General features: G+C 44.6%; 1 protein-coding gene across 1 annotated transcript; it reads right to left on the reverse strand.

The window, feature by feature from the left end:
- Window positions 1-3983: 3983 nt before the first annotated feature.
- CD9 (CD9 molecule) lies at window positions 3984-31161 on the reverse strand. The gene is made up of 8 exons (XM_066590521.1): window positions 30982-31161; window positions 10333-10435; window positions 9524-9621; window positions 8898-8972; window positions 7507-7608; window positions 7224-7313; window positions 5966-6049; window positions 3984-4498 (listed from the first exon to the last, which is right to left on the reverse strand). The coding sequence occupies exons 1-8, from the start codon at window positions 31045-31047 to the stop codon at window positions 4433-4435; spliced, it is 684 nt and encodes a 227-aa protein (XP_066446618.1). The 5' UTR covers window positions 31048-31161; the 3' UTR covers window positions 3984-4432.
- Between the last annotated feature and the right edge of the window lie 40928 nt (window positions 31162-72089).

Here is a 72089-nt window from a genome sequence, read left to right on the forward strand (position 1 = left end):
TGGAATTCAGGTGACGAAGCCGCTCCAAAACCGGCTCCATGTCTCCCGCACAAAAATCTCCATGGGGTTTTCAGTCCCATGTGAGCCCAGCCTTCGACTGCTTTCACACCCTGTTAGGGGTCACTTCAGGGTTTGTGTCTCTGCTCCATTTTTTATGCTGGGTTCACACGGGACTGAAATCCCGCGGAATGACCGCACGGAAATACTGCAAGAATTCCACAGGAGAAATGCAAGGCCGCGGGTTTTGGAGCGACTTCATCGCCAGTATTCTGCTGCGGGCCATCTCTCCCCATAGAGAGGAGAGCGGCCGCCACAGAAGCAGGGAAAGAATTGACATGCTGCGTCTTTAAATTCCACGTGGGATGGCCACAAATCTCATCCACTTTGCCGACTAATCTTGGGATTAAAGTCGCAGGTGGAATTTTCAAAAATTCTGCCTCGTGTGAACCCAGCCTTAGCGGAGTGAAACAGCAATAGAACGGACCTGTAAAAAAGAAAGGCTTCAGTTTGCTTCCATTTATTCAAGTTCCTCTTGTTTTGAAGGGGGGAAAAACAAATAAAGAAATAGTCACTACAGTAGATTGTACGCAGAGCGATTGTTCTTTATGCTCGCATTCGCTGAAGCACAACACCCCCTGCATAGTTTTTTGGCTAGTCTTCGAAAACAAATGATTACCTGTTTACACCAGATGATTAATCAACCAGTGACTATTTTTGGGTGAGCTGAAACAACTAGTGAACGAATTCTCTCATCACCCGCTTGGTGGTCGTGTTTACACTGAACGGTCACTTACATTTGCTCTATTGAGCAATTTTTTGGACAATAGTGGTCCTGCGCAGAACCGCCCCTAGTTGGACACGATCGGAAGGGTTTTCAGTAGAGATGAGCGAGCATACTCGGTAAGGCGATATATTCGAGAGAGCATCACCTTTTTTGAGTACCTGCTGGCTCGTCCCTGAAGATTCAAAGGCGCCATGGGCGGCGCGGGGCAGCGAGGGGGAGCAGGGAGGAGTGAGATCCATCTCTCGATCCCCTCTGCAACCCCCACTCACCCCCGCCCCCCAGAATCTTCAGGGACGAGCCAGCAGGTACTCGAAAAAGGCGATGCTCTCTCGAGTATATCGCCTTACTGAGTATGCTCGCTCATCTCTAGTTTTCAGCCTCTGGATGTAAGCCACAGTTTTCTACTCACTGAAAGCAAAGATTCTGACTGAAGCAGAAAGTTTGAGAAGTTGTAGAACTTTTTAATTATACAATGATTTTTAGAAACCGGCGCTCCCCTTTAATTGGGCTTTTACTTTAGCACTTTATTAGGTTATTACTTGCTGTTATTTCCTCCTTGGCCGCGGTTCCCCAGTGTGCGCTCCATTCACATCACATAAACAAGGGCTTGTTATTGTACGCCGCCCATGGAGACTTTTTAGGCCGAGCGGAGCATTCCTCCATAGACTATACATGCACCCAGGTGGAAGGGCTTGGCTGGATGACTTGCTAATTTGTCATTGCCTAAAATCAACATTTAGTGTCTCCTGTGATCACTGTGGAAACAATGGAGGCAAAATACAATGAAAGACAAGCGGCAAGACAACACAAAGCTGCGCTGAGGTTTAAAATCCAGTGTGGCTTTTCCTGCTACGTATGAGCATACTCCAAAAGGTGCGTTTAGGGCTCACATGGCCATATGCGTAAAATGCTGCGTGTATTACGCAGCGCTTTACCGCCGTGTTTGCTGGCTGTCACTTAGTATGACAGATCTCATGCACGAAGTTATGCGGTATTCCCTCCTCCTCTACCCAAGTACACCAAGGAAAGAGGATAAACCTGATCTAGAGTAATAGAAGGGTTATCAAATAAAAACCTCAAGTACCCCGGACCACCTGGACCAATGGCATTAACTCTGTTTTTCTTTAACTTTTTCCCCCATTGTCTTAACTTAGATGCATCTCAGTCCGAAAAAAATATGGTAATTTTTGCTTTCTTCTAAGTAAAACAAGGTGTGCCGGGGCCTCTTACATGTACAGCGCAAGAAACTTCCAGGAGAGCAAAACATATGTTTCTAATCTGTCGCAGGCAACTCCTAACTCTTAGTCATCCTTTCCATGATTTGGAGGAAAGACGTTTCTCGGCTTTTTTTTTTTTTTAATTCCCGTGTCCGCCCTCTTACAGCTCTGCTTCCCATTAGGCTGCAGATAAACATTTCTGCTTCTCCAAAAAAAACAAAAAAACTGTATTCTTATAGTAGACCCACGAGTCTATTACCAGCCATGGGCACTGAACGAGGTCAGCCAAGAATGGGTGGTAGAGGTAGGGCGAGTGCAGAAGGGTACTTATACCTCCTGCCTCACACAAGTCTATACACAGACAGTACAAGGAAAAGCTTAGTCGTCTGTCTGCTGGGTCATGAGGCTTTGTGGTGAAAAACAAAGCGCTGATGAGGAAAACCACGATGCCCTCCTCCTGCTGTACGTGACATATGAGCACACAGCGGGCACCGAGGTAACCACAAAACGAAAGCAGCTAGAAATTGCGCAGAGGCAGAAGTTTTATGAAATTGTTTCTCGAAAGTTTTTGTAAACTTTTGTGCATATAACAACTTTTTTTGTAGACAATCTACTTAGCAAGAGTTTGAATGGAGTGACAATCAATAGGACTGACCGAGGGGCCGTAGACAAAGCTATGACACTTCCGTCAGTCCCATAGACATTGAAAATACCTAACCAGCCTACGTGATTTTAAATCTGCAGGTCAAATTATAGCACAACCCCCCCCCCCCCCCCAAAAAAAAAACAAGGACGCATAAACGAGAGGCAGCCGTGACCAAGTCAAAGCTACATCTCCTGGTTTTCACGCCCATTCAGAAGGTCAGGTTGCAGTATATATACACTGTGAGCCTGGAATACCTTCAACCGTGGGGAAAAGAGTTCAACTCTGCTAAACTCCCTCCCCCTTGCCGGCTGCTGGCAAGGGGAGGGGGGAGGGAGCTTAGTAGAGCTAGTCACTCCACTCCCTCCCCAGTCTATGGGGAGGAGGGACTTCAGCAACATGAGCTGCTACTAAACTCCCTCCCACCTCCCTTTTCTGGCAGCTCTCATAGGAGTCTATGGCAAAAGATCGGACAAGACCTCACTTTTCCAGCCAGGGGTAAAAACAAAAAATTAAATTGCTGATCTGAACAAGTGCCTTGGAATCCATCAGATGGTCGCCATTTTCAGCCAGCGTTTTATCGCGGCAGAATTGCTGTGATAAAACCCTCATGTGAATCTAGGCTCAATATGTGAAATGTGCGGCGGATCTGCGCCAAAACGGATATCAAATGCTGCAGATTGTTTTTTTTCAGTCAAATTTGTGACAAACAAAACAAACAAAAAAAACATTCATGAGTTGAAAACCACGACTTCCTTCTTCCAAAAGCATCACCACACCCGTCTTGAGGTTGTCTGTGGTACTGCCACCCTATGGAAGAGCTGTAATACTAGACATAGCGCCACACTTGGCCATAGGTTGTCTCTTTAAGAAAGCAGCCTTTTCCCTTTTTCTTCAAATTTGTACAACCCCTTAAAACGGTGTACTGACATAGCAGTGATACAATCAGACTTTGTGCAGTAAAAAAATATCCATTTATTTGGATCCTCTACCATATCGCAGACAACACAAGTACATTTTCTTTAATATACTAAAATTCTTTTCATGTGGCATCGATGGAACCTTGAGTTGCCAGATTACCAGATATTCTGGATCAGAGGTATACAGGGCAAACCATGGAAAAGTACTCCAGCACCACACCTTTATGAAAGCTCTCTGATAGAAAATCTGTTTTTGTTGCCCATAGCAACCAGTGTCCGTTTTTTTTTGTGTTTTTTTAAAAAGACAGTGACTCCAGACTACTTTTCCTTTGCCAGATTATCACTTTCTGGATTATTGGATACCAATTAAAAGGCACTGCACAGTTTTTTTAATAATTGAATTACGCGTCACCAAAAAGTAGACAAAAGAATTTACTTTTTTTGTACAGGATTTTTATTTTCTAATTAGGTATCAAATTATATTCAAACATAAGTTACATTTTTTGATTAATATTTTAAGAAAAGCGCAAGACGGATTTAACCGGAGTAAACTAGATATGGCCTGGTGTAGATATACAATATATATATATGAACTTAACCTATCAACAAATCATGTACCTTGTATCATTGGTTGAACATTTGAAACATACAGACAAGTGGCGAGCTTTATATTAAAAAAAAAAAAATCAAAAAAACAAAAAACACCATAATAAAGCCAAGAAAGAAGTCTCGCATTAAAATAAAAAATATAGCACAACTTTGTTTTTTCTTTTTTAGAAAAAGGCTGTTCAAAATACTAAGACTGACATAGTTCCTTTATCCCCTCCCCCACCCCAACCGAAGTTTTGGTTGACTTTACACACTTCCATTATACCATCTCTCTGTTGTTTCGGATGGCGCAACAAAGAATCATGCTGAAGATCATTCCGAAAATCTGCAAGATAAAAATTTTCAAAAAGGCAACTGGTTAAAGAAGTCATCTACCCAATGTGCTTTTTAGGTTAACATTTTGACAGCCTAACCTAAAATGACTAGTGAGGGTTTGACCACTAGACCACCCACCGATCAGTAGATCTGGGATAAAGCACAACTGGTTAGGAATTGGGTGCTTGGTTGTGTCCGTTGGCCAAGAAGTTGGACCTACGTCGGTGGGGAAGGTTCAAGGATGTCAAAACTGGGGCGGTTGGAGAAATCCAGCACTTGTAGTCAAAAAATACATTGGGGCATGTTTACGTACACTGGGGTTTCATACATCAGTCTAAGTTTAGTTTGCACTGGTGTGTAGTGCGACAACTTATGAAAGGGTTGTACCAGAAAATGGAGCCTTGTGTGGCGGGAGCACACAGATAACTAGGACTTTGGATTGTCTTGATTACCCCGAGAATCTTCCCTGTCACACCACCTTCTTCTGTTGTAACTGAGCTAAACAGTTGTTGAAGTTACAGTAAACTGACATTACCGACCATTCCTGGTTTTGTCCAGAAAGTTTCCCTGTCTGTGGACTAAGTTATTGTGTTCATCAAGATTTATCGCAGAGGACGGAACGATGGCGTCACGAGTGACAAAGAACTTTGAAGTAACGACTAGTTACTTTTACCCTGTGACCTTCCCCTGCAGTAACTTGGTCGGGTCCCAAACTACCCTTAGGGAAAAAGATGGTAGGGCCACTAGTACAGAATCCTTATCTACCCCGCCATCTCCTCAGCTGTGGACCCGCTCCTCAGACGCTGCACAGTCCTAAGCTCTCGCTCACGACCTGAAGGTTGAGAGTTAAATAGACGCTTGGATCAGGTAGCCAGCTCAAGGTTGACTCGGTCTTCCATCCCTTCTGGAGAAAGCAGTGGCAAACCACCCCGCAAAAACAGTCTGCCAAGAAAACGTCTCAATGCTTTACCCACCAGAAAACACTTACCACTGATCCTGTAGATTGCTGACAAGTGCGATCGGTGGGGGTCTCATTGCAGTGACTTTCCCTCCACCCCCCCCTCCACCCCTTCTGTCATCTAGCTACAGAGACATCAAATTGAATGCAGCAATGGCCAAGCATGTGTGGTTCCCTTCCTTTCATTTCTTTGGGGCTGATGGAAATAGAGTGCTTCTACTTGACTAGCTCTAGCAGGCCCATTGAAAATGAACAGTGACACAGTGAATGCATAACTACTGCTGCAATCTCCTCCTCACTGCAGGGGATGCAGTAAACCTGTAGTGAAGAGGAGGGATCATGGTGGCGAGACCCCCACCGATCACACCCACCACCCATTAACGTGCCTGCAAGCAAGCATTCAGGAGGACAATGGGTATCTCTGCCTCAGGTTTATGTTACCTGTGGTTTGGGCATCATTAAATCAGACAGAATCCCTATAAATCCATATCTCCTATTAGGACATACATCTATACATACCATGACCACAGCAACTCCAATCCCGACTGCTCCAATAATGTGAAATTTCTTGTTGAAAAATTCTGAAATTGCATTTGGACAACTCTGTAAAAGGGAAAGAAATAAATCACAATCAAAGGTCACAATGTTCAGTTGACTTAATACTTGGCCAATATTTTGACATTAGTGGTCTACATTAATCATATGCCCTGCCGTGACTAGTGGGAACTTAGGAGGCTACTTTATAGCTGGGTATAGAAGGAAAATGGGTCGTCTGAAAAGACTTTAAAGGGGTTGTACTCCAATCGCAAGTAATTCCCCATCCACAGGATAAGGGATAACTTGCTGATTGTGGAGGTCTCCTTGCAGAGACCTCTGCCAAGCTTGAGACCAGTGGGTCCAGTGTCCCCAGTTCTCCTCACTACAGGGTTACTGCATCTTGCAGTGAGGACGACACTGAATGGAGCGGTGGTTGTGAAAGCGACATCACTGAGAAAGAGGAGCTGAATGCAGCAAAGATACTGAAAAAAAAAACAGCCATAAGTTTGGAGTCGGTTGTCTTAGAAGATCTGCCAATGCTGCCCAACACCGGTTGAACCAAGTCAATGGAGTTTTGAGCAAGAGGGAATGTGGTCTATACAAGGTTACGTTCCAACCCACTGTATGGTGTTGTGGCAGGCCTGTAGAAGGGCCTTGTTCCGATCATGTTCAGTGGTGCTGTGGACTAAAACGTTGGCAAACCCCAAGCTACCTGCGGTTCACCTTTTGGCGAGTCCAATGAAACACCTGCAAGAGGCCTACCCTGCCACCGAGACCCTTCATGTCCACCTAGGATAACCCTTTTCTCTACTATGGAGAAAGACTCCTTTTATTCCCTCATCATTTTCTCCCTTGCACACACAATGAGTACATTATCCTCTCCCTGCACTCATTGTGTATGAAGGCAAACAAATCCATCATTAAGTTGCTGAAAAGACTGAACAAACTATTTAAACGAAACAAGTTCTCAGGGGCTTAATGATAGATTTTATGCCGGCTAAAATCCAGCGCTGAACGACAATTGAACGGATAGTGCATGACGGCCCGTATTTACATTAACAATTATCGCTCACATTCGGCTGTTTGAACACATTTTGAGCAATACTCATTGCGTGTAAAAGGGCCTGTAGGCTAAATGGTGTCCTGGGCAGGGGGCTTTACTCCATCACTTTTGCATATTCATGGGTGGACTACATACAACAGTGTTCACATGATAAAGCCTGTAACATTACTAATATACCTGTGTAGTTAGTTGCTCAAGTCCACTCTTGGGGCAGGTATCTGACAAGAAAGCCTCTGCTAGTCCTCCACCTTTACCGCAACAGTCCATCTGCAAAACCAAGCAACCCATAGACATAAAACGTACATAATGTCGACAATAAATTAGGTTTAAAGAAAAAAGTTAAGTAAAGCTTAAAAAAAAAAAAAAAAGAGTTTTAAAATGTGTTTTGTGATCAGACATTATGAGGAAGACACTTGCATCGTTGTTGCTTTATGGGGCGGGGGTGGGACTAAAAACTTACCGCAGCATGCATTGCAGTCAGGGTTTTTTTCACAGAAGGCTCTCTGTCCTTTTGATACTGATCATAGGTGTCTGTGTAGACCTTCTGCAGCTGCTGTACCACCTAGAGAGAAAAGAAACATCACGTGATAAAAAAGTATCCGTTTTTCCTTAGGCCTCATGTCCACGGGGAAAATCAGATCCGCTGCAGATTCTCCATGGAGAATCTGCAGCGGGTCCCTCCTGCCCCGCGGACATGAGCGCTGAAAATAGAAATTTAAAAGCATTTACCTGTCCGTAGCGGGCGGAGAAGGTCAGCTGTTCCTCACGGCCGGATCTTCATTTTCGGCCGGCGGATGAATTCCTGACGCCGGCGGCACGTCGTCGACGTGCCGCGCGCATGCGCCGGGCACATCCGCCGAGCCGAAGCAAGGGAGATGCGGCCGTGAGGAAGAGCAGAGCTTCGCGGCCCGCTGCGGGTGAGTAAATGCTTTTAATTCCTATTTTAGGTCTCCCGCGGATCCGGACGGCTTCCATAGGCTTCAATAGAAGCCCGCGGGAGCCGTCCCCGCGGGAGACCCGCATGAAAATGGAGCATGGTCCAGATTTTTTCATGCTCCATTTTTTTTTAAATGCCTTTTATTGATGATCTGCGGGTATTTATCTACCCGCGGGTGGTCAATGCATCCCTATGGGGTGCGGATCCGCGCACGGGAGATCCGCTGCGGATTTTAAATCACATTTTGCCCGTGGACATGAGCCCTTATCCTTCTGTAAATGCAAATTTTTTTTAAAAAAAAGGGTGTGTGTGTGTGTGTGGGGGGGGGGGGGGGGTGCTACATATTCCATACATTTCTGGAAAAGTGAAGCCAGCTGACCCCACTTGCTGTTTAGTGGTGCACATAGTACTGTATATACAGCTAATATATATGTTATTTGCAGCCCTCATACTATAGTGCCCGAACCATATGCAGCATCCAACGTCTTCTCTCCCAACCTTCCCTTTTTTGCACGACTGTCCTACAAAGTGGGTCACAAAGTGGGTGGGGCTTGTGTAAAGTTATAAAAAAAGCTGGTGTATGTTTTACGGGTAATCCCAGGCAGTTATGTAGCGGTAAGTTTATTGAGCATTCACAGGCAGATTGGGGGGTTTAAAGTGTCTTGGACTGACCGCCTGACATTTGCATCCCCTTTCACCACATGTTAATCCACTTTCAGTCCGCTGCTCAGGAGGGGGGGGGGGGGGGGGGGAATGGGCCAATTGTCCCCTTTACCAACTCAGTCTCCATTTGTTGCCAAGTAATCAAAACCCTTCTAGGATCCACGGGAACAGACCAGAGTAATATTTGGATATTATATGCATGTACTAACTCATTGCAGTGTAACCAAATGACTGAACAGGCATAGCTTTACCTCATCCTTATTGGCAAAACCCCAGATTCCTGCAGCGATTTCAATGGCAAAAATGACCAGGAGGAAAGCAAAGAACTGTTGGGGTGGGAAAGAAAAAAAGCAATTTATTATACTGCAGCATAAAACAAGTAAAACTACTACAGAATGTCTATAAATACATGAACTAGAGAGCATAAACATTAACCCTGGGAGTATTTAAGGGGCTTTTGTGAGACTGTAAAATCTGTGTTTTATAAAGGAAACAGCGCCGCTCTTATCTACTGGCTGTATCTGGTATTGCAGTTCTGCTCCATTCAAGTGTATACATCTCAGCTGCAATACTAGACTGTGGACAAGAGAGGCACTGTTTCATGGAACAGCTATAGAGTCTGACCAGTGGGAATTCAGCCTCAGACACGAGTGCAGAACACAGGCCATGCCTGGAGGAGTGATGATCAGATCAGGGAATTTTGAACCTCTATAGGGAATATATATATTTGCCGCACAGGCTCGGCTCACTTTTCGGTAGGGAAGTGCCACAGCAGCATGTATTGCCCAAATTATCAAGTCTGATGAGATAAAGCAGATAGGTCAATGAATAAAAAAAAAAAAAAAAAAAAAAAAAAAAAAAAAAAAAAAAAATTTACCAGTCCCAGCATGCACTCTGATTCCTGAATTGCACCACAGCATCCAAGGAAACCAACCAACATCATAAGGGCGCCAGCGCCAATCAGGATGTAGACCCCTGCAAGAAAAGGAAAAAAAAAAACAAAAACGGAGGAGATTAAGATCAGTCCTATAGAATTATCTTCTTAAGACACCAACGAAAAAGGTTATAGACTCAAGAAACCTCAGTGTCTCATTTTACCGACCTCGGAAGGATGAGTCAACCTTGAGCCGGCTACCTGAATCATGCGGGATCGAACTTGCAACCTTCAGGTAGTAGGTGAGAGCTTACACTCTGCGGCACACGAGGCTCATACTGCACATGCAGAGACTAATAAATGTAAACAATGGAGTTCACCAAGTCGCTAGCACTATCACAGACCAACTAACCATTAAACAGTTAGTTGATCTGTGATACCACAGATACACGCAGAGAGAACCGTGCGTTTTTCACTAACTGAAGTTGCATACATCCGTGTGAATGATCCCTTATAGCAGTTGAAGCTTTGGCTTTCCAACAAACAAATCTAGCTTACTGCCTATACATAGAGGTAAATGAAAAAAAAAAATTTCTGTCTACCTTCAGACGCCACTAGTGGGAGCTAAGGAGCTGACTGCATACTGTTTATTCCCTGAGCTCTATTGCAGTTAGCTCCTAAACTCCCCCTAGTGGTGACAGGCAGCATATGGAAGTAAATAATTACATTTTATATCTATGCTGGGAAAGCAGAGCTTTGAGTCAGGAAAATGGATCCCAAACCCCTAAAGGAAGAATTACTTCGACGCTTACCAGTATAGAAGGAATTCGAATTTTCATCGGCATCAAACATGGCCTTCGTCTGACTATCAAACCGCAGCCATAGCCCTACTGCGAGAACGGCTGTTCCTGAGAGCTGGGGAGACACAATGTAAATGTACAACAGTTCGTAAATTACTTCACTTCTGTACTGTAATAAGATAATCACTCGCATGCGAAAGGAGTTATTATAACATGCTTCCTTCTAGTCAGCAGCAATCTTGGTCGCCTTCGTTCAGCTTCCCTTTACCTTCTACTCAGACTTTTGCCCAGTAAAAGCTCGCGCAGCGGTCGTCGCCCAACCTTCCCAGATTCTCGAATGGCTTATCTGTCCAATAGAAGCAGATGGATAGCAAGTTGTCATCCGGCCTTTTGCAGTATAAATCTGCATAAATTAAGGTCAGGCCAGTGGGTGTACAACTACACTACTAGGCACAGTTACCATCCAGGGGTTAAGTCGAATCACAAGCTATGCTAGAGTTCTGGTGGAAGCCAAATTGGTGGTCACCCAGCTTAAGAAAAAAAAAGTCAGAATAGAATTCTAATAGCTTAATAGAAGAGAACTTTAAAAAGGGACTTATCTGCTTTAGAGAATCCTTTTTATTGGAAGGGTCCGCAATTTTAGCCGTTCGCTCTGCCTTAGCTGGCCATAGAGATCACATGCTCACTCCACCAGGAAGTCCTCAGGTAAGCAGTGTGAAGCAGACCGAAGAGGCCAGGAGTGGGAGAAGTAATGCAGGAGAGCATCTTATTTTATTGTATAAAGAGCAGTACCACCTTATTTAGGCCATGAGGGGTATTACCATTTGGGGCACTATGGAGAGGAAGATTATGTAGAGCTTTTGAAAGCAAAGCCAAGTGGCTGGAAAATTGAGGCGTTAAAGATGACCATGTGTCAAATTCTGCAGACAAGTTGTAATGAGGAGAAGACATGGCACCTGGGCTGAATGGAGAAAGCCTCATCAGGGACATTATCTGAGTGCTTTCAGAATGCTTTGGTTTAGTCAAGAGGGATGTCGTCGCTCCTTAAGGAAAACACCCAAAAAGTGTGTGGAGACACCTAGGGGTGAGTGTGTCTGTGGATGGCATAGTCGGTATTGTTGTATCTAGTCTCCACCATGAAGAATGAGTGGAGACCTGGGTTGTGCATGATGAGTTATAGGGGAGGGTTAGGCGACGCCCACAGCAGCCGATTAGTTGATGCAGTGCTGCTGCTGGCATGTCTGCTTTTAGTGCGCCTCTTACTGCTCTGAGCCGTGACACTTTCCTGACGGCAAGGTCCACTCCAGACACCCTTTTTGTCACTGATGGGCTGTCTTCCAGCATGTCCCATTGACCCTCCTGTCAGTCAGCCCACTGCTCAGCCATCTTCCCTCCTGGCTGCAGCATTGACTGTCCCCGCCCGCTGCGCCCAGTCATTAACCCCGCCACTCAGCCGTCTACCCTCCTGGCTTGCCACTGCCTTCTGCAGCAGCATCACTCCATCCATGCTATGAACTTGAGCAGGGTCAGCAAGCCCTGCAGCACTATAACAGGACCATCCCCCGCCGCCAGCGAGACTTACAGCGAAGGAGCAGGTACATTAGAGCATAGAGCACTGGGGTAAGTGACAGGAGGCGGCAGCTGTCGGTCAGCCCCGCTGCTGGAGAACTGGAAGACCACTCTGGGGACACTTACACGGTTGGCCCTGGAACACACCTCCATCATCCAATCCGATGCTGGGAGTGTGAGCTAGCCCTTCCCTGTTAGACACAGCCAAACCCTTGTCTCCACCCCTAAGTTCCAGTGGAGACAAGATACAACAATACCGGCATAGTCTCTCCACAAATAGAGCACCCAGAAGGGGTGTGAGAAAACACCTGAAAAGGTAAGCGAGGAGACTTCTACGGCCATGCACGCTCCTCTGGGAAATTTATGCAAATAAATTCCACACACATTTGAGAGGACACCCCTCTTGACCCACATCACAGGTCCCTCACCAGCCAGAAACCTACGGCACACTGATGAGGGGCAAACACCCCAAAACAGCTGTCTGTGTATAGCTTCTGGCTTGATTTCCTATTCGCAATCATTGTTTTACAGACTTGTTAAAAAGTTGTACATTGATTTGAAGAAATGCTGCCATCCAATAGGCGGCGCTGCGGAGATATTGTTCCATCTTCCTTATTTGCATTGGTATAGTCAGTATACCAGAGGATTATTCCCTGTGCATCTATACCTGCAAATTTATTAGACTTTGCTGAAGGCCCAACTTAATGAATATATAGTTGTGACGTTCCTAGGACTCCCAACTTCAATGCTTACCTGTCTAACCATCTAGGTGCCATGGTCACTATTGACCGCAGCATCTAGGGAGTTAATGACAGGGATCAGACCTCTCTCTGATCCTGCTCATTACAGCAGGAGCCTGGCTGCCAGTTAGCACGACTCTCGCTGTGCTCATTCGGCCATCGGACCCATGACAAACGTCTGATATACAGGCTTAAGACAAGCCAGTCTGATGTTTATTCACATCATGGAGGCTAAACAGGTTGACAAGTCACACCTTAATGTACTGTATACCTCCAGTTCTAACATGTTCTGTGCTTTATAGAAAGTCTACAATGGTGCGCTAGGCTTCTCCCCTCCTTCCGTTAATATGACTCTGGCTCGTGGTTTGTTGACTCCTGCCTACACGTTCGTCCCACATCCACCCCTAGCTAGCTAAATATATAGACATGCTGCTAGATACACCTCCACTATACACCTCCAGACACTATGGATACATTTATATATGACAGATTATAGCCATTGCACTTTTATAGGCTGGCAAACTTTGGGTCAGTGGCCCTTTAAATCCGTAGAAGCGATCGAGTCAGGTGAAACCGCTGCGCTCTACCCAGATTTTCCACAAAGATGACTCATTGTTCTGTGTAACAGTGAAAAAGAAGATTACTGCACAAACTGGTTTTTCTCACATCGCCTAACCAGACTCCTCTAGGGACTAAAGAGCAATGGGATTCCTTGTACGCCGAACACAAGAGCCAGAGGAGACTGGAATACGACCTTTCAAGTTCTTACAACCCTCTATTTAAAGAATACGATAGTTTCTCTCTACCTACTCTCCCCTACATGGCTGGGCTTACCTACATGTGATCCATGCCGCAAAGGGCGGTCGCCCACCAGCTCAATGGGGTGGTACACTGATATAGGCTTGGGGCGATCACCCTCCTTGGAGTTCGTTTAGACCTGACGATTTCTCGTTTGAACAAGCGAACGATGTCCCCCTTCCTCTAGGTGGCAGCATCTTGTGACGCTACCGGAATCATCCTCCTGGCTCTCCCCTCTGATGTTCCAGGGTGCCGCTGTCAGCTCATCGGTGCCCCCACAACACAATCACTAAGGCCGCTCATGCATCTGTTTTTTTACCGTGGCTTTTTGAACGCTGCGGTATAACGCTCTTGTTGATTTCAGCGGGGCCTCGCAGACATGCACTTTATCGCGGCGCTTTTCGAATATTGTCCGCTCTCTTTTTCTGCACTTAGCGCACCTCATCACCATCACAATGATGGGATGTGCTAAAAATTTGCTGTTGGCTGCAAAAACTAAAGTAAAATCACGGCTTTCTGTCCCAATGCTTACGGACAGAAATTCCATGCGGAATTGCCGCCATTGCACGCTGCCATAGGATTGCCAATCCTATGCAGACAGCTGCGATTTCGGTCATGGAAAATCCACACGTAACAAAACTGCGGCATGTCCTATTTCTGTGCAAGCCTTGTACTGAAACGTCACCGCTGACTCGCCAGCCGGTACATCGTAGAGCAGACGCCGGACGGGTAAACGAGGGGGGGGGGGGGGTGTGTGGGTGTCACTGCAGGGGCACGGGGTCGCATCCCGCTGTGAAAATCTTGCAATCAGAATCTGACCCGGCCGTGTGCATTAGGCCTAAAGCATATCAGATCTATAGCAGGCCACGAAAAAAAAAAAAAAAAAAAGATATATATATATAAAAACATTTTCTTTTTTTCTTTTTAATTGGACAAGGACGCAAAGAATAAAGTCTCTCACAGGGTGCCATCTAGCCTACGGCTGGTACTGCCCGCCTACAAGTAGTTCTAGCCCTGTACTCATGGACAAAGCAGCTCATGATGAACCGTGGGAAGAGTCTTCTGTAGAGAAGCAGCGATAACTGATGGTAGGAGTAGTATACCGGTAGTTATCCTTATAAAGTAGTGCTGTAGCTATTTTTACGGTCTGTGGGGATTTCCTTTACAACTCATAACGAGAGATAAAGAAAGCTGACCGCTCAGGTTCCAGCCGCGAGTTAGCGATACGGTCATAACATACCTCAAACCAATCGCGGTAGGATATCAGTATATAATGTGGTGTGGAAGAGGAGATTGATGCTCCGACTTTACAATAAGAATGCCTGGCGCAGAGGCCCCCACCAATAAAGGCCCATTTAGACAACGATTATCGCTGTGTGCATTTACACTGCAAGATGATCGCTCAAAATTCGCTCAAACTACAGTTTTAAAGCTTATTAGTGTGTAAATGAAGGCTCCGCTGTATACAGAAGACAGGAGGAGCGCCGTCTTCTGTATATACTATAGCTGCTGTGTTCACTGAGCACTCAGCTAGCATCCTCTGAGAGCTCTGGGAGGGGTATGCAGAAGACAGCTGGAGTGCTGTCTTCTGCATACTCCTGCTGTATTTACGGAGCGCTCAGCTGGTACACATCTGAGCGCTCCGAGCAGGGTATGCAGAACACAGCTGGACCGCTTGTCTTCTCCTGCTGTGTTCTCCGAGCAGGATACCAGCTGAAACAATAGTATCAGCTGTATCCAAATATTCTATGGACAATCACAGCATGTCCTATTCTGGTCAGCATCATGGACGTAGTAGGAATGCAATGTACACTATCTCATAGAACCTCTGGCGCAACTCACACACGGCCGCCTGAATGCAGCCTTCTGTAGCGCTCACTGATCAGTGCGATGCCATTTCTAGACATCACAAATAATGGACAGACACGCAGTAAATTGGACTAGTGGAGCCAGAATATATGATAAAGTGCAGCAATAGTGCAAATAGTGAAACAAATCTACAGGGTAAATATCCAAGCAGGTGCCCTAACTTAGGCTGCATGCCCACGGACTGATTTCTACTGCGTTTCCCACATGTACATTCCGCAGCTATTAGGTTCTATAGAACCTAATAGCTTTTCCGCCTGTCAATGCTCACATGCGGAATTCTGCCACGGATTTTTGCAGCAGGTAATAAATCGTGGCATGTTCTATTTGCCACGGATTTACACCGCGGGAGGAAATCCACGATCACCAGCAGGCACTTTTTGCTTTTAAACCATGGTGTAAATCCGTGTGCATATCCCGCGACGCTTGTGGGCATGAGCCCTTAATATCAAAACACTAGTGTAGGTACATTAGGCCAAGAGTTTCAATAAGGCTTTGTTCACACTAGAGGGTTTTTGACTAATCCGGTTTTGTTAAAAATAAGAAATTTAAGAAAAAAAAAAAAAGGAACTGAAATGGGAATATCTGTAAGCTTTCTACTTCCATCCGTGTTTCAGCTAGGTGGTGGTGGCCTTTGGTGGCTCGTCAATGCCCTCTTCACAGAGCCATCACCCGTGGTCAGACTTGAACTTACAACTCCAGGACTGCAAGGCAGCAGTGCTAACAACTGGGCCACCATGCTTGTTCTTCCACTTCCAGAGAAATAGAAGAGCAAGAAGAATAAACAGAAAGAACATAAAAAGCTAATACAGACATCAGCCTTGGTCAGGTTTGACCCTACTATTCCAGCACCGTGCTAGTGTCTGAGCTACCATGCTGGAGTAGAAAGAAGAACACACACAATGAGAACATAGAACCTGCATGCAGATGTTGTCCATAGTCAGATGTGAACCTAGAACCCCCATGTAACAAGGTCTGGTGGCTCGGTTCGCACTGCTGCCTTGCAGTGCTGGAGTTGAAGGCTCAAATCTGTCCATTGGTAATGGCTGTATGGAGTTTTTCAAAGTTGATGCTGCCCTTGATGGGTTGTGGATTTAGCACCCAGCACTGCAAGGCAACAGTGCTAACCACTGAGCCACTACATTGAAGAACCACCATCACCACCTGAAAACTTCCAGTTCTATCCACCTCTTACTGAGTACAATGCAAAAAAAAATAAAAAATCCCACACATCTGTATTCTGGAAATGGAAAATACAGAAATAGTTTGAAATGGAAGACCTACCGCAATACATTTCAGTGGGCCTGAAAACGGACATCTTTCCGTTTTGCTGTTCGCATGACAGATTGGCAAAACGTAAAACAAAACGCTGGTGTGAAAAGGCTGCAAGTCAAAAGGCCATAGCAAATCACATAGTATCAGAGCCTAATGCCAGCGATTAGCAATACAACGCCTCCATTACTTTCAGTGGGCCTTCGCCGACCTGCAGATTCACGAGCGCTGTCTGCTCTATTTTTGCACACCTCATCACAATGATGGCGTGCGCTAAAAACCGCTATCATATGCTGTGCAATGCTTTCAGAAACGGCGCAGTAAAATCCACGATTTCAAACGCGGTGTTGTGTGAACGGCCCAAGGGGAGAAAACAATGAAGCCCCACGCATATTGCCGCTAGATTGTGGCTTCCGCAGGGGTCACATCCGTTGTGTGGGAGGTCTATCAGCTTCTTATTGTCACAGCTCCCTAGTGAAGCCTGTGAGCGCTCAATAAACTAGGACTCCTTGCATTATTATCTAATCTGTCATTTTCATATCATTGCTGGTGTGCCAGATAGCTACTGATATACTTGGCCTTAGAGAGGCCTTATTGACCCCCTAAGGCTCCTGGGCCCGGGTGCAACCGCATCCCCTATAATTGTAGGGTTAAGGTCTGCTCCTCAGGTCTGATGTGCAGATTCCCACCCCATAAGAACAAGATGGGCAGTCACAGGGCAGCAGTAAAGGTAGCTGGCAAGTAAAAGCCCAACCAATCCCCATCATAAAATAATGTTATATAACCACTTGAAGCAGTGAAATCTTGGCCCCGGCGAGTCCAGCACCAACGGCCAGGCCTCCTTGAAGGACGGTCAGATAGCTCAATTTTTCCAGTTTAATATGGATTCACACAGACTTAATTTTATGCTGCACTCCGAGGTCACAGCTTGATTCCATACATGGAAGCTGCAACTATGAAAGGGTTGGGGTCTCCACTCAAGTGGCCATTTGTTGTAAATACGGTCAAGGTGGAGCCATCATCTAGTGGTGCGATATCCCAAATATTAAGATTTCTCCCACTCTGTTTTTCCTCATCCCAATATCAAAGAAACCCTTCCAAGTCACAAAAACAAAGCCGCCTATATCCATAAACTATCTTGACAAGGCCCCATCCCATCCCTTTAAATATTTATCCCCCCCACAGCCATTCTGCTACGATGCGAGTTACATTTAGCGATGGCTCCAACATGCCACGAGAAGTCCTCATGACCTCCACAAGAAGCAGACTTGGGATCGCGGCCGTGTTTACACCATAGTTTACGCGAGGGCCATTAACGGCAGCTGTATTATCAGAAGAGCCTTGAATTAAAAAGGGAAGACAAAACAAATGTCAGATGTATTTATGAAGGGGATCTTTTATGGAACCAGGGTCAATTCCACGTCTGACTAGTAAGAGGGTCTGAATGCTTTTTGCAACTAAAGGTTATACTTTATTGCTACGGTGCGTTTTTTGAAAGCATTGTAAATTTTTCCAGGCAGTGTACACAGCTCCTACGCACACTATGTGTCTCCATGGTTACAGCCTACAAATAAATCCTGTGTAGTCTGATCCTACCATCATGTACAGTGGTGTAATATGGTTCAGAAGACTATAGCCGCTTAATTCCAAAGACAGCGCCACCCCTTCCAGAAAAGGCAGCCATGTTTTTCTCCACACTGGCTTAAAAGTGGTAATCCCATACAGCATATGAGGTAGGGCACAAATCCTTTGGATAAGTTATAGAAATTAAAGATGAAAATACCCCTTTAATGCCACAGGACATAGTTGCATCCTGGGGTTCAGGGTTTGTATAGAGCGGTATGACAATCAGCCGATCCCACTCCATACAATGCAGGTGCCGTCTGTTTTTGACAGCGGACACCCGCCTATAACAGCTGTAATCAGCGTGAACACTAAACCTTTAAGTGCTGCTGCCCGGCCTTGATGCTTATTCCATGGTCCCCAACAGCACTCTTGCGATAAAATCATGAGATGCCACGGCAGAGTAGCGGCTTCTCAAGAACCCCAGGGCTGCCATGGCTAATTACCTTTCAAAGGTGTTCTTGTGGAGTGGCTCAATAATAGGCTGCCTGTCAGAACACAGTACAATGCAATACTATGGTATTGCGTTAAACTGTATGAGCAAACAATGGCAAAGTTTAAAGGGGAGAGGAAAAAAAAAAATGCACTTCCCCATTTTTCCACAGGGATCCCCCCCCCCCCCCCAAATTTTAAATAAAAAATAAGACATCGGTAGTTGTTTTATTGCTGCAGTGTGTATGTCGCAAATACAAGACCCCCTCCACCCCCCAAAGATGGTAGAATTTGGTTCTTCCATTCTTCTTCACTTATAACATTTTTAGAAACTTTTCAGTCCATTGAAAAATAACTCTCCTTGCAAAAAATAAATAAATAAATAAAAAAGCCTTTAGACAACTACATTGATAAATAAAAGAATTATGATTTTATGTGGGGAGGAAAAAACGAGTAAAAAGAAATGAACAAGAAAAAAAAAAAAAAAAAAAGGCCGCGTCCATTCTGAATCACTTTTCTTCCTGTCCATAAAAAAAAGTTAATAAATTTACTTTAGTCCCCGGACAACCTGGGTGTGAACAATGGAATCCAGGCACGCCTGTGGACGGTAATAATTTATTTAGACAGTTTCTGTGGACGACCTGTACACAAAACAATAAAAAGCCAACGCAAGCAACAATTATAAGATCATATGATATAAAGCAGCGCTCCAGTTCTAACAGGATGTATTTATACCAAGCCTTTAGGAGACCAGTGATGATGGGTTTGATGATCTCAGATGCAAATCTAACGATGTTTTATGTATATAAACTGTATGCCCTGTGACGCATTGTGTCCAAGAAAGTTTCTCAACTTCTCCATGAAGGTTGGAGCCAAGTTGTTACTAAAGGACAGGTGATTGGAAAACCCAAGAGTGTAGGGGTTTAAGCGTCGAGAAACTTATTTTTAGCAATACAGTGGGGATCTGAGGACTTCTCCCCAAAATTTATAGCTAGACTTCACCTAGAACCAAGATTCAGTCTTCTCCTTACTGTAAGGGTTCCTCAGCGTGGCCCCAAGCAGAAGCGTAACTTGAAGCTCCTGGGCCCCAATGCAAACCTGTAACAGGGCCCCCAACTGTAATTCTTTATTCATAGTACCGGGCCCCCTATATGGAGAACATAGGCCTTATGGGCCCCCTAAGGCTCCTGGGCCCGGGTGCAATTGCATCCCCTATAGTTACGCCAGTGGTTCAAAGTACTCTCCTTCCTTCTATCTACACAGACCCAATTAGAAAACCTATCAGCAGATTTGGCTTTCATCAGCATCTTGACACTGATGAGACCCAACCAGGGCAGGCCTTAGCTATGTATGATCTATACAACCGGACAGGGCGCCTGCCACCAGCTGCTCGGGAGGGAAGTGGGGGCGGTGATGCGGTAGTGAGCCGAATTTTTTCTCCTCTCTACCCCCCATAGGAACTAGCTCTTATGCCTTTGCTCTCGGCACAAATCAGGGCTGTTCTAAAGCTTAGCTTCTTTCCCCAGGGCTTTGTTATGCCTACTGGGGGTGACACTGACTGTGGGGGAAGAAGTACTGGGTCAACAATACACCGGTAGGAAGTATACTCAAGGGATACTCTATAGTGTAGTAAAACAAAAATAGAAGCTATTCAATTCACTGTATCAAAAAAAATACAAGCCATTCCACGGGACAATGGTGTCATTAACCCCTTCCTGACATACGCTGTTCATTTATTTTACATGCCAGGTATTTGCATGGAGCAAGACGTGGGAGCCAAGCCTGCTCCATACGCGGCAGGCGTCATCCATCTTTGACAATTGACACCTGCAGTTAACAGCCGTGACTGAAGGCAATACCAATTGAAGATAATTCTGTAAATTCCCCAAATGGCTACCCTGCAATGAGATTGTGGGGTACCATAGCAGCTGGGGGTGAGGCCTTAAGAAAGCCCCCAGAGCTACCATATATATCTGCCCATTGACATCAGCCTGTGGAATGTCTTAATTAGATGGCCTACTGAACTACCATCATACAGCAATACTTTAGTGCTGCAGTATATTGAACAAGATAGTAGAAATCTCAAATCAAAGAAGAAATCCCCGAGAAGGTCTATATTAAAATATATCCTTTATTAGACATACGATTTGTCTTTTCGTCCATGTTAATATGTCAAAAAAAGTATTCATACATGTTCCAGGTGAAAGCACAAACTCATCATGCCTGAACGAACTAAACATATTTAAAAACACATCAGCACTGAATCTCAGCACGTAAGTAGGAAGACCAAATATCGAGGAACGAGATACTAGTCCAACCAAAACTCGGTCCTTCCTACATATGCAAGACCACCCTGACAAGAGGTGAGCAAAAACACAGACTGTGGTGTTCACAAAAGGCCTGTAAAAATATCATCCCCATACAGAAAACACTAAATGTGCTCAAAATGCATAATATACAGTAATAGAGAACTCGGTACTAAAGTGATAACAGCAGTTATTCTAGTCGCAAGAGCTATAGAGGAACCTTGATGAATGCCTCACGTCCACTCAAGAAGACTGTCTGTAGGCTACATATATAAGGTCATCAAAAAGAGAAAAGGAAATAGAGCAGCGGCGCTGACAGGCTTAGATAATATACCGTATCACTGAACCGTTAGTAAGATAGTAGCAACAGGCTCAGACAATATACCCCATCGCTGGACTGCTAGTACAATGGAAGCAATAGGCTAAAATAGGCCCCATCGCCTAACTGCTCTTTAAATAACTATATTCAAAAAGTTGCAACAAAATCTTTAAGATGGTGACAGCAGGCTCACTGCGTTCCCCTCAAAATAAGTTCATCAGGAGCGATATACAAAGAGTCAGGAAAAGAGATACAAAATTCTAGAGTCACATAACATGCCAAGATACTGAGCATAAGCCAAGATAAAAACAGCCGAGAAGAATCACACAGGCAGCCCTGATGGTGGGCTGATGGTGATATGGGGAGCTACAGGAACTAACTTCTGAGTTAAAACCTCCAAGCATTCCCTGCGATGTCTCTAGTGATTAGTATTCTGGGAAGTGCAGTCTTAACACTGTGTATATAGTACTGATATAAAGGAAAATATTAAAAGGGGTTGTCCAAGTTTCAAGATCGCAGGACAACCCCTTCCCCATGCGGTAAAGTAATAAATAGCAATATACTCACGGATACCTTGACGAGAGAGGTCCAATGTTGGAGCTCTCCTCTGCATAGTGTAATATACAGAATTAAGGTCCGACGTTGGAGCTCTCTTCTGCATAGTGTTAGCAACGTGTCGGGCCTGGCTCAACATGGGAGCTGTGCAGGGAAAGCTCAATATCGGACAAGGTCTGACACTGGATTAGAAAGGGTTAAACAACAAACAAGTGGGTGCATCATTTATTTCCACAGAAACGTTTTTGCAGCAGTCATCTATTGCTCTATAAGTTCCAGTGTCAAGTAAAGGTCTCGCTACAGTCACTAGCTGCGGTTAGGGTGGGCGGCGCAGCCCGTCACCTGGTGAAAGCAGAATCACGTCATGAAATCTGCATCTTTCCGTTATACCTAAACAGAAATGAGGAACTGCAACATTGACCACAACAGCTCATAGTTTGCATCGAGGGGGCCCAAACCTGTATACGACTGGTGGGGTCTGCGCCAATTTAATAATATACGTTTAGGTTCAATTCTATTTTTAAAAAGCTCTTCTTGTTTGTTGCAGTGTGTAAGTGAAGCCAAGAACTAGGAGCCTGAAGAACAGGACAGATTGTGTGCGAAACCCATCAGCAGAGGATTCCGAAACAGTTGCACTGATACAGTGCAGAACTAGATCTCCTGAGAACATCCCACCCGCTCACAGTGATGCCAGCGGTCCTCCTCCCGAGATCCCCCCCCTCAGAGTGATGATAGGAGCTGCCAATACATAAGACTTTATCATGATTAACTACAATGTAACCAGTCAGCGCAATGGTTTGCTGGCCACAAACACTAAAACGGCTCAAAATGGAGAAAAAAAAAAAAAAAAAGTGCGCTTGTGCAAAGCGCCAAGTAATCAGCGAAATTTGGAAAATCATTCCATGCACTTCTATTTTCAGCAGACTGCAGCTGAAATTTCCCAGTCTGACAGTTCAGTTTTAGCCACCACGTGGGACCATTTACGTTTTGTAGTTTTGCAAAAATTGGCCATGTCACTGACCAAAAACTTGGGCCGGCTTCACACGGGTGAGATGTGCGCTTTGCGAGACGCACAAATATGAACCCCATTCTTTTGAATGGGGTCATACACATGAACGATTTTTTCACAGCACATCCCATTTTAGGGCGTGCCCTCGCATCACATCACCCACTGTTGTCAATGGGGCCGGCGGCAGCCTCACATCACATGCGAGGTCTACCCATTGAAAACAACGGAAGACACTGATGCTCGGGCGCGGTGGAGGAGCGCTACGTCCCTAGAGTGATGCGAGGCAGTTTTGATATAAAATTGTGATTCATGGCCCGATATCGCACTCATCCGTGTGAGGCTAGCCTTATGTGTATATGCAGCTTAAGGCCGGTTATCCAGAACTGAAGTATTCATGACCTATCCTCAGGAAAAATCATCAATAGATGATCGGCAGAGTTCACCACTTGGGATTCAGGGCAATCAGCTGATTGAAGAGGCCGCAGCGCTCAGGCAAGTTCTATGGCTCCTTCTCAGTCATGCAACGCCTCGTTTATTAGTCATATGGCCTGAGAGCAGCTCAATCCCATTAAAGGGGTTGTCCCGCACCGAGACGGGTTTTTTTTTTTCAATAGCCCCCCCCCCCCCGTTCGGCGCGAGACAAACCCGATGCAGGCATAAAAAAAACAAACCGTCCAGTACTTACCCGAATCCCCGCGCTCCGGCGACTTCTGACTTACCTTGTGAAGATGGCCGCCGGGATCTTCACCCTCGGTGGACCGCAGGTCTTCTGTGCGGTCCATTGCCGATCCCAGCCTCCTGATTGGCTGGAATCGGCACACGTGACGGAGCTACGAGGAGCCGCTCTCCGGTACGAGCGGCCCCATTCAGAAGGGAGAAGACCGGACTGCGCAAGCGCGTCTAATCGGGCGATTAGACGATGAAAATTAGACGGCACCATGGAGACGGGGACGCCAGCAACGGAACAGGTAAGTGAATAACTTCTGTATGGCTCATAATTAATGCACGATGTACATTACAAAGTGCATTAATATGGCCATACAGAAGTGTATACCCCAACTTTGTTTCGCGGGACAACCCTTTTAAGTGATATTTAAGTGTCCCCATCAGGCACAATTACTTTACCACGTATGGCGTTCTGCCTGGTATGGACTGAAGCGACCACTGCGACTTCACTCACTAATCAATTATTGATGACTTGTCTCGAGGATAGGACATCAATAGTTTAGTTCTGGAAAACTCCTTTAAAAAGGGGGATTCTGGAGACCGGGCGGAGTTTTCAAAACTTCCCTAAAGTTTTCATTCATTGCCATTCCAAACATCCACTTAAATCATCAGACTAAACTGCAGTATATTTTTGGCCGATCAGCATCACTACTGTTTTCCAGCCACCTTCAGATTTCCATATTGTTATTGAAAATGACCATTGGGGAGTGAAAAAAAACTACATGTCCCACAATGCCCCATTGCCAGTTACTGACAAGTGCGCATTCACGACTGTAAACCCAGTGCCTTCATTACAGAATGTGAAGGCACCAAGCATGTCTGACCAGTAACACATTGGAGCCTACAGGTCGTAACCACTGGATACCAATGGAGAACTAAACGGGGGGACAAGGAGAAGCGATATCTCCACAGCTTTATAAAACAAGTTATAACATATTGCAAAAGTTACATGTTATCGCTTTATGAAGTATAAAGTTCACTTTGAATCGCTAGAGTGCCCCTTTAAAATGAGCCCTCACGGTGACATCACCAGCTCCCTCCTCCCCAGTTTCCTTGCTACAATACCACCAGCACCTCTTGGATAAGGCTTGGTTCACACCTAGGTATTGGTCCAATTTTCAGTCATTGGCTTCCATTTGACTACCCAAATGAAAACCATAAAGGAACCTTTGACTAATGAGGCCAAAAGATGCAAACTTTGGTAGCCATTTAACCAGGTGGGGTTATTTTTGAGGAAGCGATAATGTAGTAGGCACATATAGAATTCTTTATTTAGTACAGGTTACATATTTCACCATCTACAGCTGATAGTAAAATGTGCTGCCTGTTCTCTGTACTGAATAAAGAATTTTATATTTACCTGGCCTGGTTCTCCAAAAGCGTGCCAGTGGGAACTCGTTATCCTTTTGGTACCTATGATCTGCCAGATCGGAGTTGGCAGCCACTGGGAGGATTCTTTGTACGTTCACCAATCTGTGCAAGCTGCAGCAGCCACAGGTGAGCCGGCAGCAGCCACAGGTGAGCCGGCAGCAGCCACAGGTGAGCCGGCAGCAGCCACAGAAACAGAAACAGCACCACTCTTGACCACAGGCAGTGTCTGGTAGTGCAGTTCAATAATTAAAAAGGGGTTGTACAGTTGTAAACCAGTGATGGCCTACAGGGCATCATGAGTAGATCAGTAATGGATCTTCCACCCAGCGATCTGTTGTTCACCGGGTCATTACACTTGTACACCAAGCCGTTTCTCCAGGAAGCAGCCAGCTCTGTTCTCACTGTAGTGGGCTGGCTTGGAATTACAAGTAAAGTTGCCATTGAAGTGAATGGATGCAATACCAAGTCTGGCCAGTACAATGGGAACAGCATTGCCCGTTTCCTCTAGAAAATCAGCCGAGTGCACTGGCCTGGCCAACAGCTCAGAGGGGTTCTCGGGAAATGGATCCTTATTGATTTACCATTGATGATCTTTCTAAAGGATAGACCATTAATAGTTCACGGCTGGATAACCTCTTTAGTGTGGCTCAGCTACAATACCAGACATATCCTATGGATAAAAATAGTGAGGTTTCTAAAAAAAAAAAAAAAAAAAAAAAATTTATCTCAATTATTGCATTCTGAAGTGTTGCCATCTTTGTAATGTACTTGTCAATGACAATGCAGAATATTAAAAGGGATTTTTCCAAGTCCCCCAAAAAGGCATTGGGCGTTACAAAATAAAGCAGCATTACTACCTGTTTAATTCCCCATTCCCCTAAGCTGCAGAGATGACATACCCAACCCCCACGCCATTGCTGCAGCCAATAACTGGGCTCATTGGTTCCATAGGGAGTCAGGCAAGTCAACACTGCAATCCTGAAAAGTAAAGACCAAGTGGCGGAGGGCTGAATAGGCCGGTTATGCTATACATAACCTGAGATTCTGTTACTATACATATTCATACGTTCTGGAACGGAACAAGGAAACATTCACCTACGTAGATCAGGACAACTTCGCTGAATATTCGGAAACTCATTCATGCCCCTTCATAGTTCCTCGCACATAATAGGAGCAATTTAGAACAACCCTTGTAGAAGGCGGGCAGGTCTCGTGACATCACCGCAGACGGGCAATTACCACAGTCTGCGGAGCAAGAATGGCAAGTATTCCAGAGGAAAGACCGTAGAGGAGCCATCCTGAGCCAACAGTCACACTTCTCCCCCTCTACTTTATACAGAACAGATCATTGAGATGTTCAGATACAGAGTGCAAAGCTCTGGGCAGTGCTGACGGCAAAGAGGCGCTGTGCAGCAACATATTAGGGGTCCTTTGCTTCGGAACAGCTAAGCATAGTGCATGTCTGATTCTGGCTTGGTTTTCAATTCCCAACCTTTGTTAAAACCTGTATAAAGGGTCAGACATTGATTTGCAGGAATGCTGCCATCCAATAGGTGGCACTGCAGGAGGTATTGTTCCATCTTCCCATTAACAATCTCAATAGTTCAGTCCTTTAAAAGCGGTTATCCCAAAATGTAAATTATTCCCTAGCCTGTGTAAGTTTTATTGGGAATAACTTAGATTGTCGGGGGTCTTACTACTTAGATCCCCAATAATTCTGAGAACAGGGGTCTGGCATCTCCACTTCTCCTCCTCCTCATTCCAGGCTTACTGCAGAGAGGAGATTGAATAGATCAATTGTCACACATGCGCAGTGCTGCTCCATTCACTTGCAGTGGGACTGCCGAGACCGCCAAGCACAAGCACTCAGCAATTTTTGTCAATCCCATTGAAATGAATGGAATGGTGGTCTAACGTGCAGCCAGAACTCCATTCAATCTCACCACTGCAGGTGGGAGAAGAAACCCCACAGTAAGGAGGAGAGGGGGGACAGGACTCTGGTTTCAGGTACAGTGGAGGTCTCAGCAGTGAAACCCACCACCAATTACAGAAGGGTTAGCTTTAGATTTTGGAATAACCCCTGTAAGTTGTCCACAAACTGTACATCAGGTATTAATCAGCGTGGAGGCAAATATCCAGCACAACATGCCTGAAAAATAGCGCATTATGCCGCGCTGCTTTCTATAAAATACCAGAAGGCAGATGGATCCCATTATAGTGAATAGGGTTGTACAATTTCCGCACTTCCAGTTTTTTCATTGCTCAGTTCCAAGAATAGAGACGAAAATCCGAAAGCAAAAGTACTAGTGTGGATCTAGTCTTAGATGTGCACCAACCAAATCTTTAAAGTGTATGGGGGTCTGCTGACTCTCCCCCCACCCCCGTGGCAGAATAAAAGGCTAGGACGTGCCAAATTCTTTACTCTTGGGGAGATAAGCCGCCACCAGGGTTGTGTGCTAGTGACTTGCTCCACCTTTGCTGATACCTGTACAGTTGACCGAGCCCAGCGTACATGCTAATGGTTGGATTGGGATACCAGAAGAAAGCTGAGCGGAAGACAAATGGACCCCCATTATAGTCAATGGGGTTCATTCGGCGCTGTTCCGTTCCATCCTAAGACGGAACCATTCGGCCACAGGGATTCCCTGAATGGAGCACAACAGCAGAACATTGGGTGCAGATGCGAAACCACACTAAGGCTAACTTCACAAGGGCGAGCGCGACCTGCTCCTGGGAATCCTGCCCCATAATCATCCCCTACCATGTGAAATCCCCAGGGATGCGAGGAGTTTTCATGTGAAGTCAGCCTCGCATCACTTTGGGGATGAAGGGATCCTCGGCTGTCACAGCCATGGCACAGGATCGCAGAATTTCTCCTATTGCTTTCCTCTCTCATTGCTGCCGCCGGCCCTATTGAAAACAGGGCTATATTGTGAAAGCACGCAGGCAGACAGAACATGCTGCGGTTTGTTTCCCCACATAGCATCTACCCCGTTTCCCTGAAAATAAGACATAGCATGATTTTCCAGAATTTTTTGAGGATGCAAAGTGATTTTTCAGGCTTTTTGAGGATGCTTGAAATATAAGCCCTACTCCAAAATTAAGCCCTGCTAACAGTTAATTAAAGAAGTCAATTTAAATAGTGTCCAGGCAGCTATACATGTAAAAAAGTTAATCCTATTTGAACAAAAAATTAATATAAGACACTGTCTTATTTTCGGGGAAACAGTATTCGCGATTGTGCTATTTGAATGCAAGTACATGCGTTATTGACTGGCCCTCGTTACAGGGTAAGAATTGTAGTCATGTAAAAGAACCCTTAAGCCTAACGCACCTTAGGCTCACCATATCCACAAGACTGTTATAGGGACATCTGCTTCCAGTGTCCCATTTATGGGGACAGGTTTGATTTCAATCAAGCTCAATAGAAGCAGCACAGATGTCTCTGGCAGCTTCCTAGTTCTCTATAAAAATGGATATATCCCTTCAGGTGAGACAAATGGGTATGTTTAGGGGCGTAGCTCAGAGGTGCGGAGAAACCACTCCGACTGCACTAGTTAAAAATAAGTCTAACTTGCATTAAGGGTTATACAACTTCAACAAGTCTCCCTAAAAAGTTCTAACCCATCCAATGCATTGTAGACTTCCCATGACAGATGCATGGTAGGGATTTCCACTTTAAGAGTGACTGGCGACGAGGACACTTGTAGCCGCACAAGCCTCTCTTTATTAGGCTTTTTGTCCTGCCAATGTTTGCAAAACAATGAACAGACATGTAGGCGGGCACCGCGAGCGGCTCCACGCCCTGATAAATCACTGTACAGCAGTAATGCTCCCAATTATGTCAGCCACAGAAATAGATGAGTCCTCAGAGCATCATCTGGGGAGGGGGGGGGGGGGGGCTGCAACATAGCAACCTGCTGGAGAAAAGACTCCCCTAAGAGGTCACAATATTACGTATACAGCCAAGAGGCTGAGGAAAACAGTACTACACCTTCCACAAATGCTGGGTATTGTAGTTCACGATGACTAGATTGCTTAAGGGTAGGGAATTCCCCCCCCCCCCCCCCCCCCCCCTTTAGACAATTCTTTTTTTTAAGAAGCAGGGGCGTAACTATAGAGGGTGTCGGGGATGCGGTTGCACCCAGGCCCAGGAGCTTTAGGGGGCCCATAAGGCCTCTCTTCTCCATATAAGGAGCCCAGTACTATGGATAAAGCATTATAGTTGGGGGTCCTGTTACAGGTTTTGCATTGGGGCCCGGGAGCTTCAGGTTATGCCTCTGGTTAGAAGTGTCCTGCCATAATAAGCTGATCCTGTGTAGTCCTGGTGCCGTGACCTTCAGCAATTAGGTTTCACCACAGATTACAGCCTAACAAGAAGCATTCAATTTCCCTACACTGCCTCCACAGGGAAGGTGAGGTATTACAGTTCTCAACCTCCTACTAATAAGGATAACGGTCCAGATTAAAAGTAGTTGATAGGAAACTGCATATCAAACAATTCCATAAAGTAGCATAAGCACCAATGCTTTTAACATGGCAGCAATTGCTTTTTAGGAGGTCCACAACAGATAATTTTTGGCAACTGTGACGTCTGTCTTAAAGCGCCACCTGTATAAATGACTCATCAGCAAAACCACACATCTGCTTTCCCATCAGCCCAAAACTGTCTTTATCGCCCATAAAATCTTTAGTGTTTGTCTAACCTTCTGACCAGCCGTAGACAGGTGCAGGATACCCAGAACATACCACACGTGGCCTGAGTTAGAGGGAAGCAGCACATTAACGCTTAATGGAAAAAAAAAAAAGTCAGTTCTCCTTTAAAAAGGGGCTGTTGAGTTTGGACGTCGATCTTAGTGGGGTCTTGCTACAGGGAATCAGAAGATACCTATAGGCCTTATCCAATGTTCACTTTCCCTGCAGTGCTACTACGGGGCAAAACGAAATACTGCGTTTTCCCATTGGATTCAATGAGTGAACCATAGCCAGTTCTCCCCTGTCCTCTTTGGTGCGCTGTTGTACTGTATCACAATTCCCATCCCTAAATAAAGAGAGATAATGGGAACAACATCCAGCGTAGCGGCACCTGGGACTACTTGTGATCTCTCCCGCCCATCCTTAGTGATCTCCAACATCTGTATATTCCATCATGTCCAGCTGTTAACTCTATTACTATGACCCTGTATGAAGGGGTTAACAGCTACCCATGGGTAGGGTGTTCAATGGGCAAGTCTCAATATAAGCAGCCATGTTTAGCACTACAAGCACACCCAATATGTCAAGTTAATTCAAACACAATGTTAACATTCCCTGTTGGGAGAACTACAATCCCCAGCAGCCAGAAACTGGGAAAGTCACTGTATGAGGTTAAAGCATGTAGAGAAGTACCAGTACATAAACCGCTTATCCAACGCATACCTGGGAACGTCAGAACAGGTCTTTAATCACTACAGATGGTAATCAGATCAAGGAAGTTTTATTTCTCACTTGTGGGCAGAGATTTGTGTGGAACTACAAGTCTCAGCATACCCAAACACTAGCGGAGGAAGCATAGGAGGTCAATCCCTATGCTTGGCTGTATAAAATGACCAAGTTGCTCTGTATTAGAAGGATCAACTATAAGCATCCAGCTTGTTTTTGTAGAACTACAAGTATCTGCATTTCCACACAGGTAATCTCTATCATCAGTGCTGTTTTAACCCACTAGTGTGGAACCACAAGTACCAGCATAACCAGCCACATGGTATAAGGAAGTGATCGTTAATACTATAGAACATGGGTTTTTTTTTCCATACTGGTAGGCAAACCAGTCTGTGTGGTGCTACAAGTTCCAGCAAGCCCAGCCAGAGGGAGAGGCGAGCTTCATGTACACAACAATGTAACAAGATGCAACAAACAAGAACTAAAAGAACACAAAACATCTAAAACACAAGTTACATTGTAACAAATGGTACAAACACAACACAAAGTTCCCAGAAAGCCACCAGCACGAGCTCTGAAGACTTTCCCCAACTCCTTGTATCCCCCTCCCTCCCATGAACTCCACACACACTTGTCCACAGAGCTTGCACTCACCCAGAAGATGAAATTAAAAGCAAAAAGCAGGTATTTAATGCACTTGGTTCCTCCTTTGACGGGCATGGTGGTGGTTGGAGCTGTGGTGAAGTGAGGAGAAGTTGCTAATGTAAAACCCCAGGCTGTATTAAGGACAGGGTGTGCCTGTTGCCTCAGCAGCCCTGCCTTACAAGCACTGCTGCTGTCCAGCCACTACTCTAGCGCCCCCTACCAGCGGAAACTCCCTCTGCTGGCTCAGGTTACAGCCACACCTTTATGGTGCTTCATGTTGGAAGCTGTTGAGTCTATTGTGGAGCTGGTTATTATAAGGCTATTATTATATTACTGTACATGGCTGGAATGACTTCCTGCTGCTTAGAAGGGGCCAGCATATTCCATAGTGCTGTACAGAGACAGTTCCAGACCCCAATCTATCATTGCTGCAAGGCAGGGGTGTCAGACTCATTTACAAGGGGGGCCATATCAGCCTTTAAAGGGCTCATTGTAGTTGTAAGACTGCAGTATATAGTAAGAGCTTGTTCATACGAGCGTATGTAGTATGTGCGTGTAACCTAAGGGCTCATGTCCATGACCGTGCTTTCACCGCATATCATGCGTGCGTGATACATGATGAACGGAATCAAGGAAAGTCAATGGACTGTCATTGATCCATGCATATGTGCGTGTAGATACGCACGAGAAATAGATCGCAGGACTGTGTATCATGCAGTGTGAGCCCTATATATTTGTATCAGCTGCGTACGATATGATGCCCATGTGCAATATATTGTGTATGGGCAGCATTTTCATATGCATCCGCAATCTGAAACAGAGCGGGGAGTTAAAATAAAAACTTTAAAAAGTCACACTGCGCATGTCTGTGTGCGTGGGATACAAGGGCATGCCCAGCGCACTCGCAGCCACACGCGTTCTTTGCTGGAAGAGCCGTTGTTTACAACATCGGTAAAGCATTGCAGGGCAAACCGCAGCATTTTACCCATACGTTCGTGGCCATGAGCCCAAAGGCTGTATTTACATAGGCGAGTGCGATATAGGTCAGAGAAGATAGGACGTATATCGCACTCGTTTACCTGCAATTTTACACATAATTCCCAAGAGTGTGTGATATATATTGCGCGAAAAACACATGAAATGCATTAGATTGACTTACGTTTTTCACACGTGTGTAAAAAAAATCACAATGGTTCCAATATTCAAAATGTTATGAGAGTGTAATGCGTTTTTTTCACGCTTCCATAAGAAATAATGGGGGGGGGGGGGGTCTTGAATCACCCAAAAATAGGACATGCTTTGATTTTTCTATCTCAGACCATCGTTCAGAGAGAACAATGGCTCAAGCAAATAAACCGATTGAAATGAATGTGTTCTTTTCTCGTGTGATATCTTTCCACATCGCTATCAGATGGAACTTGGCTGTTTAAATACACGAGCGCAAAACTTGCACGAATGCGAACTCCATTCTTTTGAATGGAGGCATGCACATGAGCGATGTTTTCTCCCACCGCAACGCTGCGAGGTAAATAATCAATCCCAGATGTGTTCTTGTCCTGTGCAATTACACCGTGTATCACGCATCTCCTTGTATATCGCACGCACATTTGCACATCCCCGTTGACTTCCATGGGGACCTTTAGTGCACAAATATGTAGAAAAATAGAGCATGCTTGATTTTATTTTTTTTTCACAAATGAAATGTGTGCACAAAATACAGAAATGTGAATGAACCCATTGACTTCAATGGGCTGTATTTTCTGCGCGTTGCAAATACGCAGTGAATAGAACCATTTGATTTCAGTTGCTTCATTCACATGCACGTATTTTTCCTGCGCATCTCTTTTGCATAAGCAAATACTCAGCACGCTCGGTTTTGCTACATATTTGTGTACCAAAGGTCCCCATAGAAGTCAACGGGGATGTGCAAATGCAAGTGTGATATGCAAGGAGATGCGTAATTACACAGTAAAAGAACACATCTGGGATTAATTAGACTAATTAGCCATTTCAGTGGCTGGGAGCAAGGGTGCGTATTTTTTTGCGCACACAAAAGCGCATGCCTTTCACGCACAAAAACCTGCAAAATATATGCTGACACCTGCCAAAAAAATCAATGGTTGTTCCACAAATATGCGGCACTCATACTACGCAAATCTGAATACGCTCATGTGAAGCTGGCTTTAGGCTGCCTTCACATGGGTGTAAGGCCTCCTTCACACGGGCGACAAAGTCACGCAATTTTGTAACATTGCTACGATGCTACAGATCGCATGTATGTGAAGCCCATGGTTTCCTATGGGTTCCTTCACACCTGAGATGTTGAGTAGCATGCTACAAAACGACACACAAACCTCGCAGGTCCAGCGATATGCCCGCGACACGTGAGGTTTTGTAGCCCATGTTTCTCTATGGAGCCTTCCTCTCTGTTGCATCGCATCGCACTAAAACGCAGTTTGCATGCGATGCAACTTTGACAGCAGCAGATGCTACAAAGTTGCGTGATTTTGTAGCGTCACATGCGACTTTGTAGCGCTACAAAATCGCGGTATTGCTGCGAGAATATCGCAGCGATATTGTATGGTGCAGCGATGCGATATCGCTACGATTTTCCCGCAGCAATGCGATGTCGCCTGTGTGAAGGAGGCCTAAATGCTGCGGAATTTCCACAGGGGATTTAGCTGTGGAAATTCTGCAGCATTTACAGTACAAGCCACGCAGAGGAGATTTCAGAAATTTCCTTCATATGGTGCGTAAATTTTCTGCAACAAATTAGCAGCATTTTTGAAAAACACTAAAGATTTTCGATCTCCAGCATGTCTATTTATGCTGCGGGAATCAACCTTTGAAATAGTAGGGTTAAATCCTGCATCAGTTCGGCCGCCTGCACACGGGCGGAAATCCCGCGGCGGTATTTCCCGTGGGATTTCCGCCACTGAAAGTTTGCATAGTAGTGCATTACAATACGCACTCCTATGCAGACGGCCGCGTTTGGCCGCGCGAAATCTCGCGCGGCAAACAAACCGCGGCATGTCCTATTTTTGTGCGGGGCTCGCACTCACCCGGCCGCCGGCTCCGGTCTGCGCATGCGCTGCGGAATAAGTTGGCGCTATACAAATAAAGATTATTATTATTATATTATTATGTCTGACGGCTCGCCGTGCGGGCCGTCCGCAGCACTGATAAAAAATGAAAAAAAACAGGTAAATGCGGACGTCGCTGCTCCCAGGGCTGGATTCCGTTGCAGGAATACGCATGCGGAATCTGGCTCTGCCGTGTACAGGAGCCCCAGGAATACACCAGGGGCAACGTCCGGGCGGAAAAACCACACAGTAGATGGGTGACATTTGCTCAGATCTAGAGATGAGCGAGTATACTCGCTAAGGGACATTACTCGAGCGAGTAGTGCCTTAGCCGAGTATCTCCCCGCTCGTCTCTAAAGATTCGGGGGCCGGCGCGGGTGACAGGTGAGTTGCGGCGGTGAGCAGGGGGGAGCGGAGGGGGGGGGGGAGAGAGGCGGAGGGATCTCCCCTCCGTTCCTCCCCGCTCTCCCCCGCTTCCGGCACGCGAATCTTTAGACACGAGCGGGCAGATACTCGACTAAGGCACTACTCGCTCGAGTAATGTGCCTTAGCGAGTATACTCACTCATCTCTACTCAGATCACATCCACATCTCCAATACTGTAATCCACTGCATTCCCAGTAGGTGTGGAAATACCAGAATAGGAAACCTGTTAGTATAGTTTTGAGCAAAGGAGGAAATCACAGTGCCTGGCAGTGACTTACGTAAACAGAAGAGAGAACATAGAAACATCTTGCTCATGTTGTCCCTGGTTGGGTTTCAACTGAAATACCTGACAGGAGGGATGAAGGGAAAATGTTCCGTAATAAAAGCTGTGATTTTTTTCCCCCTTGTTGAGGTCAACAGAAGAAAACACTTGTGTGTGTCAGCTACTGTCAGAAGCTCAAGACGAACCAGAGATGTCTGTAGAAGTCTATGCATCCATCTTCCACTGCAGAGAGGTGCTGACAGACAGTGATGACAGCTGAAAGGGCATAGAGCTCAGGTGAGCAGTCAGCGGGGGTCTCAGCACCCAGACCCCCATTGATCAAAACTTTTGACATGTTGCTCTGACTTGTCAAAAGTTTTTAGAAAGTGGCAGCGGTAATAGGAAAGCACTGTGGGAATGACTGAAGGGGCTCAAAGTGGTCAGCCCACCCATGATCGGACACTGATGCTATATACGTTCCCTTTTTACATGTAAGTCAGGGTTGCGAGTGACTGCAAAGTTTGTCATCCAGACTCTTGACTGGCAAACCTGCCACAGTGGCCGACAAACTATGTCAGTATAAACTCTGACATCGTTCTCTCGTTCAAATGACAAATCGGCAGGTCTAAATGGACCTTAAGGGCTCTTTTCCACGAGCGAATATACGGCGACTGCGTTTTTACGTTTTCACGCTCCGTATAAGCGCCTGAATGGGCGTTTTTTCCGCAAACGCGGCCAGCGTTTTCTCTTTCATTTACACGACTGTGAGCATCGTTTTTAGCACAAAAATACGCCACACCCCGGAAAACCCCGCTCTGCCAAAATCCTTGAGATGCCTTCCAGTGCCCATATAGAGGCACCTGTAAGCTTTTCGCAGCGTTGGACGCTGCAAAAATGCCTCCCCCTCCCTTGTCTTTCCCTGCTCCCATAGGAGTCTATAGGACCCGCCAGTGTATATTGGCCAAAACATAGTTCCAGAACTATCTTTTGGCTGAGCGTATATGCGCCGGCCGCGTATATGTTCTCTTTTTCGCGCTGCCAGCGTATTTACGCGCCGTATATTCACCTGTGTGAACGGCTGCATTGGAAACCAATGCTTCACATGGGTATCATATATGCGCTTGGGTGTCAAAGCGCGCCATATATGCGCTCATGGGAATAAAGCCTGAGGCTCCCTTTACACGAGTGGGTGCATATTTGCACATGCCTGAGCACAGTATATTCGCGGCAGGAATGATGATTTTTTTCGGTGTGTTTTACTGTATTTTTTGCGCCTGCAAGGTATGTTCAGTCGCACACAGCAAAAAAAAATGCACCAATTGAAATGGCTAATTAGTAGAGTTGAGCGAACGTACTCGTTTAGGGCGATTTCACAATTGAGCACCGCTTTTTTCAAGTAACTGACTACTTGGGCGAAAAGATTCGGGGGGCGGCGAGGTGGAGCGGGGGTAGCAGTGGGGAACAGGGGGGAGCTATCTCTCTCCACCCCCCCCCACTTCGCTCTGCTACCCCCCGCTCACCCCCGCCCCCCCCCCCCCGAATCTTTTCGCCTAAGTAGTCAGTTACTCGAAAAAAGCGCTGCTCGATTGAGAAATCGCCCTAAACGAGTGCGTTCGCTCATCTCTACTAATTAGTCTAATGACTTCCACATGTGTTCTTTTTCCTGCTAAATGACGCAGTATTTCACGCATCTCCTTGCGTATTTGGCGCACACTTGCTCATCCCCATTGTCTTCTATGGGGACTTTTGGTGCACAAATGCGCTGGAAAACAGAGCGTGCTGCTTTTTTTTCTTTGCGCAGGAAAAACATGCGTATGTGAACGAGTCCATTGAAATTAATCAGATCTATTCCCTGAGTATTGCGCTCACACATTTTGTGTATGCAAATACGCTTGCGAAACGCTGGGTTCACACAGGGCGGATTTGTTGCAATTTTGCTGCCTTTATTTCCGGTGTGGTTTTGCCGCAAGCGTTTTTTTTAGCTGCGTCCATAGAGGTCTATGGACAAAAAAGCGCTGCGGAAACGTGAAAAGAATGGACATGCTGCTTCTTGAAAAACCGCACCGCAGTTGCATTTCCACACTGCAGCTGTGCAGAAAAAATCCGTCCTGTGAGAACAGCTTTTTGCCTAAACACATTTGTGCTGCATTGCACTGAAAACGCAGCGGTTTTGCCGCAGTGCGGATATGCAATGGAAAACCACGGCGGAACCGCAGCAAATCCGCCCTGTGTGACCCCAGGCTTAGATGAGCCGATTACCGTTCGAATGAGCGAGTGATGTCTCCGCTAGCTTTTTTGCTCGGACATCCAGTTTAGACAGGCAGGTACGTCATTGGCTCGTTCAAACAAGAATCGTTCACATTCGCTGTATAAGTGATGAGATCGACTAAACGAGCGCGGTTTAAACCAAACAGTTAGCGAACGAGCGACCATGATTTTTATGCCTAAATGAAATGAACGATGAATGAAGAGTGATCAATTACCGTTCGTTGTTCGGTCGTTGGTTCACGCTTAGATCGAACTATTATCGTTCACTTTCGCTCATTTGAACAGTAAGCCTGGGTTCACACGGGGCGGATTTGCCACGGAAATTCAGTGCGGAATTTCGCCGCAGCTAATCCACATGCGGACGCTAATCCCGGGATTAGCCAGCCATGTGGACGAGATTTCTCAGAAATCTCATCCACACGGGACGGCAAATCCGCTGCGGCTAAGCCGGCAGAAGCTGCTGCTGCGGCGCGGATTTGCCGACTGCAGCATGTAAATTTTTTTTTCGCTGCGGCCACGCTCTCCTCTATGGGAGAAGGAGCGAGCGGCCGTGCCGCTTCAAAGCCGACGTGGCTTTTTCTACGGCGGTTCTCCCGGCGGAAATGTTGCGGTTTTTGCTGCAGCCAAACTGCGACATTTCTGTCGTGTATCCGCCCCGTGTGAACCCAGCCTAATCGTTCCGTCTATGTTACTATATGTTACTATGTCTAAGAGCACCCAGAACAGATTTTCTGAGGAAGGGGTGGGGGGTTTCGCTGGGATGTTTGCCCTCTGGCTAATGTTATCAGTGCATACAATACGTCAGGCGTGGTCTTCTAACGAGTAAACATTCTGACAAGAACTGGGAAGGAGTAAAATAAATAGTAAACCTACAAAATGCACATTTTTTTGTGATTAGTTGGCACTGTTTGCACCACAGACTACAATCTAGAGGGGATTGGACTTCTGGTTTGATCAGGATTAGGTACATGGCTCCATATGAACCAATAGCAAGCACCAATCAATGAGATTTAAATGTTTTTTACACGGCCGATTTCCATCTGTATGGTTGTCGAATATCATTAAAGGGCTTTCCCATTAAAGGGATATTCTGCTAATATTCAGTTATCCCCCATCCATAGGATAAGGGGAGAACTAGCTGATTGGTGGTGTCCAACTATTGGGAATGGGATTCGGATTTGGTCAGTCCTTGAATGAACGGAGTGATTGTCATGCATGTGTGCTGCCGCTCCATTCTTTTTAATGACAGCCCCAGAGATTGTTGGGTACTGGAACTGCTGAAACTCGACTTCCACCCTAATCACTCGTAGACCGACTGGATCCTTATTCTCGGGATGGTGGGGCTCCCAGTGGTTGCATCCCCACCAATCAGCTAGGTATCCCATGGATAGGGAATAACTTAATCTTACTCTGGTATTCTGATACCCACTTTAAGACATATATACCCTAGTCACAGGGTAGGGGATATATTTTTGATCGTTGGGGGTTCTGCAGCCGAATGCCCCATGCACACAGTCAACTCCAATCACTTCTAAGGAACAGAAAGAATTTGATGCGATCAACAATCTCACTCCATCCAATAGAAGTGAATGAAACAGTAGTCATACGTGTGCATAGTCGCTCCATTCACATGGCGAATTCAGTTATGCCGGTCTCAGGACCCATGAGGGTCTCAGCAGTGTGACATTAATCCCTTATCCTATAGAAGGAGATTAATGCCTTTACTGGTGAAACCCCTTTAATATGATCAACACCCATTCACTTTTATTGCTGATTTTTCTGGTAGCTTAAATGAATCAGTCAAAAAATGAGTGTTTGCTGATTACATGGGGGCAATGATCTCATAGAATCATAGAGTTGAAAGGGACCTCCAGGGTCATCAGGTCCAACCCCCTGCTCAGTGCAGGATTACTAAATCATCCCAGACAGATGTCTGTCCAGCCTTTGTTTGAACACTTCCATTGAAGGAGAACTCACTACCTCCCGTGGCAACCTGTTCCACTCATTGATCACCCTCACTGTCAAGGTTTTCAATGATCTGGGGAAGGAACGTGATGCTTGGAAATGGGATTATAGAAGCTTTCTTTCAAAAAAAGCACCACACTTGTTTACTGGTTGCGTGTGGTATTGCAGCCGCATTCACTTTCATGGAGATGAACTGCAAAAAAAGACACAACCTATGCCCAGGTGGGGTGATGCTTCTGGAAGAAATCAGCCATGTTTTTCTAAGGCTGGATTCAGACGAACGTATATCGGCTGGGTTTTCACGCCCAGCCGATATACGTTGTCTCTCTCTGCAGGGGGGGGGGGAAGCCTGAAAGAGCCAGGAGCAGTGCTCTGAGCTCCCGCCCCCTCTCTGCCTCCTCTCTGCCCCTCTGCACTATTTGCAATGGGGAGAGGCGGGATGGGGGCGGGGCTAATTGGCAGAACTTAGCCCCGCCCCTATCCCGCCTCCTTTCATTACAAATAGTGCAGAGGGGCGGAGAGGAGGCAGAGAGGGGGCGGGAGCTCAGTTCCTGCTCCTGGCTCTTCCATCCTCCCCAATCCTGCAGATGAGGACGACGTATATCGGCTCGGCGTGAAAACCGAGCCGATATACGGTCGTCTGAATCCAGCCATTTTAAGGTTTACTTTACATTCAAATTAAACAACTGGGTAATTGTTATAAGTTTGGCTTTACTAACCCCCGGTGATCAGAGAATGTTGTTTGCAGAAATTTTCCGTATCTGTTCAAATCAATGGTTGAGCATGTAAAACCCCAATTTCAAAAAAGTTGGGACACTGTGTAAAATGTAAATAAATGTAAAGAAAAGAAGAATGCAATGATTTTATTCACAGTAGAACATAGAATACATATCAGAAGGTGAAAGGGAGCCATTTTCCATTTAATTTAAAATAATAAACCTTTTTAGAAATTGATGGCAGCAACACATCTCACAAAAGTTGGGATAGGGGTAACAAAAGGCTGGAGAAGTAAATGGTACAAATGAAAAACAGCTGGAGGATCAATTTTCTTCTAAGTCACATGAATGTGTATAAAAAGAACATGTTAGAGAGGCAGAGTCTCTCAGAAACAAAAGTAGTCAAAGGTTGACCAATCTGAAAAACTGCATCTAAAAACTGTGACACAATTTCAGAAAATGTGCCTCAACGTAAAATTGCGAAGACTTTGAATATCCCACCATCTACAGTATATATTATCAGAAGATTCAGAGAATCTGGAGCAATTCATGTGCACAAGGGACAAGGCCAGCAATCAATATTAGATGCTGTAGATCTACGGGCCCTCTGGTGTCAGTGCATTAAAAACAGGCATGATTCTGTAATACAAATCCCTGCATGAGTTTAGGAATACTTCCAGAAATTATTTGCATATACAAAATATGTAAATGAAAAAAGCTCCCGTGGTCAAAAAGTCCATCTGAGTGACAATAATAAGTAAATCGAAACACATTCTTAAAAGAAGTGTCCAAGGAGGATGCTGAACCCCCCATTGTAGATCCAGGGAAGCAGTAGAGGGCCCAAAAGAAGGATCCCGCATAGAGAATCATCACCATTGGCAGCACATCCCCCGGTCACGCCAAGAGATCTGCAGTTGACAATAATGATTTTTTCTGACCGCACAAAGGATGCGAGCATTTACTTATTCATCGGCTATTCGGGGGCAGCTTTACATGGGCCAACAGTCAGGCAAACAAGAGTTCATATGACTTTTCATACCCAGTTGTTGGCAAGTGTAAAAGGGCCTTAAAGAGTATTTGTCAGCACCTAAGAGCCCCAGAAACTAAAGTGATGCCCTTATAGAAGCTGAAGCACTGAATTCGAGGATCTGACTCGTATACTTATCGTCAAAGGCATTCTCCCCCTGTCGGCTTGCAAAGCCATGGCCGCATGCATCCTGCAGAATATTTATGTAATGGCAGGACTAGTCCTCTTGTTATGTGCACCTGCCTATGTAGCCCACAGGATTGCAGCCACAACTCTACAACCGGACAGTCGGAGCCCAAGTATGATAGTCGCATCCTCTGATTTAGCGCTTCAGCTCCTATAAGCAACGAACTTTAGTTAATGGGTCTCATTGGAGCTGACAGGTTCCCCTTAACTTGGTGTCTTAATTTAGGTGATTTCTTCCTGTCTTCTATTACTTGTTACATAGTATGTTAGGCTGAAAGGAGACAACGTCCATCCAGTTCAGCCTTTTTCCACCTCCCCTTGTTGATCCAGAGGAAGGCAAAAAGAAAACAATGAGGCAGAAGCCAATTTACAATGAAGGTAAGTTATTTTAGGTGACTGAAAAACTCCTCAGGGCCTCATAAGGAGGAATATTTCTGGTCTTCCCAAGAAAACTCTGAATTTGAAATCTTGATGTTTCTGAAGAATCTCAAGATCACATTTCAGGTTACTTCTGGTCCATAGTTAACAGTTATCTCCAGATCACCTACCCTGTTTATCATCAAACAATGGTTGCTACTTTCAAGGAATGCAGTCTGTCCACCCATACCAGTTCTGTATGACCAGAGCCAGTCAGTATTCTTCATTCCTTCTGAACTGGACATGACATAATTGAAAAATGAGTAGCAGTCCAAGGACCGTATTACACCGGCAAGGAGTCAACCCAACAAAATGAGCACTGATCATCAAATAGTAGGTTGTTCAGTGCTCGTAAATGCAGTTCACAGAGGATTTCTGGTATGGGGATGAACAATCATACGATCATGTGTCCCATACTGGGCAGAACACCTACCTGTTTACATGGGGAGATGTTGACCAGTGATCGTTTTTGTACCGGCATGCAGGGGCGTAACTATAGAGGATGCGGGGGATGCGGTTGCACCCGAGCCCAGAAGCCTTAGGGGGCCCATAAGGCCTCTCTTCTCCATATAGGGAGCCCAGTACTATGAGTAAAGCATTATAGTTGGGGGCCCTGTTACAAGTTTTGCATCGGGGCCCGGGAGCTTCAAGTTATGCCTCTGCCGGCATGATAAATCCATTCAGGTGATAAATGAATCAACGTCCTTGACCAATTATTGGCCTATGCAGAAGGGCCTTAAATAAAAATATCTTGCAGAAATTCCTGTCGGAAGGTGAATAGTTACTGACATTTGGCCTTTTGTGTCCAAGAACGAAGCCATTTTTGGCCTTGAAGGCTAAACGCATTAAATAGTCTTTAAGTGGTTTGCTTTCAGAGACGTTAAAGTAGGAACCCACCCATCATATATGTTAGCTACCTTATTTCTTTTTTTAGCATATTGTACTTTTAGGGGTATTTCTAAGTTTTTAATCTCTATTATGCTAGTGCTACATGGTGACTTTGGCCACACAACCAAAAATGAAAGTGTAGCTCTGAGAACTTGCATTCTCATTGAAGTCAATGGGGTTGTGTTGTGACTCATAAGCTGCTGCGACTGCAACCTGCAGATTGTAAAAAAATCCAACAAGGTTGTAATTTTTGTGATCTGCAGGTCACAGTCACGTCAACTTGCGAGTCGGACTGCTGTCTGATTGACTTCAATGAGAGTATAAATTTGCAAGGCTACACAGCGTTCTTTGGTCATGCAACCCTTATTGCGGCCAAAGTCTTTGGGAATCCCTAGGGCTTATTTACACTGGCGTATATCGGCCGCCGATATACGCTACGATCTGATGCATTGGATTCCAATGCATCAGATCACACAGACGTATTCCTGCAGCGTAAAAGCACCTGGCCAGCAAATATAGTGCCAGGCGCTTTTACGCCGGGCAGTAAAGATAGTCCTGGAACTATCTTTGTGTCCGGAATACATCGGCTGCTGCATGGGTTCCTATGGGAGCCAATGACAGCGTCCGGAGAAGGGAGGTGGGAGGGAGTTTAGCAGCGTGACTGCTAAACTCCCTTCCCCTTCTCTCCTCCTCTGTCCTCCCCTCCGACTGTTTGCAATGGGAGGGGGTTGGAAAAACAAGGGGCGGGTGCTTAGCTCCACCCCCCCCCCACTACAATTGCAAACAGCCAGGGGGAAGGAGAGAGGAGGTGAGCCGGCGAGGGGGAGGGAAGGGGACGGAACGGTATTGCGGCCTCGGCGTATATGCGCCGGACCCGTGCTATCTGAACGGGCGCACAAACATTAAATTTGTGTGCCCGCTCCTGCGTTTTTACTGTGCCAGCGGGCGTACGTAAAAACGTGGGAAAGAGCCCTTAATATAATCATGCCTGCAATACAATTCACTTTAATTACTCACCTATCTTGACATCAGCAGCCACTAAATTCAGTCGAGAAACAAAAAGGGCTTTTTTACATGGACCAATAAAGCGTTCAGAAATCCCGCATGTTGCAGTTCATAAAACGGTTGGATATCTTTTAGGGCTTCTTCCCACGACCGTGTTTGTGCGGATATTTGCACACGCAAAATCTGCGTGTGCTAAACACAGATAAAAGAACCCATTAATTTCAATACGCTCGTCCCTCATCAGTGTGTTTTGCGCTCGCATTTCACCCACACTGTAAAAAACCACTATTTTCCTGTGTTTTGCGCAGTAAAGGTCGCTATGGGAGGTGCACAAATACACAAGGGGAGGGGTGTGACACTACGCAAAAACAGGGAAAAGAGCACATGAAGACTTCATATGGCATAATATCACAGAGCAAGTACGGGCAGAGCAGCTCTAGATGTGTGAAACTACTCATGTCATTAACTTGTATAATTAGATCACGGCTCGTTTCCTTGGAACTATTATAAAGCCTTTCCATAGATAACCTCATTCAGGGCCCCTCTGTCAACGCCAGGTAAAGCTATGCAGAAGTGAGCGCTGCTGTCGCCAGGTAAAGCTATGCAGAAGTGAGGGCTGCTGTCGCCAGGTAAAGCTATGCAGAAGTGAGGGCTGCTGTCGCCAGGTAAAGCTATGCAGAAGTGAGGGCTGCTGTCCGCAGATTATCTCTGTGTTATCAGTATTATGGCACAAAGTACAACTACAGGACATTTTAGGTGTGAAAGTAGTGTGAATTATGTCTTTTTTTTTTTCGTTATTACTTTGGTGCCATTCACACAGCTGGTTGCATTGCACAGCACCAATGCAGCATGTCCACTTATCTGCTGGGTGTGTAGTGGCCCAGCATTAGCGGGGCCCCTCCATAAGCTGCCAGCTGACACAACCACTAAGGCCCCTGCACACGACTGGGCTTCAATTGCGGAATCTGCAATTGTCTCCCGTGCGGACGATCCGCAGCATTCCGGATCAATTCAAACCAATGGAGCATCCGCATGTCCGCTCACACAAACGGACAACTGTGATTTTCTGCTCGCGGATGAAAAATTTACAGTATGCCCCATTTCCACATGGACGGCTTCCATTGAAGTCAATGGAAACCACCTGACTTGCAGCCCTTCCACAATTGACATTGCAGAAAGGTCGCGGGACCCACGTCATTGCCTAGTGATGGCGTGGGAAAGTCTGTACTGCGCATGTCCCTGGCCAGGCACAGGGTCAGATTCAGGTGGGATTCTGGGATCCGACCCGTACATGTGCAGGTTGGCCTAAGACTTGAAGGTATAATAATACAGAAGCAAGGGGCGTATTTTAATTATTAGCAAACCACAAGTCTGGAAAATCTAGGTGACAACTCCGGCAAGACCGTTTATTGATCGTCACCCAGCTTCTCCAGGAGCTGATATATAGCTTAGAAATGCTGGCCTCGATCTACCCAGTTATGCGGTATCACAGGACAGTGACCAATATATAGGAGTCTGGGGAAAATGGAAGCACTAGCTAGTGTCAAAGTTGCCTTGGCAGCCATATTGGTTGTCAACCAGCTTTTGCAGGAACAGATGCTGCTAATGAAATGGCCAAATAAAATGCTAACAACAGGATGATCAGATAATTGCCTTTTTTGCCTTATATTTAGACCCGACTATCTCTTCTTAATGTGACCCTGTTGCAGAGCAGCTTTTTCCGAATGCTTTCCTTCCTGGCAGCAGTACTAGCGGGCCCTTGCAGAGAGGTCAGGGTTTTCTGCTCGCAGCATAATGACATCTTTGTTCTGATCTCTCACTGCTGTAAAACACGCTTGTTCTACCCAAGTTGCCAGGAGGGATACACATTTCCAAATCCAGATATGGAGTTAGATTTTGGGGACTTGAGTTGTATATGGGCGCTTTAGTTACATCAGGGGAGTGGGCATAGGTAGCATCATGGCCGGGCCTTGGTGTTAGAGGGGGCCAAAAGGCCCTCCTGCAGTATAGGAAGACAGCAGTATTGTAGAAGGCACATGGTGGATGAGAGTCTATTACAGATTTTGCATTGGGGCCAGGAACTTGAAGTTATACATTTAGGGTAACAGACTCACTCGCAGTGTACCCCGTTTACCCCACATTCATCTGGCTAAGCAAAGAAAAAGTTTATGCAAGTTGTTAGAGGCATGGCTGGCCTTAGCTGCCTGCAACCACACAGGGAGCTGGCAACCAGCTAGTAGGAGGTGTACCAGGCGGATGTAGGCTGGGAGCGACCTCCCCTCTTACATCTGATCGGTGAGATGATCTTCCTCCATGTGGCAGCATCTTGTAGAGCTACATGAGTCCTCCTTCTCTTGGCTCTGTCTCCTCCCCCTTGTCAGCCCATCAGTGAACCTACAACATATTTGCTTAGTTCTGCTACTGTATTTATATTATGAGCTTGGTTCTGATTTTATATCTATATACTAAGGTTGGTTCTGGTGCTGTATTTTAATGTGCTATTCTTGGTTCTGGCGCTCTATATATGTTACTAGCTAATATACCCAGCTTTGCCCGAGTTAATTTGGTACTGGTGCTTATCTGGTGTTCAGACGAAAAATGTTATGGTTACTTTAGAGTTTACTTTATATAAAATGACATCAGGTCTCTATGTCATCGGGAAGTGAGAGAATTAGATTACGTACGTAAAATTTGGATGCTAATTCTTTTGCGCTAGAATTGAATAATTGAGTTGGGACCCATTAGCTTTTCCTATTTATGACATAATCAATGCTCGTGCCAAATTTCAAGTTTCTATGACATCGGGAAGTGAGAGAATTAGATTTCGTACGTAAAATTTGGACGCTAATTCTTTTGCGCTTAGAACTGAATAATCGAGTTAGGACCCATTAACTTTTCCTATTTATGACACAATCAATGCTTGTGCCAAATTTCAAGTTTCATGACATCGGAAAGTGAGAGAATTACATTCTGTACGTAAAATGTGGACGCTAATTCTTTTGCGCTTAGAATTGAATAATCAAGTTGGGACCCATTAGCTTTTCCTATTTATGACATAATCTATGCTTGTGCCAAATTTTATGTTTCTACGACATTGGGAAGTGTGAGAACTAATGGCGAGTCAGTCAGTGAGTCAGTATCATATATATATATGTATATATATATATATATATATATATATATATATATAGATGAGCTTGGTTCTGGGGCTGTATGTATGTACTGACCTTGGTTTTGATGTTGTATTTATGTTATGAGCATGGTTCTGGGACTGTATTTGTGTACTGGCCTTAGTTCTGGTGTTGTATTTATGTTATACGTTTGGTTATGGGGCTATGTTTATATTGTCAGCTTGGCTCTGGTACAGTATTTATTCATTGAGCTGTTCTGGTTTGAGTATGCTGCTATCTTGCTACTTTCTGTACACACAGAATATAGGCAGATTGCTTTTCAGTGCAATTTATATTATTTTTTCCTATGACAGGTGGTGGGGGAGGTGCAAACAAATTAGAGGAGCCATGTAATATAAGGGTGGCACTAGTTATATCCCCCTCAACCCAGTAGTCTGAAACATGTGGCCCCCCTCAGCTATTGTCAAACTACAACTGTCATCATGATTTTCACATATTGAGAATCCTAATGGGTCTGCCTACTGCTCCTCTAAAGCAAGTCCCTCTGATGAACTGTCTTCTAGGAACAGTTATGTCTTTTTACATCAGATTACGGTAGTGCCTGGTGCAAAGACAAGACTTCCCAGTATGTAAATCCCCAGACTACACTCTAGGCAGACACTGAACAAGCAGGGGATGCTGGGAAATGAGAGAGCTTAGCAATAATTGAAAACACAGACATGACCAGCAACATTCTGTGCTGAGTAACTTCTTAAAATGTCTTTAGAACAGTCTGAGCTCTAATATTTTGTTGCCCTATTGCAGGGTGTGAGGAGGAGCTGCATGACACAACGGGTTAAAAACACCAAAGATAGAACCCTGTTGTAATTCTTTGCCCTCTCAGGCCCTAAATTAGACACAAAGCAAGAGGACCTTCCAAAAATATGGGGCGAGTCATAAATTTGGTTTTTGCATCTCTATCACCACCCAGTGGGTGGAAGTGGTTCTGCATGCAAGGTTTTTAGAGATTTTTGACATTTTGATTTCTAGAAATTGGGCTTTCATTTTGGGCATATTAAAGTTCTTACTGACGTCTAGTAGTATGAATAGAATCTGTCGGTATTGATAAAGTGTACTGAGGTGTAAGATGTGTGGAAAGAAGTAGAACCTTAGACATCAAGCTGCAGTATGGATCTGTGTTCTAAAGCTCCTTAAAAGAGTTGTGCCAAGTTTAAAACCTATTGTGTATTTACAGGATAGGGTAATAAGTGTCTGATTGGTGGGGATCTGACTGCTGGGAACATTACCGATCACAAGAACAGGGGTCCCATTGTACGGAACTCACCCAAAAGGGTTAAAAGTCAACATGGAGATGGACTGTACAGTGGACTAAAAATTGGGCCAAAAATTGCTTTATATTTTGGTGCTGCGGAAAGGAGCATGCCCATTAGATGCTTATTGCTTAACTGAAGCTCTCACATAAAAATGGACATTTTTTGTTGTGTAGTGTAAGAGCGCAGGGACTGAAAGTTGAGCTGGAGGTGTCGAAGAAGGAGAACACAGAGACGGTGTGCAGAAGATTAGAAAGAGAGAAAGGGGAACTGAGCTGTCACAGGACTGAGATTGAGAGCGCAAAAGGCTTTGCTATTGTGAACGGAGTGGAGACAAGCGCTCCCAAATGCCCAGACGGCGATGTGAGATCTTTGGGGTCAGTAGTATCAGTGGCCCCCCACCTGCACAACAAATCGTAAGTGAGACTGGCCTCATCACAGCAGTAGGGGCAAAGACAATTAGTCAAAAGGCCTGTTGCAGAAGATAGAAGTTGTATTAAGGAAAGTGTACTAATTAACAAACTTTTATCGCTTGAGTTTCCAATTTACGGACTGGGATAGTCGCCCATAATGAAAGGTGTTGGTATTAGATAATAGAGACATTACACGGGGGTTTTGCGCATTGTAATTTTGAGAGACTGCATTACCCTCTGTACAGTGTTAATGAGTTTGCTTAGGAGGTATTATTACCTATTAGTTGATAGCACAGGTACAGGTTCTATTGCTTAACCATTACCATTCTGTTGTTTAACTTTGGTTACCCATCTTCTGTATTGTATCCTAAATCCTGCATTGCTATACCTTCACCCACAACACCATGCTTCCCAATATTAATTGAGCAGAGGTCGAGCATACAGGCTGCCTCTCCATTCATCTCCATAGGACTGATGGAGATAGCGGAGTACAGATGAATGAAATAGTAGTGTGCATGCTTGACCGCTGCTTCATTCATTCTGGGGGATATGGGACCTCCGTTCTTGTGATTGGTGGAGGTCCCAGCGGTCAGACCCCCCACTAATGATTATTTCCCTATACTGTGGTTAAATTTTAAACTTGGCACAACTTCTTTTAATGTGCTATGGGCGCATACTGAACCTCGATGTGCCTACATCTTCTTTATTCTAGGGCAGGCATACTGACATAATATGGGGGCACACTGTTTACCCATAAAACTGTAATACAGACTTTTGGGTACTCCTGCTGCAACACGGTGTCCATGTATGTGTCAATGCTGTGTACATGGACCCTAACAGGGAAGCTAGCTGAGAATAGTCCAGAACTGAGATATGAAGGGAAAATGAATCAAAAGGAAGGAACTATCAATGAGCTGAACCATAAATCAAAAGGGAAGTTTGAGATCTTGGTGGGTTTTATAGGAAATAGCACACTAGATAACAAGCAAAATTTCCAGCTTTCTATTTTGTACGCAGCTGTTCTAGTCATTTCAGTCTACATAATTCTGCCATGTAGTACCAACATGCTGCCATATACAGCCCAAATAATACCTACATATAGTGCCCAAATAATATTGTTTAAAGAGGCCAAATAAGGCTGCCTATAGACTAGATGTTGTCCAACTGTAAGGGACTTCCCTAAAGGGTAAAATGTTACCATAGCGATAGACAGAGATAATTACGTGCGCCAAATTGTTTGAAAAATTTTTATTAATGAGAACTGAGCATGCCCAGAAGGACATTCACTGATTGGCTGCTGGTCTTGCTGCCCCACAGGAGTAGAGCGCAGGGACTATGCTGCTAGCTGGAGGCTCTGCTGAGAGCACAGACTGGTTTAAGGGGGAGATAGAGAGAGTAATAGAAGCTTGGATCCCCCAGATTTGAGAGGGATTGGTGTTTAGAGCTGAGGTGCTACAGTGTGTAAACATAGGCAGAGCGGAGGTGTGAAATGATTGGTACTGGAGTTAGTACTGCAGGTCTGGAGCATCCAAGTCTTCAGGAGGAGGCCAGAGTGAGGGTGGGATGGTGCTGTCAAGCAACGGACACAGTGCCATAGAAGAGTTGGAAGTGAGGCCAGCCTCATTAAAAAAAAAAAAAACGAACAGTATGTACATCTGTAAGGATGCTTTAGTAGCCTGCAGGCCTGCTGCGTGTTTGTGAGAACTCGGATACTAATTATATGGACAGCAGGAATTTACCAGGGTCATGCCTAAATGCCTAAGAGAACTGTTTCCAGATACAGCAACATGCCGAGAACTCTTCCTCTATTAACGGCTTGTGTTTAACTTTGAGTTTGCCTTATTAACACTGTAGGTCTCTAGTACTGTAATTATCACATATGAATTGTGGCATCATTATCATAGTGGCGATAGTCGTTCATTAAGTGGAAGCAGAGAGTGCTGGAGATCTCGTTTGTATCCTGAAACCTGTGTCGCATATCATCACCCGTGACACAATGGACTGTCATCTTATAGGGCTGTTTTTAGGATTCGGGTTGCTATATACAGTTATCTGCATCAGTTCTTTTTATGCAGATTCCACGATGAGCGATAGTTCTAAATAGTAGCATGCAAGTAAATTGAATATATGGTTCTTGCCCCCTACTGGTCATTTGTGATCATTGCTTGCTTCGCTCTCGGGTGACCATATGCATGGAAATTCACAGTTTTCCTGTTGGGCAATGGAAGGATTTCCCTTTCTGAGCACATATTCTTAATGTCAGCCAGAGATTGTACATGCACCAGGCCCTTGGAACTATTTCCTTTTGAAGGATAACATTTGGCACCTGTTTATAATGGTGATTGATTCTTTCATCTCAAGGATTTTGACCTCATATCCTTTGAAAACATCATCTACGCCCCTAAGAGCGTTATCCCGCTATTACTGTTGGCACTGTATAATGGCCGTCTATGGCTGTGGTCACGCACCAGTGCTTGCTGTTCTGTGATTAGTTTTCTGTCTATATTGTTGTTTTGCTAAACTTTTTATTTATCCTGTTTGACCCCCAAAATATGTCGCTGTCCTGCACTGCTGTCAGACCGGATGGCTAGGTCTGTGATGTGACAACTGCTTTAATGAATGCATTGTACCGTTTGGTTTTGCATCATTTCTTAATAGAGAACTTCACCCATAGAATATCATTCTGAAGTTTACCGCAACCATGAAACATTCAAGCACAATAACATTTTATAAGCCACCAGGACAATAGAAACCACATCCCTCGTCCATCTGGTCTATTGCCCAATCTCTCTTACCCACAGCTAATTGCTTCATGTGTCTAATTTAATTTCAGTTTGCTCAAATTCAAGTCAATCATATAAAAACGTAAGAAGGGGTAAACTTTGCATGACCAGAAGAGCAGCATTTTATATTTACCTATAGAATTGAGCTGCCTAAAAAGTGAAGTAACTTTGTAAACACATTATATTACTTATTCTATATGAATTCTTTATTATTATACCCAAGAGCTGCACTCGCTATTCTGCTGGTGGAGTCACTATGTACATACATTACTTATCGTGTACTAATCCTGAGTTACATCCTGTATTATACTCCAGAGCTGCACTCACTATTCTGCTGGTGGAGTCACTGTGTACATACATTACTTATTCTGTACTGATCCTGAGTTACATCCAGTATTATACTGCAGAGCTGCACTCACTATTCTGCTGGTGGAGTCACTGTGTACATTCATTACTTATCCTCTACTGATCCTGAGTTACATCCTGTATTATACTCAAGAGCTGTGCTCACTATTCTGCTGGTGGAGTCACTGTGTACATACATTACTTATCCTGTACTGATCCTGAGTTACATCATGTATTATACTCCAGAGCTGCACTCACTATTCTGCTGGTGGAGTCACTGTGTACATACATTACTTATCCTGTACTGATCCCGAGTTACATCCTGTATTATACTGCAGAGCTGCACTCACTATTCTGCTCGTGGAGTCACTGTGTACATACATTACTTATTCTGTACTGATCCTGAGTTACATCCTGTATTATACTCAAGAGCTGTGCTCACTATTCTGCTGGTGGAGTCACTGTGTACATACATTACTTATCCTGTACTGATCCTGAGTTACATCCTGTATTATACCCCAGAGCTGCAGTCACTATTCTGCAGGTGGAGTCACTGTGTACATACATTACTTATCCTGTACATACATTACATTACTAAGACTACATTCACACTAGGGTTTTTTTTAAGCCCAATTCAGCTTTGTTAAAAACTGAAATCAGAAATTAAAAAAAAACCAAAAAACATCTGTTAAGCTTTCTGCCTATATCTGGTGCCTCCCCAATGAATATGGCTTAGTGGTTAGCAGTGCTAATGACCGAGCTACCATGTTTTAGAAGAAAGACAAGAATAAACAAAACGAGAACATACAACCTCCATGCAGTTGTTGCCTATAGTCAGACGTGAAGCTAGAACCCCCGTGTTACAAGATGCGGTGGCTCAGTCATTAGCATTGCTGCCTTGCAGTGCTGGAGTTCCTGACCAAAGGGTGATGGCTGTGTGGAGTTTTTCATAGTTGCGCTTGATGAGATTTGAACCTAGAACCGCAATTGCATTGCAAGGTAACAGAGCTAACAACTGAGCTGCCTCTATGTTATGTAACCCCTTGTTTCAGTTTGTTACCAAGAATAAATATAAGATGTCCACAATATGGCTGCATTTTAGTGTCCCTATTATGACAAATTACCTTATGGTGATCTAGGTTTACTTTACCCAAACCACTGGGGGCAGTGGCATAGCAATAGAGGTTGTAGGGGTTACATTTGTGACCAGGCCCCTAAGCTTGGCCCTCCTCACCACAAACATCAATGGACTTTCCCCCCTGGAACCCCGCACCTCATGTCTGGCAAAGCAGTAAGAACACAGAGACCTCCTTATTAAACAAACAGCAATCACGCTGCCTGTCTGCCAGATTATGCAGTTCTGAGTATAGAATGACTCCTCCTGTTAGGGTCTGCTGCTGGGATCTGTTGTTCTACATGGGTTTTTAGCAGCGCAGCCCCACAGGTGGGGGTTGATTGAGCTGGCTGGGTATGAATTTCTCCAGCCAGCCAATCACTATATAGTGCTCATATATACCAGCTCCTCTGCTAGATGCTGCTGGGCTTTCCTGTGTTTGTTCACTGTGTTCAGTGTGAACAGTGTCATGCTCCTATCTATCAGTGCATGTGCTGGATGTGTGGTGTGAACAGTCTTGTTGAGGGTGCATGGTGTGCTGTGTTGTATGCAAATCACTGGTGTGTTGGTGTGAGCTGTGTTCAGTCCTGCTGTGTTTCGTTTGTCATCTAGGTCTAGGTAGGTCCCTAGGTTCCAGCACAGGGTCGTCCTTGTCAGGACGATTACCCTGCATGCAGGCAGATTTCATGTGGAAGTTGTCCCATTTGTGTAGGGACCTGCAAGACAACGAGGACCCTTGAAGTGGGCTCGGTGGCTTAAGGACCTTGGCCAAAATACGAACCAATACCTTGCATCGTATCTATTTACATTTGTTTATGCATTTGTCAGTCAGTGTCTTATGTCTCGCTGGTTCCGAGTTCCACCGGAGTCTTGCCATTTCGTGAGTGTGAATGACCTCCCACCTTCTCCTACTGACTATGTGTTCTAAGCACAGGACACCAGAGAAAAAAAGCTATTAGATATGCTCCTGCTGGGGAAGATGGGTATTTAGGGTGTTATAGCCATAAATCAGACACTAAATCACAGCTGCATCATGGCCATCTGAAATAAGCCTAAGTTTACTCATACTGCCATACTGCTCATTGGCAAGCATGATATGAGTTATTTCACGGACACCATATCAGTTGTATAACCTGCCTCCACCCCCATTGATGACCACAGTCTACTGCCTATGGCTAGCATTACTGTCTGCTTTGCCTCACTGCTGCTATAATAAATTCAGCCCCTTCACCTCTCCATGCCATCCCACCGTGGACTGTCTACAATTGTTACTCTGACCATTGTGGTATTTACTGGGAACTGACAAAGACCATTTTCTTACATACTATATAACTGTAATAGCAATTGCACAATGGGAAACTTTAAAGGTCACGAAACTTGTCGAAATTTACAAGTAATTGATGAATACTCTAAAGTTCTCTAGCGTTCACCTTTATGTGATTGTTGATTAGTACTTCCATTGCCAGAAATAATATGAAATGGTACAGTGCATCCTGCAGATAGTTCTTACGTAGAGTTAGGTTTATAAAACACAACCACATTTTCACGTTAAATTTTGTCTAACTGGGAAGCAGCCAAGAGCCAAGATAACCTTGAGGCTCTTGAGATAATTGCCAAGCACCTAGAAGGAGTTGTCATTTTGTGGCAAAACTTGTCAGGCAGTTACGATTAGAGTTGTGGAGTGATTAGATGAATAGTCTTGCCATCTGAGGCCCTAGAAGTGGTTCTATCCTTGGCCTATAACAAGGCTCTCGGAGGCTTCTTGTGTGTAGTGACCTCTTTTTCTGCTTGTATAGAGCTTGTTGACCACTAGACGCCTCTATGACGCAATCAAAGAATATTTTATCCAGTTACCAGAGTTTAAGAAGGGGCATATTATTAGAATGCGAGAAGTTGGATGGTCTTATCGACGAATTGCCCACCACGAATTGCCGTTCTGACTAGTCTGATAGGAGGTGTTGGGAACAGGTTGCCCTCAACAGACCACCAGGAGAGAGGATCGTCCAACAAGCATAGGCAGCTCCAACTGTTTCATAGTCCACCATCCATGGGCAGATGGCACCATTGTTGCAGGCCCCTGTGTCTGTTGGAACCATTTCCAGGCACTTGGTTGAAGGACATTTGCTCTCATGGTGCCCATTACATGTACTGCTTTTGCCACCCATCATTGCCTCCATTTGCAGTGGTGTCGTGAACGATGATAGTGGACGGTACGGAGTGGAACCGGGTTGTCTTCAACAATTAATTCAAGTTCAGTTTAGGTACTGATGATGGCCTTGGTCGTGTCTGGATACCTAGGGGTGAGCACCTTAATCCTGCCTTTGACGCGGAGTGGCACACTGCCCCCTGCTGGTGTGATGGTCTGGGGAGGCCATCACATACGGCAGTAGTTCACCACTAGCAGTGGTACGAGAGATAATGACAGCTCAGCGATATGTTCAGAACATCCTGCAGCCACATGTGTTCTTCTCATGTCGGCTTCCAAGAGGCTTCCAGCAGGACAATGCTCAGCTGCATACAGCAAGGGGGTCACAGTAATGTCTCCACAACATTGTCAAACTTCTATGGCTGCCCGGTCACCATATTTATCGCCGATAGATCATATATAGGACCATCTTCATCATCAACTACGAGTTTGGATGATCTAGAGGCTTAGTTGCAGCAAATGCAGAACAATGTACCGCAGGATAACATGCAGAACCTGTATGCCTCAATGCCCACCCGTATTACATCTTGTATACAAACTAGAGGTGCTACAACAGGGTACTAGAGCCTCCATGCCCGCCTGTATCACATCTTGTATACAAGCTAGAGGTGGTACAACAGGGTACTAGAGCCTCCATGCCTGCCCGTATCACATCTTGTATACAAACTACAGGCGGTCCAACAGAGTACTAGAGCCTTCATGCCCGCCCGTATCACATCTTGTATCCAAACTAGAGGTGGTACAACAGGGTACTAGAGCCTGCATGCCTCCTATATCACATCTTGTATCCAAGCTAGAGGTGGTACAACAGTGTACTAGAGCCTGCATGCCCCCCATATCACATCTTGTATCCAAGCTAGAGGTGGTACAACAGGGTACTGGAGCCTCCATGCCCCCCATATCACATCTTGTATCCAAGCTAGAGGTGGTACAACAGGGTACTAGAGCCTCCCTTTAAGTGTTCAGTTTTCTGTAATAAATTCTCGTTTTGCTCTGATACTGTAATCACTTAAAGGGGTTGTCTCGCGAAAGCAAGTGGGGTTATACACTTCTGTATGGCCATATTAATGCACTTTGTAATATACATCGTGCATTAAATATGAGCCATACAGAAGTTATTCACTTACCTGCTCCGTTGCTAGCGTCCCCGTTGCCATGGTTCCGTCTAACTTCGGTGTCTTCTTGCTTTTTTAGACGCGCTTGCGCAGATGCATCTTCTCCCTTCGGCTGGTCTTGGAAGCATCGGCGTTTTGGCTCCGCCCCCTTGTACGCATCATCGCGTAGCTCCGCCCCATGATGTGTGCCGGTTCCAGCCTCCTGATTGGCTGGAATCGGCACATGACGGGGGCGGAGCTACGCGATGACGCGAAAAGGGGGCGGAGCCAAAACGCCGATGCTTCCAAGACCAGCCGAAGGGAGAAGATGCATCTGCGCAAGCGCGTCTAAAAAAGCAAGAAGACACCGAAGTTAGACGGAACCATGGCAACGGGGACGCTAGCAACGGAGCAGGTAAGTGAATAACTTCTGTATGGCTCATATTTAATGCACGATGTATATTACAAAGTGCATTAATATGGCCATACAGAAGTGTATAACCCCACTTGCTGCCGCGAGACAACCCCTTTAATAATATCAACGTTACAATCACACAGAGAAAGTTTCATGTGATTGTGACAAGTTCCTCTAGGGGAGGGATTTATTTTGACTATGAGTATAAACCATAAACCAAAAATGTAGAATTACTTTATTCTGCCATCCTTTAGTTGGAAATTAATGATCCTTTGCGTTTTGGTTTTAGCAGAAGATAAAAGTAACAATAAGAGTATACCATTTTACAGCAGGCTGTAAAATGAGACAGTTTTGTAGAGAGCAGAGCCTGTTACACTGACATCTAGAGGACTGTATAAATATTGCAATATTTAATTTTTTACTAGTTTCCCCTACAATGAATAGCTGTAAATATGGGAATCTGCATAGATTATGTGACGCTGACCCTGGACAGAAGAAATGCAGGTAGTCACTCGTCTGTTGATGGTCAGATTAGGCTTTTGGTTTCGAAAATACCAAAAGTCTTCATACAGAACAAGTATTTCACAAATCACTGTTGACATTCAAACATATCTTTGGTAAGAAGGTTTGCTTGCAAACAAGCTGTTCGGGGAATTGGTTGACATGTAGACAGAACATGGGAATGGAGTCGATGACGTCACGTTATTTATTGGTAAACACGGTTATTCCTATGATAATAGCTTACAGAAATACACATAGTAACAAGACCTGTCTGCTGTGTCTGTTGATGTATATACTACCCTATGCATAGAATTAGGGGTCATTGGAAGAAACACAATGGCAACAGCCAGTGACGCCCTGAAGTTAGATGACACCCTGTGAAGAAAGTTTTTTGCACCCCTCCATAAGAGAAAAAACTATATCCTATGCACTGATAGGCAGTCTGCTTGTATTTTGCTTGTGTAGAAAGCAGCACGATGCAATAAATACTGTAGCAGAACCTAGCGAATAACATCAGTACAGCACCAAAACAAAGTTCAGTACATATACAGCCCCAGAACCAAGCTCAGGGCATAAATACAGCGGCAGAGCTAGACTCCTAACATAAACACAGCACAAACCAACCTTAGTACATCGATACAATACCAGAAACAAGCTCATAAGATAACTATAGTAGCAGAACTAAGTGATTGTGTTGTAGGGGCACAGATAGGCTGACAGTGACCCCTTGAAACATCAAAGAGCATCAGATAGAGCCAAGGGGAGGATAATTCATGTAGCTGCCATATGGAGGAGGAAGATCATCTGGCCAGGTGGACCTACGGGGGAGATTGCCTCCAGTCCATATCAACCTGGTACTTTGCCTACAAGCCGGTGGCCAGCATCCTGTGTGACCACAAGGGTCGCACATAGGTAAGGCGACAGCTCATGCAGCTAAGTGTACATTTTAAATAGTGTCTATTGGGTGGTGAGAAGCTAGACAAGCCTCCATTTCTATTGGGGATATCAACCCAAGAGTCCATTGAAAGATTGAGAGTTGTGAATATGAACTAGTGGTTAGCAATGTGGGAGCATGAACCAGTAGTAGAAAGGGGTGCCATGAAATAATTTTTTAAAGGGTTAATTTCTATCTCACAAAGTTAAGCCATATTACTAGGATATGCCATTATTTTATGACCATGGGGGTCAGGTCTCTGGGTCCCCACCAGTCCTGAGAATGAAGGGGCCATATTGCTGGTCTAGCGATGGAATCTCTTCAGTGTTATCCTTGGATAGCGCCATTCCCAGCACTACAGACCCTTTATTCAGTCAGATCCCTACTGATCACTTGGTGACATGGGAATAACCCTTTGAAGGGGCAATTTCAACATGTCAAACCATTTCTATATTGAGGTCAATCCAACTCTAAGGTGATCGACACGAGTCTGGCTTCATTTGCACCAATCAAAGCCAAGTCCGAAATAGTTGGAACCGTTATTTGGAGGAGCTTAAATCATTATGACTCTTAGAAGGGGGTCCTAAGCAACTTCAATACTTGAAGAAGAGCTGTAGCCACTGGCGTAACTATAGGGGATGCAGAGGATGTGGTTGCACCTGGGCCCAGGAACCTTAGAGGGCCCATAAGGCCTCTCTTCTCCATATAGGGAGCCCAGTACTATGAATAAAGCATTATAGTTGGGGGCCCTGTTACAGGTTTTGCACTGGGGCCCAGAAGCTTCAAGTTACGCCTCTGCTTTATGGGGTCAAGAAAAGTTAGGGGGGGGGGGGCAGGAAAAACATTTGCACTTGGGCCCATGAGCCTTTAGCTGCGCCCCTGGCTGAAGCCTCATGCGGGTGGACCCTTAACAAAACTATGCAATAGAGAACCTGACCTTGTTGCCTATCAGCTTTCATGTCTTAAACTGCTCTGGAAAAATGCAAGCTGCATTGTGATTGGTTGTTATGGGCTACAAGGCCAGTTTTTCTGGTAAACGGTTTAGGTTCATGCTGACATATAAAAGTGGAGATACCTTTTACAATTTGGATAGTGACTTAAAAAAATAGAGATGTAAAGAATTTGCTTAGAAGAATTGTTGACATTCTATCAGCTGCCACCAAAATGTCTGACTCGATGATAGTGAAATAGAAAAACGTAACCGTACAGAAGTCGATCCCAATAGCAATTATCCACAGAGGTCGTTATACTATCAGCTTCCATCTTGAAGTCTGTGAACCTTGATGGTTGGCTTTCAAGGTAATTAGTTGTAAATAGAATCTTGTCTAAACGAGAACGTTTTTTAACCCTTTAAGGACAAGAGGACTTTTTTCGTCACCTCACATTCCACTAAATATAATTTTTAAAAATTTGTATATACACCGTGTTTCCCCGAAAATAAGACAGTGTCTTATATTAATTTTTGTTCAAAAAGGTTTAACTTTTTTACATGTATAGCTGCCTGGACACTATTTAAATTGACTTTTTTAATTAACTGTTTGCAGGGCTTAATTTTGGAGTAGGGCTTATATTTCAAGCATCCTCAAAAAGCCTAAAAAATCATTTTGCATCCTCAAAAATTCTGGAAAATCATGCTATGTCTTATTTTCAGGGTATGTCTTATTTTCAGGGAAACAGGGTACTATATCTGTATAAGTATCTATATAAAGCTTCAGCCTGTAGTTTATATATCACACTTTAGGGATCGAATGCATACAAAGCGGAACAGTGTTATATTATATGGTATAGAAAGTGAAAGCAAAGTTCAGTGGGTATTTTAAACCATAGAGGGGGATATTTACTAAGACCGGTGTTTCGTGTGCCAGTCTTAAACCTAAGTTCATTAGCATAAAATGTGCATCTTTGTCTATGACTACATCAGAAGTTAAAAACTACGCCAGCTATGAGGTATAGACTTCTGCTATGCAGACGTAGCAGACGTAGCTACATCCGTTTATTTAACATACCACATTTCGGCACACTACGCTATTTGTGTAGCCAATTGCATTCTATAAATGCCGGCTATGCAAATAACGTTCGGTGCACTTGGATAAGTACGTAGTGCGCTGCGCCATTTAAGCTGAAGATTGCTACTTCTGTAATTTGTCAGTTTCAGTGCACATTATAGTAAATCTATTGGTCCGGGAGAGGCCACACCACACTAAACCCCACCTATTTTTGACAAGTGGCGAGATCCACAGAAGATCCAAAATAGTAGCACATTTCAGCACACGGACGTCAACCTTTGAGATTTTTTTCTCTTGATACTCTTGTAGAAACCTTACAGAGAATGGAGAAGATTTCATACCTTGATTAGCTGAATGTTTCTCCAGGTGTGTTGTAAGGGTGGAGCCTAACTAGAGGGGTGTGGCTTTGTTTTACTTACTGTTAATCAGCATCAGAGCAGTATCAGGTGGGTTATTTTGGGAAAAGCCCCAAAGTAGTTAAGAGGGGATATAAGAGGGGGAGATAAAGCGGAAACTTACTGAATATAGAAAGGATATTTTTGATTATTTAACCGTTTTAATTGACAGCATTTTATAGTTGATTGTTTTTAGTTGAATGTTCCTGTAAGATCTGGTGGAAGATTTCTTTGAGATTTACCTGAGATGTAATGCTCCCCATTTAATATTTCTTCACTTGTGTTTTTCTTGTAGTAACTTCTCACTAGAGATGAGCGAGCGTGCTCGCTAAGGCAAACTACTCGAGCGAGTAGTGCCTTATGTGAGTACCTGCCCGCTCATCTCTAAAGATTCGGGGGCCGGCGGGGGGCGGGGAGTTGCGGGAGTAAGCAGGGGGGAGCAGAGGGGAGAGAGTGCGAGAGAGATCTTCCCCCCGTTCCTCCCCGCTCTCCCCCGCCGCTCCCCGCTGGAACCCGAATCTTTAGAGACGAGCGGGCAGGTACTCGCATAAGGCACTACTCGCTCGAGTAGTTTGCCTTAGCGAGTATGCTCGTTCATCTCTACTTCTCACTTCTAGAATTAGCAGACCCAAGTAATTAGATAAGTCAGCTTTACTCATAAGAGTTGAAGAGGAAAGAGAAAGAAGAACCAACAATAAGATTGAAGTAATCATGATATGTAGAGATGAGCGAACGTACTCGGTAAGGCCGATTTCACAATCGAGCACCGCAATTTTCGAGTACTTCACTACTCGGGTGAAAAGATTCAGGGGTGGCCGGAGGGCGGGGCGTGGTGGAGCGGGGGGTAGCAATGCGGAACAGGTGGGAGCTCTCTCCCTCTCCCCCCCACTCCCCTCTGCAACCCCCCGCTCACCCACAGCGCCCCCGAGTACTTTTCACCCGAGTAGTGAAGTACTCGAAAATCGCGGTGCTCGATTGCGAAATCAGCCTTACCGAGTACGTTCGCTCATCTCTAGTCATGAATAAACCTGAAGACGAGACATTCTGGTGAAAAACTATTCATATGATCTAACTCTTGTGTTCATTAACCCTTTTTAGTGCATGCCCAAGATTGATACTTAAGGATGTGGTGATTTTTTAGTAGTAGTTTTTTTCATCTACATATTTCAAAAACTGTAACTTTTTATTTTTTCCATAAAAAAAATACTATATTACTCTATGAAATTTTACTGACAGATACATGTGTTATGCATCCTCAGCCCTGCAGCCCTCCAGATCTTTCACATGAAAAGGACATCGCATGACCGCTGCAGCTGATCAGAGGCTACAGCGTCACTGTTCCAAATGCCTGGCATCTTGGCACCCAGGGAATTAACCTGTCAGTAGCATTTATTATCGTATAGACAAGGCCTTTAAAGGGAATCTGTCAACTGCAACATGGTGTCCAAACTGCAGGTAGCATGTTATAGAGTAGGAGGAGCTTAGCAGATTGATATATACAGGGTGGTCCAAAGGTATAGAGACGACCGAATAAATGGAAAATGGTAATTGGTGGCTTGGAATGCCATTCTGTGTATTGCATGTCGCTAAAGGAAAGTGGGCAAATCTGTCTGGGGTGGTGCTCAACAAAGCGGCCATTTTGAAAAAGCCATCTAGGAATGAAGTTAATATTTAAATTGTAAGGGATGCATGTGACGTATGTATCTGATAGAGGATTTGACAAGGATTCCAAATATATGCTTAATTGTGGCATACCATAGAGATTAACACGCAAGGAGAGGAAAGAGATTGTGCTGATCCCAGGGGAGTGCAGTACCGGAGTCATTGCAGCAGGTTTCAATGGTCAGCACAACCCATGTGCCATGGCACAGTTGCCAAATAGGTTCTGTGTTGGCCCTGCAAAAAAGTGGACGTAACAAAACTGCCATAGACGAAGCGACAATAAAAGTCGTCCTGGCATCCTTCTGCAAGAACTCACATCAAAGCAACCGGCCCCTGTCACAGGAGAATTGGGTAAGTCGAACCACCATTGGGTGGATAATGGTTATGCACAAATGGCACTCGTACAAGATCCAGCTCCTATATCATCTTAATTAAATTGATCCCAATCGTCGTATGGAATTTGTGGAATGGGTCCCACATTGAACAGAGGCGGTAGTGTTCAGTGATGAAGCAAACGTCTCTGTGGATGGGGAGGTGAGCAAACAAAACCTTTGCTACTGGTCCGACACAAACCCACACTGGGTGGGGTGCGGCATGTGGGGTCAAAAGAGGCTGCTCTCAGAGCATTGTAAATGGGAAAAGAGAATAGCCTGGACAATGCAATAGAACGAGGTGAAAATTGAGCATATCCTGTAGCGGACCGTCATTGTGTTCCATGTCATGGAAAAATTGTGAAGAACTTTCACAGAATTAACGGTACATAACATGAAAGCTCGGATTTGGATTCCCTTGTCAAATTCTCTATCAGATACATATGTAACATGCTCCCATCCCATTTGAAAATATAGACTTAGTACCAAGATGCTGGCTTTCAAAACGGCCGCCATGTTGGCACCGCCCCTCAGAAATTTTCACCCTTCCTCTTAGCAACATGCCACACAAAAGATGGCTTTCTAAGCCACAGTTTTCCAGGTTCTCCTGTAGTTTTATGGGAAAAGATGACCAACAATGTTATATATGTTTCTCTTATAAGCTTGTCTGCTAAGAACATCCACATGACAGCTCACATGCACTATATAAACTAACAATACATTATACTACACTTAAAATTTTTTTTTTTTTAACTTTTGGCTCCTCCCCCCACCAATCAAACTGTCACTTTAAGATTTTTTTTTTAAATTAAAAATGGAGCACTTAAGTCAAATCATCCTCAACTTAAGTCATTGGCCAACAGGGGGTGCCATTCAGTGCCACACAATCTAGAATTTTTTCCAATAAATAATATTGGAATACAATAGCTCAAAGGACAGTGAAAGTTAAAGAATAGATGGAAGGCAAAACTTTTGCTAGCATGGTCAAAATTGAGAGTGCCTGTAGAGGTAAACGGAAGATAAACTAACAAGCAATCACAGTCAATCATGTACTTTTGCCTCTAGTTACAGTTTTATGATCATGACAAACTACTGCAAACAGCAAATCTTAATTTGTTAGTTCAAGTCTAAAGTCGGTAATACTTTTGCCTGCCAGAAGGGGCACTGTTGTACAGATTTTATGGAAAAAAAAGAAGATTGGTTTACACCTTCCGCAACATGATTGATTTTGATTGCATTTCCAATCAATGGAATGAAAAACTTGTATGGTTATATTACAGATCTGTGTTGTAGAGCTCTGTGACACAGCATCCATAGATATCCATGAGATCATACTGTATATACACTTACCTCTTATTTTATAGGGAACTAGCGTACCCGTCGCGCGTTGCTGCGAAGACAGACAGACATACATACATTCGTTTTTATATATCTAGATGACGGCAGCAGCGACCACTGAGGTTTTGTAGGCCGCTGCTTCTTCCTTGCAGGCTGAATAAAATAGCCGTTGTGTGGAACATCCAATTTATCCGGCTGCTGTGGCTTCTTGGGAAGATAGCCTAGTACATGTTTGCCCACTTCCAACTCCAATGGAGACTGACTGTAAATGGCTGGCGTGCTCTAGTATTTATGGTTCCAAGCTGTACGTGTCATTGCATACAGTCTATCTATCTATCTATCTATCTATCTATCTATCTATCTATCTATCTATCTATCAGGGTTATTGCATACAGTCTATCTATCTATCTATCTATCTATCTGGGTTATTGCATACAGTCTATCTATCTATCTATCTATCTATCTATCTATCTATCTATCTATCTATCTATCTGGGTTATTGCATACAGTCTATCTATCTATCTATCTATCTATCTATCTATCTATCTATCTATCTATCTATCTATCTATCTATCTGTCTATCTGGGTTATTGCATACAGTCTATCTATCTATCTATCTATCTATCTATCTATCTATCTATCTATCTATGACATCAGGAAATGAGAGAATTAGATTCCGTACGTAAAATTTGAACGCTAATTCTTTGGCGCTTTGAATTGAATAATCGAGTTGGGACCCATTAACTTTTCCTATTTATGACATAATCAATGCTCGTGCCAAATTTCAAGTTTCTATGACATTGGGAAATGAGAGAATTAAATTCCGTACATAAAATTTGAACGCTAATTCTTTGGCGCTTTGAATTGAATAATCGAGTTGGGACCCATTAACTTTTCCTATTTATGACATAATCAATGCTCGTGCCAAATTTTAAGTTTCTATGACATTGGGAAGTGAGAGAATTAAGTTGGGATGAGACATAAGGCCTTGCCCATAAGCATTCCCCAACCTCCAAGAACTGAACCTACCTACCTGAATGAGATTTTGTAGGCCGCTGCTTCCCCCTTGCGGGCTGAATAAAATAGCCGTTGGGTGGAACATACAATTTATCCGGCTGCTGTGGCTTCTTCTATTCTGTTTCAGAATAGACCGGGTGCAGATTTTGACTGCTTTTTAGATGCGGAAATGCTGCAGAATTTTCCACAGAAATCTCCGCTGAGCACATTCTGCAGTATTTCCGCGTCCAAAAAGCAGTCAGAATCTGCACCCGGTCTATTCTGAAACAGCCTTGTCCTTTTTAGAACGACGGGGGTAAAATCATACGTTGTGATAAGCCCCGCCCCCTGACGTGTTGGTGCGATACATAAGTGGGTTTTGGGTTGTAGTTTGGGCACTCGGTCCCTAAAAGGTTCGCCATCACTGGCCTAGTACATGTTTGCCCACTTCCAACTTCAATGGAGACTGACTGTAAATGGCTGGCGTGCTCTAGTATTTATGGTTTCAAGCTGTACGTGTCATTGCATACAGTCTATCTATCTATCTATCTATCTATCTATCTATCTATCTATCTATCTATCTATCAGGGTTATTGCATACAGTCTATCTATCTATCTATCTATCTATCTATCTATCTATCTATCTATCTATCTATCTATCTATCTATGACATCAGGAAATGAGAGAATTAGATTTTGTAGGCCGCTGCTTCCCCCTTGCGGGCTGAATAAAATAGCCGTTGGGTGGAACATACAATTTATCCGGCTGCTGTGGCTTCTTAGGAAGATATCCTAGTACTTGTTTACCCACTTCCAACTCCAATGGTAATTGGCTGGCGTGCTCTAGTGGTTCCAAGCTGTACGTGTCATAATACAGCCTTAATGACATCACAATGCAGCTTTATAGAACATGTTGGGGCATGTTCAAGGGCGTCTGATGTTGATGACATCAGTGATGACATCACAATAGCAGGTGGCTTACTTATTCGATCTACGTGGGGGGGGGCGTAACTTTCGACGACGCTCGCGCGCCATTTATCGTAGGATATTTGTACTATGCCTATAATCTTCCCAGGAGTGTACTTAACAACTTCCCAAAGTTTCATGGCGATCGGATGAATGGTGTAGTAGCGCATAAAGGACAAACAGACACGCACGCACGCACGCAGACACGCACGCAGACAGACATACATTCAATTTTATATATATAGATATATGGTACTTCAAGGGCCAGTCTGTCATTAAATAGAGCTCTATACTATACCCTCTTTTCATGTCTCCCTTATGGTGTACCACGTAGTACTCAAATAATGCAAGGGTACAGTAGCTTTGTAATAAGGCACCACAATAACACCGCCCAATCCGTATGCTATGCAATATAGTTACATCAGGGTTTGAACAAGACTAAGTAATAGAGATGAGAGAGTATACTCGCTAAGGCACATTACTCGAGCGAGTAGTGCCTTAGCCGAGTATCTCCCCGCTCGTCTCTAAAGATTTGGGGGCCGGCGCAGGTGACAGGTGAGTTGCGGCGGGGAGCGGGGGGGGGGGAGAAAGGGAGAGCGATCTCCCCTCTGTTCCTCCCCGCTCTCCCCTGCCGCTCCCCGCCCCCGCCGGCCCCCGAACCTTTAGAGACGAGCGGGGAGATACTCGGCTAAGGCACTACTCGCTCGTGTAATGTGCCTTAGCGAGTATACTCGCTCATCTCTACTACGTAACACTGCCAGTGGCGCCCCCTGGTTATAATTGCCAATTTTGTTTTTAGTTTTTTTTATTTGTAACTTTCAAGATCCATATGGTTTGTATTTTTCTTTTTCATCAGCACAGATACACGAGTTGTAATTTTAGTGCTACTATTTACTGCACCTTATAATGTATTGAAAGACTAACATTTTTTGACGTTTTTGCTTTTATGGCATTCATGATGCAGTAAAAATGTTACCTTTATTCTACGGGTCAGTACAACTACGGCAATTCCACATTTATAGATTTCTTTCAAATTTTACAGATTTTCAATAATTAATAAAAACCCTTTAAAAAAAACAAAACTTTTTTTGTCGCGACATTTTGGGCCCCATAATTTTTTTTACTTTTTTCATGGATGGGGGTGTGCGATGGCTTGTTTTTCGTGGAGACAATGGTAGTTTTTACCTTTCTTGGGCACATTTGAACTTTTTATCACTTTTTGGTTATTTTTTTGGGAGATGGGGTGATAAAACCCCCCACAACTCTGTGTTTTTGTACAGCATTACTTAAATAAGTGATACTTAAATAGTATGGGTTTTAGGAATTTTGTAATACAAATTATGTTTATTTTTTATTGTTTTGATTTTTGGTGGGAAAAGTATGTTGTTTTAAATATTTTTACATTTTTCTCTTTTTTACATTTTTAAAATTTAATTTAGTTAATTTTTTGTGTGGGGCAAGGGGGTAAAGAGGTGCCGTAGGGAACACCCCTCCTCTGTCTGATGACTCCCACACCTGTAAGCTGTCAAATGGCCATGACTGGACTTGGAAATGCTCACAACCGTTTGTGGTAAATGTCAGCTCTTTCAAACGACTGGTGCCCACTGGGTATGCAGTGGGCTCAACTTCTGAGCCCACTTCATACCCACACCACACCTCTGTAACGTACATCACAGAGGATGAATGGTTTAACCCCTTAGTGACGGCCCCATCGGGATTCTGCGTCCTGGCTTGCTGGGCTTTATTCCTAGGGGACGTAGTTTTATGCATCCTCTAGGAATGGCAGCCCTGCAGGCTCAGGACGTGATAGCTCCATGCTGCCAGTTACCGGAGGTAGCCGACAACATGGAGCTGTCATCCCGGGCCACGGGACCCCACCCCCGGTAACGCGATTGCGTTCGCGTTAAAGTCAATGCACAGTTAAAAACAATTAAAGTTTCAGCTCCCCTTACGGATCAGATCCGTAAGGGGAGCTGAGAGTACTCACCCCCGGTCCTCCGCAGCATCCAGATCCTTCTGTCTTCTCCCCGGCACTGCCGATGGCATCTGCGCATGTGTGCCAGACGAATTACGTTACGCGCATGCGCAGAGAGCCGGGAGGCCCGGGAAATTTAAAAACTCCCTGCTCCTGGCTAGAATGAGTAGCTGAGAGCAGGGAGCTGTCACCGGGAGCCGCTGTATGCGGTTCCCGGTCACATGATCGCTGCTATCCAATGGATAGCAGCGATCATGTAAAAGTAAAAAAAAAGTTTAAAAGTGTAAAAAAAAAAAGATTAAAAGTTTGTTTCATCTCCCTTCATGGATCATATCCATGAGGGGAGATGAAATTAGGTACCTTAAGCCCCCAGATTTATCCGCGGACCTTGCCCGGCTTTTGCGAACGCGTCCATCGCCAAAATGGCGGACGCAGGCGCAAAAGCCGCAGATTGGCGCAGTAATTTAAAATCTCCCCGCACCTGGCTACTAAATGTAGCCAAGAGCCTGGAGATTTCTTGGGCGGCCACGGTACACATTTCCCAGTCACGTGATCGCCGTTATCCAATGGATAACGGCGATCACGTAAAAGTAAAAAAAAGCTCAATTTTCACCTCCCATCACGGATCGGATCCGTGAGGGGAGGTGAAATTACTTAAATAAGGCCACCAGCGAGGTTCCCTGACGGGATCCTTAGCCGCGGACCTTTCCCCAGTTTTAGCGCATGCGCCCGTCGCCAAAATGGCGGACGCAAGCGCAGAAGCTGGGGAGGGCAAGAGAAAATTTAAAATCTCCTTGCTCCTGGCTACTAAAGGTAGCAAAGAGCTTAGAGATGTCACGGGGGACTGTGGTGAGCAGTCTTCGGTCACGTGATCGCCATTAGCCAATGGATAATGGCGGTCACGTAAAAGTCAAAAGACAGTTAAAGTTTGACGCTCCGTTCAGTTTGGGCCCCGTTGTGCATCCAGACAGAAGATTAGGGCCACAATGCATATGTTTCTGAACATGGGACAAATGGAGGTATATATTTTGGGGTGAACGTCTTCATTCCTATGTGTGCTGTACAAAAAAAAATATTTTTAAAATTACATAAAACTGTGGGGTCAAAATATGCAGTATACCGCTAGATGAATTCGTTAGGGGGTCTAGTTTTTAAAATGGGGTCATTTGTGGGGGTTCTCTGTCGTTTTGGTTGCTCACGGGCTTTATAAGTGGGCAATGGGGCCTGAAACACCTTCAACCAAAATGTCTGTTCTGAAAACCACCCGCTGCTCCTTCCAGTTTGGGCCCCGTTGTGCATACGGACAAAAAATTAGGGCCACAATGGGTATGTTTCTGAACACGGGACAAACGGGGGTATCCATTTTTGGGTGAAAGCCTCCATTTATATGTCTGCTGTCCAAAAAAAAATGTTTTTAAAATCACATAATTGATAAAAAAAACAAACATCGTAATTTTTTCCTACTGCTTTGCTTTGCTTTATTCAAAAACTGTTGGGTCAAAATATGCAGTACACCCCTAGATTAATGCGCTAAGAGGTCTAGTTTCCAAAATGGGGTCATTTGTTGGCGTTCTCTATCGTTTTGGCCGCTCGAGGGGTCTACAAGTGACCAATGGGGCCTAAAACGCTTTCAAGCAAAATGTCTGATCTGAAAGCCACTGGCTGCTCCTTTCGGATTTGGCCCCATTGTACATACGGACAGAAGATTAGGGCCACAATGGGTATGTTTCTGAACATGGTACAAACGGGGGTATGCATTTTGAGGTGTAAATCCTCGTTTTCATGTGCACTATAGAAAAAAATCCTGTGTTAAAAATTACGTTTTTGCAAAAATATGAAATTTTATTTTTTTTACTCTAAATTGCATTAATTCCTGAAAAAAACCTGTGGGGTCAAAATACTCCTGACCTCCCTCAGTGAATACACTAAGGGGTGTAGTTTTTAAAATGGGGTCATTTGTGGGATTATCTATAATTCTGACACCTATGAGCCTTTGCAATCTTGGCTTGGTGCCGGAAAATAAAGCGTTCCTCAAAATGTTGATAAGTAATGTTAAATTTGTACGTCTCCTAAATGGTTAAAAAAAAAACGAAAGTTTTTCAAACGTGCATTCAGAATAAAGTGAACAGATGGAAATATATATCTGAGCAAAAATTTGTACAGTGTGTTTGCACATATTTGAGATATTACAGTTGAAAACGTGAAAAAATGACAATTTTTTCAAAATTTTCCCATTTTGGGGGTTTTAAAAAAATATACACAAATCCTATGGGTCTATTTTTACCACCTAAATGAAGTACATGTGGCGAAAAAACACTGTCAGAATCACTTGGATATGTAAAGCCTTTACGGAGTTATGATATGTTAAGTGACACATGTCAGATTTCCAAAATTTGGCTCCGTCACTAAGGCACAAACAGGCTTCATCACTAAGGGGTTAAATAGCTGAGGCTCTGTACTTTAGGCAATGCCCTTTTGTTGAAAGAACCTGCAGCAATAAACTCATTTCACGTCCCACTGTCGAGAACTTAACCGATTAACTGTAATCTGTGAGGGCACCAGGCAGCAGGTGTTCAATTACTCTGCAGCGCTCCTACAGGAGAAATTAAAGGGGTTGTCCCGAGGCAGCAAGTGGGTCTGTACACTTCTGCATGGCCATAATAATGCACTTTGTAATGTACATTGTGCATTAATTATGAGCCATACAGAAGTTATAAAAAGTTTTATACTTACCTGCTCCGTTGCTAGCGTCCTCGTCTCCATGGTGCCGACTAATTTTCGCCCTCCGATGGCCAAATTAGCCGCGCTTGCGCAGTCCGGGTCTTCTGCAGTCTTCTATGGGGCTCCGTGTAGCTCCGTGTAGCTCCGCCCCGTCACGTGCCGATTCCAGCCAATCAGGAGGCTGGAATCGGCAATGGACCGCACAGAAGAGCTGCGGTCCACGGAGGAAGAGGCCATCTTCAGCGGTGAGTAGAGAAGTCACCGGAGCGCGGGGATTCAGGTAAGCGCTCCGGTGAGCTTTCTTTACCTCCCTGCATCGGGGTTGTCTCGCGCCGAACGGGGGGGGGGGGGGTTGAAAAAAAAAAAAACCCGTTTCGGCGCGGGACAACCCCTTTAAGCATTACACAGTTTTAAATCAATGGGTTGCATGTTTTATGCTTGGAGATCTACAGTCCTCCAGAGTGAGAGATGCTCTTTGTAGCTGCTCTCCACTCCTACTAACAGATGAGGGACGTGAATGTTGGGACCCTCTCCCCCTACCCCTCTATCAACCCAGAATTCCCTGTTTGTTTTCAGATAACAATATTAATCAGTCATTTCCAGTCATATAAAACTCCTTAATGTCTCTGTTTTTCACTTGTGACTTAAGATCCTATGAGTCAATGTTGATTTAAAGAAGAATTTCCTGGAGAGAAGATTTTTTTTTAACCCATGACTTAGGCAATCTGCTTACATTTCACTTGTTCGCAGCTGTACACATAGACCAATATTTCGACCCCCAAACAGTGCATGCCTTTATTAAATTTGGTGCACTTTACAATTCCTGTAAGCCACACCCCTTTTTCTAGAAACTTTTTGACACAAATTGTTACAGAATTTTGGTGCATTGATGAGCTCTTAGGTAGTTGGAAAACTTTTCGGAGCACTATAACATAACTTAGGATCCTTTCACAAGAGATGACTGTCGCCTGTCCGTCATCCAAGCAATAATCTCTTCTGTGCTTTCACAAAGGAGCAAGGATCACTCAGTGAATGGAGGCGGAGCGGCCAGGAGATCGCTCTGATCGCCCTCCTACAGTCCCAGTAAGAAGGACGTCTTTCATATATGAATAAAAGAGGCCAATCGTCATTTGATTTTTATGCCTGCAGAAACAACAAAAAATTATTGTTCGTCGGTCAGTCGCTGCCGGTATTTACACTAAAGGAATATAGTTCAGGTTAACCCGATCCAGCAAGAATCTGTACCATTATTGATCAGTGTAAAAGGGCTCTTAGTTCTCCAAGCCAGGGGCGTAACTATAGAGGATGCAGGGGATGCGGTTGCACCCGGGCCCAGGAGCCTTAGGGGGCCCATAAGGCCTCTCTTCTCCATATAGGGAGTCCAGTACTATGAATAAAGCATTATAGTTGGGGGCCCTGTTACATGTTTTGCATCAGGGCCCTGGAGCTTCAAGTTACGCTTCTGCTCCAAGCTTCTTCTGAGCCTGGTAGCACAGGATTTAGATTGACGTAGCTGTCTGGGAACACTTTTTGTGCTTTCCCTTGTTCTAAGTATTACATAGGTATCGTACAATCGAAGCGTCCGTATTGTGTAACGGCTCCTTCGTGTACAGTTGTTTATGCTCAGGGGAAATACTTGGTGAATGACTCTAGGCTTTTTTTCGAGTTATTGTTTTATAAGTGATTCATTGTTGTTTAGTCTATTTATATTGTCTATGGGATCAACTTTTTTCTTCTTGACTTCCTTTGTACTCACCTTCCAATTTTCTGGTGACGTTTCTTTCAGTTTTATGATTTCTATTATAACATACCAAATATTAACCATAAAAAAAATAAATCACCATAAGAAAAGAAAAAGCTGAAACCCAGATCTTTCCCGGGAGTGATGGCACTTATCCCATGACTAGAGCCTCACCTACTTGGTCTCCACAGCTTAAAGTATCTATGGGTGTGTCTGAGGTATACCTCAGTTTAATGAAGCAAGACATGGGATGATTGTGGAGGCAAACCAAAACTCTTCACTTGGTCCAGCAGAGACCAGGAAACATTATTAAACTTTATTGAGCGCGGGGATCAGGTATCAAATATCCCACAGTCAGTTCAAGCCTAACAAGGTCCTCCAGTCTCTCATTCAGTTTTGTAATGTCTTATAACCAAGAGGAAGGAGGATGCCACTTTGTAGTTTAGGCAAGCCACACT

The sequence above is a fragment of the Eleutherodactylus coqui genome, chromosome 2 (assembly GCF_035609145.1).
Source record: "Eleutherodactylus coqui strain aEleCoq1 chromosome 2, aEleCoq1.hap1, whole genome shotgun sequence".
Lineage (NCBI taxonomy): Eukaryota > Metazoa > Chordata > Amphibia > Anura > Eleutherodactylidae > Eleutherodactylus > Eleutherodactylus coqui.

Bases quoted from the DNA above. Each gene is read 5' to 3' on its own strand.
- CD9 (XM_066590521.1), bottom strand. From the start codon at position 31,047: ATGCCCGTCAAAGGAGGAACCAAGTGCATTAAATACCTGCTTTTTGCT. The intron at 9,622-10,332 runs GTAAGCGTCGAA...CTTTTCTTGCAG, and splicing joins TTCGAATTCCTTCTATACTG to GGGTCTACATCCTGATTGGC. The intron at 7,609-8,897 runs GTAAAGCTATGC...TTTTCTCTCTAG, and splicing joins GTTTTGCCAATAAGGATGAG to GTGGTACAGCAGCTGCAGAA.